The following is a 60,948-nucleotide window of genomic DNA, read 5'->3' on the forward strand; positions in this document are numbered from 1 at the left end:
AAATCATAATGAAGCAGTTGATAAACACATATTAATCATGGAAAAAAAAAGAATGTGTCTATTGTATTTGATATATCGATCAATATTTTAAATTATAAAAAATTTAACATACTAAGAATGTAAGAACAATTATAATAAAGCAGATGAGAAAAAAAGAATGTGATAGTAGCACAAATTAGGGATGTGAAAGATAAATCATAAAATATGACATCATTTTATTTATTTGAAGTCATAAAATAGCAATATATCAGACTTTGTACAAAATTTACGAACCTTAAACCGACAAAAATAATTTTGCATAGATTTCAAATTAGCCAACATAGATTTGTTTTGGTAATAAATTTTAGGTGCAGAAATTTCTCCTCTCCATTTATAACTGAATGCATTCAGTTGGTATCCCATTTGATTTTATTTGAAATTTAACATAATATCAATCAATTAGTTTAGAATATAATGATTGTTTAAAAAAATATAATGATACTTTTTATATAAAACAAAATCTCACGTTACATATACATAAAGAAATCTCTAAAGTTAAAAAAAAGATTTTAATATTTTATGAAAAAGTTTCTCATATTTAAAATTTTTAAATTAGCCAACATAGATTTGTTTTGGTAATAGATTTTTGGTGCAGAAATTTCTCCTCTCCATTTATAACTGAATGCATTCGGTTGGTATCTCATTTGATTTTATTTGTAATTTAATACAATATCAATCAATTAGTTTAGAGTATAATAATTGTTTAAAAAAAATATAATGATACTTTTTATATAAAACAATATCTCACGTTACATATGCATAAAAAATCTCTAAAGTTAAAAAGAAGATTTTAAAATTTTCAGTGTAACACGTGTCAAAATAGGAGAATGATTTACTTATACATAGGTGACAACACCTTGAAACATCGTTACAACAAACATTGATCTTTGCATGCTCTTTTTTGCAACCATTTATCAAGAAGTGTGATTAGGGATGACAATTTCCACCTGTATATGGGGATCCCCGTGGGGACTGCCCCGTTTGGGGCCCCGATCCTGGGGAATTTTTCCCTGTGGGGGTGGGGATGGGGACAAAAATCCCCCCGAAACAAATTTGGGGATGGGGATGGGGATCACCCTCCCCGCCCCGCGGGGACCCCGCCCCGTATATATATGTAAAAAATTAATAATACCTTTAGTAATCAAAGTCAAGTAGGTAATAAAAAATATAAAGTATCATAGCCAATTATATAGAGTTCAAAAAAAAAATAGCCAATTATATATAAAAGTTTAAAAATAAGAATACAATCAGTCGGTTGTAAAAAAAAAGAATACAAACAGTCAATTATAAAACCCTAGATTTCTTACCACTATAAGTATAACCCTATTTCACATTGGTCCCATCCCTCTTCCTTTTCTATTACCGCCGCAAACAGTCAATTAAAAAAGTTTCTTTGCAAAGCTAATTAATCTATATTTGTATGATTAGGTACTTCAAAATTTCAGTTTGAACAACACATATTCAATGAAGATTAAAATGTTGATTGAGGTAAAGAAATTTATTGTTATGAGATTATAGATTATTTCATATTTGAAAGTTTATATGTATTTATGCTTGTTTTTTTTTTTTTGTAGAATCTTTGGTTAATGGTTACTTGAAGACTTAACATTTTGGCGATGACTTGACTGCGGGATGATTTGTATTTTTACAGAGTTTAGACTTTTTTCGGCGTTGACTTTTGAGATATTTTGGATGATAGACTTCACATTTTTTTGGATTAAATGTTGAATTTTATATGTCAATTTTCTTATTTGTAGACTTAATGTTATGAATTTTGATCAATGTTATTTGAACTTCAATATACATTTTCATGGAATTTGACATGTTCTATTCTCATCCGTGGTTTCTATACATTTGTGGTCCAGAAAGAAATTTGTGTATTTTTTATATTTAATTTAGTTTTATTATATTTTTAATGATGTGTTAATGGTCCCCATGGGGACCCGTGGGGAGGTGGGGATTGGGGATGGGGTGAAAATTTATCCCGCCGTGGAAAATGGGGATGGGGACGGGGACAAAAGAGAGATGCGGGGACGGGGATGGCGGGCCACTCCCCGCCCCCGTCCCGCGCGGGTGTCATCCCTAAGTGTGATCCTTTAGAGCGGTATAGTAGCCACCAACTGTATTTAGAATAACACATTTTATACTATTCTTGGTGTAGAACTCAGGCTCCATTTCTTGCAAATCCATCACATATCATCAATCATCGTCATGCTTCTTTGGTAGTTGGGAGCATCAATGTCTTTCTTTTACTCTACATCATTGAGAATGATCTTAAATTGTGCAAGATGATGCATCTGTTATAGAAAAAAAAATACAAAACCAAATTGCAAACCAAGCAAGAGCTTACATTGCACATGTGAGATGGACAAAACAGATTGAGAGGAACAATGAAATAATGTTTAGGTAGTGAAAAACAATTGAATTACCAAAAAAAGGGTGAGTACAACTAATACCCATGAGATGTCGATGAATAAGATGCAGCTATGAGTACAACTAATACCCAAACTAAATGTAACTTATGAGTTATAAAGATGCAGCTATGAGTACAACTAATACCCATGGATGTGACAGGTATAAGGATGCAATTCCCGGACCATAACCCCAATCATTCTTGAGCCAAATAGGAAACTGCCTGAAAAAAATCAAATAGAATCAGAGCTTTAGTTAAGCAAATTTAGAATTTTAACCCATGTACTAATTGAAAAAAAGCTTCCACTATTGAGATAGTAAAGCAAAATAAAAGAGACTATAGCTATGTCTAAAAGCGATTTACAATTGACAACAAAAAAAAAGCTATTCATTAATAAGAAAAATAGCAAAATCTGGAATTGAAAGCAATCATATGAATAAGTATCTTACCTAAATCTCATTTCTTTAACTGGGATCCTGGGTCAAATTTGCTGGACGTCCCTTCTTCTGAAAGAGTTTCTCTGCCTTCATGATGCTGACATTGTAGATGAAGTTTTGGCAGCCAAAACTGGAAGACAATGATTCAATTAAATAAACTTGCAATGGGAAGGATAAAAGCATGTAAGTCTGCTATCAATTGGCCGATTAAGTACATTCAGAATAATGGTTGCATAAGATGAAGCATCACAACATTAGTTTATTTAAGAGATATGGAAGCATCACAGAAACCACCAACAAATACTAAAGCATATATGAAATTAAACAAAACTATCACAAAATAGGGAACAATGAACAAATTAAGAGAAAATTAAAGGCCATGGCTTTTAGGAATTGAATCTAACACTACCAAATATAGTGCTTACTAATTAGGTCAATCAAATTCAGCAACAAAAAATAACCTTTAGGAAGCGAAGCATAAACATTTATGTTAAACACTTACACAATTATCAACTTACACAATTATCAGCACCACATAAAGCAAGTTGCATACTCGAGTGATCTTCCTCATTTTTCCTCCATGCCAACCGGTTCACAGTAGAGGCATGTAGGGGAGGAGATGGCTGATGCAGTATTAGTAAGGAGCAATTTAGGTAAATCTTAGATAATTAAGGCAAATTTTTTAAAATTTTAATATTTTATGAAAAAGTTTCTCAGATTTAAAATTAACTTTAAAAAATCGGTTTCAAGATTTGTTATGGAAATAAATTTTAGGTGAAGAAAAAGTTTATTTATAGAGTATTAATTAAATTTTAGGTTATTTTTATTGAATTTTCATATTTTTATTTAATTAAGGATTTTATGAGTTTTTATTGGGATTTGGTAGTTTTTATTAATTAATTTTTAATGTTTTTTTTATTGAATTTTTAGTTTTTTATTTAATCTAGTTAAATCTTAGATAATTAGGGCAAATCTTTTAAAATTTTAATATTTTATGAAAAAAAAATCAGATATTAATAATCTATTTAAATCATGATGAAATAAATTTAGTAAGGAGTAATCTAGGTAAATATTAGATAATTAGGACAAATCTTTTAAATCAAATCTAAAATTTAAAAAGGTACTAAATAAAGATAGATAAAAACTAAAAAAATCTAGCAAATCACAATAAAAACTCATAAAATCTTGAATTAATTAAAAATCCGAAAATTCAATAAAAATACCATAAAAATTAATTAATACTCTAAAAATAAATAATAAGATAAATTAAGATAAAATCATGAAATAAACAACCTAAATCCTAATCAAATCTAAAATTTAAAAAGGTACTAAATAAATATAGATAAAAACTATCAAAATCTAGCAAATCACAATAAAAACTCATAAAATCTTGAATTAATTAAAAATCCGAAAATTCAATAAAAATACCATAAAAATTAATTAATACTCTAAAAATAAATAATAAGATAAATTAAGATAAAATAATGAAATAAACAACCTAAATCCTAATCAAATCTAAAATTTAAAAAAGTACTAAATAAATATAGATAAAAACTATTAAAATCTAGCAAATCACAATAAAAACTCATAAAATCTTGAATTAATTAAAAATCCGAAAATTCAATAAAAATACCATAAAAATTAATTAATACTCTAAAAATAAATCAAAAATAAATTAAGATAAAATCAAGAAATAAACAACCTAAATCCTAATCAAATCTAAAATTTAAAAATATATTTTTTTATGCGAATTAACTTAAAAATGACACGTGGAGTTTTTTTATGAAAATTAACGTGAGAATGACACGTCACTAAGAATTAACGTGAGAGTGACACGTCACTAAATCTGCCTGATGAGAGTTCTTCTTTTCTAATATATATTGATATTGATATTGATTTCTAGTATCATCCAATTCAATTGTACATAAATAACATGTATAGTTATTAATTAGGTTGTTATATATTTCTAGCATTTGTATATATACATGTTCCATGAGTAGATACTCATTATCATTATTAGGAGATTGATTCAATAAGACCAGCACTACTTTCTAATAATTAAAGATCTTATTCATTTGCCTTGCTTAATTATTTTATCAAGTTAGCTACGGAATACATGCATGTCTGGTGTTAGTTTGTTGTCAAGTATTTAATTGAATTAATTTGATAGTGTTTGGTGAATGGTGATTGCACACCGCATGCACGCAGCACGCTTGCCTTGAAGTTTGAAGTTCACTACAAGAATTCTTCTTCTTATCTTTGTTCACAAGATTGCAGGGTAGTTCCTTTTTTGGCCTCAACACTTGCTTAGTTGGTTCAGATTGGTTTTTGGAGCAGTGCTGCTCCTCAGCTCATAATGTGTTGAAACAACAGTACAGGGAGTTGTAGAAGACTCCCCATAAGTATGGTCGATAATCAGGATCATCCAATCAATTGTACAAACATAACACGTATAGCTATTAATTAGGTTGTTATATATTTTCAGTATCATCCAATTCAATTGTACATATATAACACGTATAGTTATTAATTATCTGTGATTCCAATCCATTGATGAACAGAACCAACAATAGCAAAAATCAGGGAAAACGAGGGACACTCATAAACATGATTCAAAAACGGAACTCGAAATCATAATCAAAGAGAAACCTAACCGAAAATTCAAACAACGATTGAAGATGTGAAGAGCTTGCGGATTGAAGAGCTTCGAAATCGAACACTCGTTGCTTCCACAAGCTCGTCGATGGAGGAGCTTGTTCACCAGGATAGCGTCGTCGTGACAAAGCATTTCAATTTCAGATACATTAATTTTATTCCAGCGTACTTATCCTTAATTTTGGAGATGATTTTGTCTTATCATAAAAATTAATACATTCCCCCCCCCCCCCCCTTAAAAAGTAAAGTGAAAATCAGGTGGTTATCTATTTTATTTTTTTTATAAGCATAGCTTTTATCCATTTAAGGTTTCATTTCATCTTACCATAAAATCTTTTTAATTAAGCGAGTGAGAGTTAGTTTTAACGAAATTTCAAATTTTACTTCAAAAAAAAAAAAAGAGTGAGAGCAAGTCTCGAAAATTATATCCAAGTTAGAGTTTTCTTAATTATAAATTGAATATAATAATTTGGTGGTTGATTTCATCTTTTCCATTAAAGTTTATATTTTTTTCTCCAAGAAACGATTCTTAGGTAGGCTCCACTTAAAAATTAATGTCAAAATGATGTGGTGACGTGAATGAAATCATAACTCTTATCCATTTGAGGTTATGTTAATCAACCATAGCTAAACCTAACCATGTTTAGTTAGAGTCAATATTTCAAATTTAACTATAGTTAGTTAGGTGTTACCTTTCTACATTTTTCTGATTTTCATTTTTTTATTTTTTATTTTGAAAGTCAGGAGACCTTCCTTTTTTTCCTTTATGTTTTTGTAATAAAATAATATTATTTTGACCCCTTATTATTTATAAGCTAGGATGACAAAAAATGTATGTTTACACTATTAATAGATTTAAATTAAACATTTTTTAATTTTGTTTAAATGGAAAATATATTAAACGAATCAAGGATGGGACCATTTTTTTATTTAACCGGAAGTTGCTAAATCAGTAACCTTCCCATTTTTATTTTTTTGGTCAAAACTACCCTCCCATTGAAGATCCCATGTTATTGTTCATTGGTCAATTTTGTTTTTGTCCCTTATCTTTATATTGGGCTTGGTTTTCAAAGGATGGGGCCATTTTCTTAGGCTTTTTTTCATTAACCGGGCTCAGTTTCATAGATTATTTGGCCATGTTTTTCTAATGTGATGAAATACAACTTGCTTGTGTTTTTTAAAGAGGTTTTCTTTAAAAACACATCAAGTTGTCAAAGAAAACCTCTTTAAAAAGGTTATCTGACTGTAAAAAAATAAATAAAAGAGGTTTCATGAATTGACATCATTTTTTTTGTCCCCTTATTTTTATTTTTATTTTCTGAATCGACAAAAAAATAGGTTTCTTGATTTCTGACTCTAAATGGAGAAGAGGTTTCCTACGTTTGAGGATGGGGACGTACGCGCTGCTGGATTTCGTGGCCGTGATTTCCGACCGCCCCTGCTGCACCTCCTTTTCAACTCGTCATTTCCGTATCCGTTTCCGCATAAAGGTGGATGGTATTAGCGTGGAAAGCACAACTTGATTTTCACGACGACGTCATTACTCCGCGAATTAAGAAATGTACAAGAGGCAACAAACACACAAAAGTAACTAATAAGGTTGTGGGAGCAAATAATGGTGCGTTTGGGTTTCATGAGATTAGTGAGTTTTCTAGGGAAAGCAAATAATGGTGCTTTTGAGTTTCATAATATTAATGAGTTTTCAAGGGAAAACAAATATGGTTGTGTAGGTGTTGGACTAGTGCATGATTGAGAAGGTTGTGGTGGGTCATTAAAAACTCTTTCTTAACTGGTTTCATCTACCGTGAGTCAGTTTGTAACTGACGCACGGTGCTACTGTTAATTTCCCACCGTTGGATTTAATGTTTTTTTAATTCATGGATGAGATCAATTGACATTAAAAAAATAATTTATCGGTTTTACTAAAACACCCATTACCGGTCTACCCCCATTAAGTTGTCGGTTGTACTGTTCCAGTTCCTCATCTACATCGCCGGCTTCCGTCACCACCACATACGTTGGTTTTACTGTTCCCATTCCTCCCTCTCCATCTAAATCCAAAGGTTGGACCTTTTAATTGAGTTTCTTCATGTCCAGATTCAAGAACCCAAATAAAAGAACTTCAAAGAGTTATACACTGTTCTTCATGTCCAGCCAACCAACGATTTTTTGAGAAAAAAACATAAAATCATAGAATTGAAAACATAAAATCACACTGTTTATATTAATGAAATTAACTTCAAGGAACTAAGTATTGATTAGTTTCTTCCATATATCTTTCTCGTCTATTCTTCTCTGAACTTTGACCTCTAATTTTGGATCTCCAATTTTTGATTTTTGATTTTTGATCTACAACTTCGACCTCTGCTTTTGATCACCGACTTCGATTTCTATTCTCTCAATTTCGACTTTCTGCAGCAACGCTTCTTTCTTGTTGATTTCCATGGATGGATCTCCACCACCACTATATCTCCCTCTTTTTCTCTTTCTTTCTTGCATGGTTAGTGATCCGACAAAAAACAAACACAGAGCAGAGGGGCCAGAGAGCATGCAATCCTTCACCAACAGCGGAGACGACGAAGATTCTGTTGAAGGGAGTTCAGTGTGATGATGGTGGTGCTTGATTTGGGGTTTTAGGGTTTCTTTCTCTTGTTTATCCAAAACCTCATAGCCCCAAATTCATCACACTACAAAACCAGGTACAAAGCTATGCCGTTGAGGAACAATAACAGTGATGGGGCGATTGTTAAAAAGATAGAAACTTTGAATTGTTGGGTTTGAATTCCTCAACGGCATGAGTGAAATTGCTAGGTGAGTGGAGTGAAGAGGTGGAGAGAGAAAAGGAGAAGAAAGGAAAGGGAAAAGAAAAAATGGATATTGTTGTAATTTAGGTAAGAAACAATAACTGCATCACCGTGCGTCATAGGGCTGTCCACCGGTCGGGTTCGGTCGGTTTCGGGCCCAAAAAGGTCCACCGACCGAACCCGCATGACATAAAACTGGGCCCGTAACCGACCATGAGATGTGTCGGTTTGGATCGGTTTCGGGTTGGTCGGGTAACGAGCGGGTCGGGTCGGTTCCACCGGGTTTTGCAGAGAACAGAAAGATGAAGAGCAAAGAACCCTAATTTGAGTAATTTCATTCAATTTCATCAAACAAATTAACCAAGAACAACATATTATGTCAGATCAGATCCTGATATACCATTACCAACTTACCAAGAAGTCAAGAACAAGTTTTCAATTGCTTTTCTCATGCGAAATAGCATGTTCACTTCATCTTGCGATATCAGAATCGATTAAGGCAAAATGAAGATGAACAGGCTATCTCGGACCAGAGAAGCATGGAGGAAGAAGGCAAGAAGTCATGCAGATGCAGTGGTGGAGTGACTAGGGTGGTGGCGGCACAGAGGATGGCGGCGCAGGTCATGAGGAGAAGGGTGGTGGCGGCGGTGAGGAGGTAGGGTTTGGAGAGAAGAAGAAGAAGAGGAGAAGAGAATAGGAGAAGAGTGGTGGCGGCGGTGAGGAGGTAGGTTTGGAGAGAAGAAGAAGAGGAGAAGAGAAGAGAAGAAGGGTGGTGGCGGCGGTGAGGAGGTAGGGTTTGGAGAGAAGAAGAAGAGGAGAAGAGAATAGGAAAAAGGTGGTGGCGGCGGTGAGGAGGTAGGGTTTGGAGAGAAGAAGAAGGGGAGAAGAGAAGAGGAGAAGGGTGGTGGCGGCGGTGAGGAGGTAGGGTTTGGGTTTGGAGAGAAGAAGAAGAGGAGAAGAGAAGAGGAGAAGGGTGGTGGCGGCGGTGAGGAGGTAGGGTTTGGGTTTGGGGAGAAGAAGATGAAGTGAAGAGGCAGAGGCCAGAGAATGAGATATTAGGGTTTGGCCGGTTTGGGTTTGGGGCTTTGGGGTTTGGGCTTTAAAAACTTGGGCTGGTTGATTTTTTTTTTATATTGGGTTCGGTCGGACTGGGCTCTAAACCGTAACCGACCGAACCAAACCATGGGGAGCCGGCTTTTCCCCAACCCCAACCCGCCACCCGACCCGCCTGAACCGAGGAGGCCTTTTTTTGAAACAGGCCAATCGGGTTCGGTCGGGTTTCAAACTTCTGGACAGCCCTAGTGCGTCAGTTACAAACTGACTCACGGTAGATGCAGCCTTCTTAACCATGTCCATTTCCTAATATGACTTTCATTGTTCAAAGTTCAACCATCGAATTAGGTCCAAACACATATATCATAAATTCATAACTTTATCTCAAGAAAAAAACCTAAAACATAATTCAAGTAAACATGGAATATGTTTTGTTAGTTTAGCTTTTTTTTTTTGGTCGATTAGTTTAGCTATTTCACAGTAAAGAATATGGAGCTTGGGCCGTGCTACAGTGCAACTCATAAAAGAAACAAGAAGGTTATGCACTTAATTTCAATTTCTTTATATTCCCAAAACTAAGTGGGCTTTGTTTCATTGCGCTCATAACTACAAACAACTACTTGACAAGATGAGATAAGCAATTTAGTATAGCCAATAACTTTACCAAACAAAGCAACTAACAGCATCTCCAATGCAAGGTTCTTAGTTCTTATTTTTGAGTTAAGAACTAAGAACTGAGTTCTTAACCATTGGAGGAGATGACGTGGAGTTCTTAGTTCTTAAAAATAAGAACTATGTTCTTATATAAGATGTTTTACTTTTTGAGTTCTTAGCATGAAAAGTTATTTTTTTTTCTCTCATTCATCAATTCATTTAATTTAGATATTGAATTAGCATTTAAATTTAAATCAAAATTATATGAAAGTAAAAAATATTACTACTATAATGATATTGTGAGACCAATTGAATAGTGCTAAGAACTAAGAACTAAGAATTCATGGTTGGAGCAAAATGTGCATAGAGTTGCTTAAGCACATGTGGCAATACGGGCACACATGAATAGTGTTAAGAACTTAGAAATAAGAACTAGCATTGGAGATGCTCTAAGAAAATGAAATTCTTGATTGAAAAAAGAATCAGAAAATTTGGGACATAAAGCAATGTTATACTTAATACTTACATGTCCGCAATTGTCAATATCTCTGGATAATATTCCAATAACCTGCATGAGAAATACTTGTCACTGTTAGAAGTAGAACACAAAGACTTAAGAAGGTAAGAGCTTATGAGAATTACTAATTCTCAATTGTGAAAAAATTCATATGCTATACAGAATGTAAGTGCCCATGGGAAGCGTAGCCGTACACCATGAGAAGAATGTGAAGTATTTCCAATTATTAGTCTTCAATTGGTATTTTCCTAATTTTGAAAAATCTAGCAAACATATTTTGGCACATTTTATTTTAAATCACAAAACAAAATCCATTAGGTCAATGAAACCCAAGTCCCAACAACTAACTCAGCAACAAGCCAAAGAAAGAGGGCCACAAGCACAGAAAGAGAGAGTCAGCACATTCCCACCCTTACATGCTCGCTCTTATTATTATTCACCTCTCTAACATCATGGCACTATTTCCAAATCAATGTGCGTTAGCTTTATTTTATATATCAATAATCACTTTCGCTAATGGAAGCTCTTGGGGGCGATCAAATTGTACATTATTAAATAAATCAAATGGGTCCTGACTCCTGAGACTGAAAAAGCTAGCTAGCGCTTTCACTTCCACTTGCACACCATGAAATTGCTCCTCTTCCTCAATTCAACCAGAACCTCTCCCTCCCTTCATCTAAACTTAGAAATTAATAGACATTTCAAGTCATAAATAGCTAGATCCATGCAAAGATTCAACAAACAGTTTATTGCCCCCATTCTATGGCGTTCTTTTCTCAAAATCGCCCCTGCAACTCCTCTTTACGCACTTCTCTGCTCCTCCTTCTCACCCTCACCGCTGTTTTCATCTTCTTCCTCCGGGTTGGTTCAATTCATTAATTTACACTCCTACTCCTACTTAACACTCATGATCTTCACCTATGTACTTCACTACTTGTCTTTAATTTCGTGTTAGCTAGCATGATATGATATGATATGATATGTGTTCTTCACAGTCAATGTTTGAATTGATTAATTGTCTCTTTTCATGCATTATTGCAGTCTACACTTTCTACTAATAACACTAAACGAATTGCAATTGCCACAAGCAAAAGCACGGTTTCCAAGGAAACCTTAGAGGTTTCTTCAAAGCAAAGTGAATCAAGCAGCAGGGAAATTCAAAAACCTTGGAAAAGCACGTTCCACGGAACACCACTCAATTGTAGCAGCAGCAGGGGGAACCAAACATGCTGGAACGGTTACCCGACAACATCATTGGAAACCGAGGAAAACAGAGCGGCATGTCCGGAATACCTCCGGTGGATCCACGAAGATCTGAAAACGTGGAAAGCCACAGGGATAAGCAGGGAACTGGTGGAGGCAGCTAAGAAGACTGCGCACTTCAGGTTCAGTCTCTATTCACAAACCACCAACAGTAACTACACCTCAATCAATTTTCTCTCTATCTCTCTTTTTCTATTGCGGTGTTCTTCGCTGAACATTTTGGTTTCAGGTTAGTAGTGAAAGGAGGAAGAGCATACGTGGAGAGGTACAAGAAATCTATACAGACACGTGACGTTTTCACTATCTGGGGCATTCTGCAACTTCTGAGAAGGTATCCAGGGAAGGTGCCAGATTTGGAGCTTATGTTTGATTGTGATGACAAGCCTGTGGTCCGAACAAGTTTCTACCGCTGGTTCAGCTTCGCAGGCCCACCACCTTTGTTTCGGTACTGCGGTGATCGCTGGACGGAGGACATTGTGTTCCCTGATTGGTCTTTCTGGGGGTGGTACGTCTCTAACCCCTTATCTTTACCAAACACAGTTCAATTCATTTCAAACATTAGAATTAGAGAACTGATTTTCAGCAGAAAAATAAACCAATCATAATGAGTCGAAGCGTGTTCTAAAAGAGCGTGTTACTAGCATTCTACTCATATGTTTCCTGTGAAGGAGTGATTATGCGCGTGACATATTGTAGCCCCACTATAATAAAGGCCCTACACGAGTTTAGAGCGTGAACCTTGAACTCACATTGAATCAACCAGAAGTGGTAAAAGAGATCGACAAGTTGTATTGTGGAATGGAATAATGAAAACTTGTAAAAAATAATACTAGTGATAGGCACACTTGTATGGACAGAGTCAGTCCAGCTGCGACTTGAGATTCTTTTACTGTTCCCGGCGGCTGTGTGTAAATCTGAATCATACAACGAGGCCAGCCTATATACCCCACCATTATTTTTCTTTTGGAATCAGCAAGTGGTGATTGATAATTGATAGATTGCTACTTGCCCATTCTGCCATTTTGAGTATCCGGACAAGAATTTGGTGGCCTTTCGATGAGTCTATTTCTTTTGAGACATACATCAAAAGAATTCAGCAAATTTGTCTTGGCAACCGTGTTAATGATAAATTAAAGGGTTAAATATTGTTTTAGTTCCTCTAATTATATTGTCACTGAATTTGGTCCCTCGTTTAAATAAAATTGTATATAGTCCTTGAAATTTTGAAATTCCTATTTTAGTACTCACTAGTGGCGAAGGAGCCCACCTGTCTCATGAAGCCTTATGTGGGCATATTTTCTTCTCACACACATTTCACATTAGAGTTGCATTTGTATGAAATTCTTCATCAATTCATTCAATTGATTAATAGTCCGAATTGTGATTTTAGGGCGGAGATTAATATAAGGCCGTGGGAACATCTGCTGAAGGAAATCCAGAAGGGAAATAAAAGGATTAAATGGAACAACAGAGAACCATATGCTTACTGGAAAGGAAACCCTTTTGTTGATTTTGGCAGGCAAGATCTCCTCAAATGTAATGTTTCACCTACGCAGGACTGGGACGCTCGTTTATTTATGCAGGTATATTATATATATAAATTAATTTTAATACATAAAGAACATATTATAAATAACATATATTAAATGTCAATTGTAAAAAAGATGGTTTACAGATGAAATTCACTGTAAATTTGCTGTTATGATGTATATGTATAACTCTCCACAAAACAATGATATTTTCCTCCCCTGGTTTAAACATTATGTAGGATTGGATTCAAGAGTCTCAACAAGGATTCAATCAGTCAAACTTGGAAAACCAATGCACATATAGGTACTTCTATTTCATGCCTAATTTAAAGTTCTTGACTTCTTTCAAAATCACTTCTCTTACATCATGAAAATCTTACGAGTTTTCAAACATAGTTTTCTCTTTTAGATTAATTCAATTAATTTAATGAACATAGAACTACATGTTTATATCTATATAATTGTGCTTCCCCTGCCATCAGATATAAGATTTATATAGAAGGATCCGCATGGTCTGTGAGTGAGAAATACATCCTAGCCTGTGATTCCGTTACGCTATATGTGAAGCCTCGTTTCTATGATTTCTTCATCAGAAGTCTACAGCCATTGCAGCATTACTGGCCAATAAGCGACACTAACAAGTGCAAGTCCATCAAGCATGCTGTTGTTTGGGGCAATGATCATAAACAAAAGGTCAGTGAGCGCGCTGATGTCTCCTTCAATTATGGGGAGAAGTTTCTCTGAGCAGTTTCTCAATTCCATGATTGATTCTTGAAAATTAAAGAGAAGTTAATCCGAACATGCTATTAACGTACAGGTGCAGGAGATTGGTAATGCCGCGAGCAACTTCATTCAAGAAGAGCTGAAGATGGATTATGTGTATGACTACATGTTCCATCTGCTAAATGAATATGCCAGGCTTCTCAAGTTTGAGCCAAAAGTACCTGAAGGAGCTGTGGAGCTGTGTGCAGAGTCCATGGCTTGCGAGAGAAATGGGTTGGAGAAGAAGTTTATGGCGGAATCCATGGTTCAGGAGCCTTCAACAAAAGCTCCTTGCTCATTGCCTCCTCCATTTGACCCAACATGGCTCAGGATTTTTAATGGCAACAAACTCAATTTAATCAGGCGAGTTGAGAGGTGGGAAGATACCTATTGGAAAAAAAAGACTGAGTAACTACATACACACATTTGCTTATCTTATATTAGCTTAGCATTTAGGAGTGTAAGTTATTAACTAAGGTAGTTAGTCATCTTTTGAAATTGTCTTGAGAATTTGTTCATTTTTTATTTGTTTATTTCTATGATTCTTGAGAACATCAACCAAATAAGCTCTGTCTCGTGAGCTAACTTACTTTTTCTGGGGGTGGAGATAGAAAAATAAAAGCTCACATATATGTTTTTTCGGCTCGACTCATCTAACGCATTGGACTAAAGGGTTGGAACCGAAGTGAGTCAAACTAGCTAGTCTTAACTTTTATTTTAACTTTTCTATTTTTATTATATATTAAAATGGGCCTTCAGCATAATTTTTTGTCAAATGGGCCTTCAGCTGGATTTACATTCTTTTGGGGTCTGAAACAACAAACAAGCTTTCTTGTTTTTTTTTTTGGATTCAAGGCTTTACAAAGCCGAAAAGAACTAATTAAAGAACTGAGGCCCAAGCCAACTAAATAGGATAGATCATCTATTGGATATTCAGCAACTAGGTGAATGATTAAATTTTGTTAAGAAAAATCATATCTTACAATCTCTTAAAAAAAAAATCTATTTTACTGATTCTAAATTGAAATATGGTTCAATTCAATCCAATGTTTCTCCAATTCAATCCAAAGAGAGAAGAAACATACAAAGATCATCATGTTTTGAAATTTGTGGGAAGAAAGTAGCACTAAATTAAAGGATCAACATTAACTATTCATCTCATTGTTAAAATAATATATTTTAAGCTTTTTTTAATGTGAATCCTGTGAAATTTGTGACATGCTGAATAAAGTATGATCTCGTAATCGCAAAACTAAGATATATATACATTTATATTGAAAAATGAAGGCTATATGTACGCCTGAAATATATACCATATGTTATTATCCTTATCAACTAAATGATTGTCTCTAGCTGTCTGTGATATTTTATCATTTTGAAAATATAAAACAATTAAGTTGCAGCAATGTGATTTTGGAAAAGTATGAGAGATAAAGACTAGGAACTGCAAATCATTGCAGCAAGCTACTTTGCTAGCCAAAATGATGCTGCTCTGTCTGTGGGTGCGTCTGTGTCACTCTACAATTCTTTTGATTGCACAGTGGCATCTCATCCATAAGATTAATTTCATAGATACCGAGATTAATTACATCAAATAGATATGCATTTCTCCATAAATCCTTCTTATAATTAAATATATAATATTAAGAAGAACTCTCAATTAAATGTTTAAGGAGACAACCATCTAGAGAGTTTATGTACTGAATCTTGTGGGTACAATCAATTGTCGGATTACTTCTTCTTGAATAAATTTGATAAACAAAATTATGTCGTTTAGAAATTCTAGTAGACAACATTGTAAATTAAATTATAAATACAAACTGATAATGAAAATACCCACTAAAATATCATATTTATCAAGAAAAAATTGGTGCATGCAGAGGGCATGTTTGACAACACAATCTGAAAGTCGAAAAGCTAATCGAAAGTCACCGAAAGCTACAAAACTAATTGATTGAGAAATGTTTGTTTGGCATGCAAAACTATGTACCTCTTGAATATGTTGAAATTATAAAATGACATAATTAAAAAAGATATATATACTTGTATGATTATTTTTATATTTATCATTACTTTATTTATATAGGGGAGGGGGATGTGTAGAGTCGGCAATGAATGGTGGCAATGACAACTACATAAAAGATGAGTTTAATAAAAAATATATATATATATATATATATATCATATCAATTTACTGATTTTTAAAACATAAAAGGGTAGTAATATAAATTTATTAAAGTTAGTAAGGATAGAAAGAAAGTAAATTTAATAAGTGAAAAATAACTACCTCATAAATATAACATAACACAGTAAACATTTTAGCATGAGTAATTTAGGGTTTTTAAATATAATATATAAAAAACTATTTACAAAAAGCACTTTAAAAACAATATACCAAGAGAAATTTGATTATTTGGAAAATCTGTCACAAAATCCTTATCAGCATTTTTGCGATGGAAAAATACGTCACAAAACCTTGTAAGCTTATTTACGACGGATAATAAATTCGTCACCAAAGTTTGCGACGGAGGACAAATACATCTCACAGTCATTGTCAGCAAATTTGCGACGGAAAAGAAATCAGGCACAACAACCTTACAGTGATATTTGCGACGGACATAACATCCGTCACAAAACCTTGTAAGCGCATTAGCGACAGAAATCCTTTGTGACGAGAGTTTGCGACGGAAGAAAAATACGTCACAAAACATTGTTAGCGTACTTACAACGGGAACGGATAATAAATTCGTCACTAATGTTTGCGACGGAGGACAAATACTGTCAGTAAATGTGCGACGGAATTTAAATCCGTCACAAATTCTTTACTAGCGTATTTGCGACGGAGATGACCGTCACAAAATCTTGTATGCGTATTTGCGACGGGAAAAATATCTGTCACGACAGTTTGCGACGGAGAACAAATACTTCTCACCATTATTGTCAGTAAAGGTGCGACGGAATACGTATCCGTCACAAAAACCTTATCAGCTTGTCCGCACGGGACAAAAGGACGTTAGGAAATTTTGCGACGAAGGGAAAGTTAGTCACAGATTCCTTGTCACTGGTTTGTGACGGAAGTTAAACCGTCACATCTCACAAGGTGAATTTAGCATCACTAATTCCGTATCAAACCAAGGATTTTGTGACGGATAGTTGCAACTAACTGGTAAATTGTTTTGTTGTTACTCCCTCCGGTCCTATTTATAAGCATGAAAGAGAAGAAAAATCTTGGTCCTTTTTATAAGAACCAAATGAAAGTTTGAGCTATATTAATTATTTTTTTCCAATGATGCCCTTATTAATTCTAACTTGTAAAATGTGTCTCATTAATTATTCTCTCTCTTTCCAACATTAATAACAAAGGGTAATTTTGGAAGTTTATTTTGATTCAAGACATATTTAATGCATTTTACCTAGTTTAACTACATTTCTTAAACTATGTGAATTTTTTTTTTGTTGCTTATAAATAGGACCGGAGGGACATTTTTTTAAAAGAAACGGTAATTTAGAGAAGGAAAATTCCAATATTACAGCAAAACTATCAGATAGGATGACAAGCATTGGCGCATTGCATCACTTGACTTATTGTTTTTTTGCACGATTTAAGGGAAGATATGAAATTTATGAGCCTCATAATAATGATTATAATGATAGGAGCAGCATTGCCATCTCTGTATTTCCGCAGAAATTTCACAGGGCATTTTAATTTAATTTAAAAAGACGACATGGAAAATTAATGATAAAGGTAAAGAAGCCATCAATGAGACAGTAGAGGGAATATATCAATATTCAATGTGAAAACCTAACAAGGAATAGAAAAGGTACCTAGAGAAATTAATTCCTCTATGTATATATCTTAGAGAAGAGAGTGAATTTGAATAAAGATAAACATGCCGTGGTCCTTACCATAAAAGTTCATGGGCACTCTTCATGCAAACCAAGCAGACTGGGGGCTCAGAATAAATTTGGAGAGACCTTTTACAAAAGGCAAAAACTAAAACCATCATCATAGATTGTGAAAGTTCAAACAATTGCGCGGTCCCAACCTGCCTTCATGCTTCATATCTTGGATACTTCATACCTAATCAATTAGATAGCTTAAAAACTGATTAAGATCATGTTTAGAAATTAAATCAGTTTTCTTCTAAGTAATCGATCGAAAGCACTTTCTCATGAATTTTGAGAGAAAAAGTAAAAGAAACAGAGGTTTCGTTGACTTTAGAGTCCTAATAATTACCTCTAACTTATTTCCAAACATTTGAAACTTTTGATTTTTGACAAAAATATATATATATATGATCAGACAAGAGACATGGTTCACCTACTAATAAAATAGGTAAAATGCATGGTCTCTTAAAAATGTAAAGTATTTATAGATAGCATGTTTAATTTGTGTTTCGGGGCTTCGCCCTGTAACAAAAAAAAATAATTTGTATTTATATATCAACGTGCAAATAATTTTTACAATTGAAATGTTATATTGTACGACAGACACCGAAACGCACAATAAATTTAAATAAATTCATTTTTTTCTTTTTGATTATTCTCACTTACAGTTTAGAAGAATTATTGAAGCTTTGTTTTTCAATATATATTGGGGAAATTATGAATCTACTTTTGTTTTTGTGTTTAAAAATTGAGAATGCTGTAGAATCGGCGTGTTGTAGTGAAATATCAATCATGTTTTTTCTTCTTGTTTTTCCGTGCAATCTTGAATCAAAATCATTATGTTTTGCTTCCTTACATTATACTCCTATCAACACCTTGAATGTCTTGCTCGGAAGCATAGTTAGAGAGGCCTTACATGCTTAAACAATATATTTGTCCATTTGTCTCTTGTTAATTACCCCTTGAGACTTTACGCTTACACAATTCAAAACATAATCATCAAATCATAGTAACGAAAAGAAGGGAAGAAACAATTAGAAATGGAAGAGTTGTCGTATTTAATTAGTTTTGCCTTTGGTCATGGACAATGTTGCTTTTCAATATTTAATTCGTAATACCAAATAAATGACTAAACAAGTTGAGCAGACATACGCATGAAGACAGTGGAGTGAATATGTATAAAAGTAATTAAACAAATAAATTCTGGCGATCTTTATTAGCTATTTGCCTCTTGATATTCAAAAAACACAAACTAGAAAAGGAAAGGTGGGGTTGGGTTTGTTAATTATGTTCATGATCGGTGAGATTTAATTATAATATACGCATCACACATGCTTAAATATTATTGCTTTTTATGGAGAACAACTGTAAAATGTAGAATTTTGGAACCGATTCCTTCCTTTTTCATAAAACCGCTTTTAGGTTGTTCTAGCTTAAATATGCAGATGTTTCATATTTAATTAAGTCTATATTGTATTAAATATTTGGCGGAAAGAGTTTTATTATTTATCATGGTCGTTCTGACTCGAACAAAATTACTTCAATGAATTCGAAAAGAATTTGTTTGAACGGATTTTACATGTCGTTTTAAAAAACAAAATTATCAAACATTCAAACCAGCAAGTAATCACGGTAAATAAAATATTCAAAACCAGTATTCAATAAACTATAATTTTCCCTAGCTAAAGCTTAATCAAATGACATCATATTATCTTTTCAAATAATGTCAGCAACCAGAGACATAAGTAAAAAGACGAGAGACAAGCAAAAGAAAACAAAATAATTGTATAAAAACTTACGCATACGTCTTGAAAGAACAAAAAGACAATCAAAATTTCGTCTATTTGGGTGGTATCTTGACAATGATTTTTAAGTTTGCAACAGTAAAATAAAATTCAAAAATGGAAAAAGTTAATGCATTTATGGATTTTCTCTTTAAAATTACAGATGCTTGGATACAAGTTTGCTAGTACATGTAAATTTTGATGTATTATAACTTATCTTGTGATAAAAAATTATTATAACAAATCAAATTAACATCTTAAAAAGTCACAATTTGTGGACACTACTTTTGACTCAACCGCACATACAATTTGTGGTGGGTTTAAACCTCCATAAATTACAGAGTTTGTTTTATTTTAAAATTTTGTAATTTGTGACGATTAGGTAATGCTGGATGTCTGTCAAAAGCGGTGTTCATTTCCCCGTAGAATAGTTCAAGTGGTAGGAGTTGGGGAACATATGAGTTGGGTAGGGAAGGTCCAGAGATCGATTCCTGGCAGACGCAATTTATCTTTCTGATGTACAAAAAAAAAACGGTATCCATTTCTTTTTCTGTTTCACATGTCAAGAGGTCAAGCAACAGAGTTGCTGATTTCCTTGCATGTTTAGCTTTTAGTACTCAAGATCACAGTTGGATTGAGGAAGATCTCCCTAGGGCCTCCACTTTAATCAATTTTGATGTAACACGAACAGTTTCATCTACTTCTTCTTGAATGAGAAATAGAAGAGTTTGACCCTAAAACGAAAAGGATAACATAGTTAAGTCTCAATGTATCTTTCTCCTCTAATGAGTGTCTACCACTGATTTTTCTTTTATTGATATATACTTTAGTCCATGAATTGTTTGAAATTAATGATTTTAATCTTTTTTTTTTACTTCAATCTCTATATTTTTGAAATAGACATGTGTTCATCTTTTAGGATGGCCTATACTTTAAAAATGAATATTGAACACCCCAAAGATTAAAATATGACTATTTCAAAAATATACGACAAGTTAAAAAAAAAAGAAGACTAAAACTAATAATTTTCAATAATACAAGGATAAAAACATATGAGTTTTTCCTTTTCAGACCACCTAGTCACAATTGCAGTAAAAATAAACTACATTGGTATTGTAAATTTGTAATCACAAATACATTTTTCTTATAATAATAATAATGATAATCACAACTTTTAGTTTAAATTAATAAAACTAAGAATAATTTTCTTAACTCTTACAAAAGATCAACTCTTTGTGAAAAAGACAAACAAAATAATCAATGAAGCATGATAATTTTGCGGGAGAAATTTGTCACCATTAGTAGAAGAAGAGCAGTCCCTTGGAGTTTGAAAATCCTATAATTAATTATGATCGCTCGGTTTTTAACTACAAATTAGTTGTTGACTAACACATAGAACCATTTTTTGTCAAAATGGTTGGGATGTCAATTCCTTCTTTCACCAAATTCACTTGCAATAGAAACCATAATTACTCCGGCACCAATTACCTCATCAAGTACTAATTAATTAATTGATTAATTAATGAAGCAAAATATGGAAAAGAAGAAAAACAAAAGTCTTTTTTTTAATAACACAAACCGCCATTTTTAACCCAATAAAAAAAAATGTCATATCAATAAAGATAATGTATTCAAGTAGTACATGTTTAATTCAAGTGTTCAAGTCGAGAGCCTTGTAAATAGAGAAGTCTCTGTTGGGAGAGTTAATCCCACAATAACGTAGATGTTTCCGCTTCGAGCAGGCGCGTCGATTAACGTCATAAACACCAAAAATGAAAATGTCCTTCCTTAACAGTTAACACTTAACAGTTTAAGTTCCAGTGTGTTCTCTTAACCAGAATCAATTCTTGACACTTTCTTGCTTTGCCTAAAATCTCTTAAACAGAATCAATTTTGAGTTTTGAGTCTCTTGTTTCTGGGCCTTTTCCTCGTACAGAGTCCAGTGTCAGTGTCACCCTCACAATTTTTGTTTGCATTCAAATTCCTCTTTCTCTCGTGATTTCACTTTCTTCCACCTTCCATTCCTTTTGGATTTTCTTTCCTGCAAAACCTGCTCTCTGACAATGCGAATTTTCAGTACCTCTGAACTCGCTGTAGCTCATGTTCCACGCTCATTGTTGTTTCTCGTTTGGGTTTCCACGCTCTCTCTTGTGGCGTCGCAAATTGCACCCTCAAATGAAGGTCAGTGTTCTGTTTCCTGTGTGAAATTCAGATTCTTCTACTCTCTCTTGATTTTTCTTTCCATTGATTCACACATTCCATTTCCATTGCTTTTTTTGTTGATAGGTTTGGCACTTACAAGGTTCAAAGAAGACATCTATGAAGACCCAGATCACGTTTTATACAATTGGAATCCTCTCATATCAGATCCTTGTGACTGGTTTGGGGTTTCTTGTACTGTGGCTAGAGATCATGTCATCAAGCTGTAAGATACCACTGCTCCTTCTATTTGGTGCTTTTTTCCTTTTTTGGTAGTGTTTACTATTTCTCTGTTATGGTATGGATGAAGAATTGATGACATGAATTTCTAAGCTTAGTACATGTTTCTTCTTTGTAGAAACATCTCAGGTTCATCACTGAAGGGGTTTCTTGCACCAGAGTTAGGGCAAATCACCTATTTGCAAGAACTGTATGTTCACTTTCTTGAAAGTCTTTGGTTTAATCATTGTGATTCTCATGTTTCTTGGTTGTGGGGTATCATGGTTGATGCTAATTTCGGGTTCTTATGTTTGTAGAATTTTGCATGGAAACAATCTGATTGGAATAATACCTAAGGAGTTGTGTGTGTTGAAGTCTCTCAAGGTGTTGGATTTGGGAATGAATCAGCTAACGGGACCGATTCCTCCAGAGATTGGAAATATGACCCAGCTTGTGAACATGTAAAAAGAAATTCAATATGCTCTTCCTGAGTAGAGAAAATTATTGACACTCGTACTTATTCAACTTTATTTGCATTGTGGTAGAAACCTGCAGTCCAATGGGTTGACTGGTACGCTGCCTCCGGAACTTGGAAATTTGAGATACCTTCAAGAGCTTTGGCTGGATAGGAATAAGCTTCAAGGACCTGTTCCTGCTGGCGGCAGTTCGAACTATGATTCAAATAAGAATGGGATGTGAGTGTAATTTTTATAGTTGAATTGTTGTGGTTTGGTTTTGAGGATTCCTATTCTTTATAGGAGCCATTCAGTATGCAAAGGGGGGTTGCATTAGGGAGATTCAAAACCGCTATGGCTAAAAAGCATATAGTTAGGCTCTGCACTAAGTCTTTAAAATGCCAAGTTCCACCTATCAAACTTTGGATTTTGTTAATCTGTCTCGATAATTTCATCAGGAATGCATCAGAGGAGAATATAACTGGCTTCTGTAATTCGTCTCAATTAAAAGTAGCAGACTTTTCATATAATTTCTTAGTTGGTAGCATACCAAAATGCTTGGAGAATCTTGAAAGGTACTTTTCTGATTCCCTGGTCAATTGGCATTCTGCTCTTCCACCATATTTAGAAAACATGTACTGTCAAACAGCTTAAGCTATCAAGGGAACTGCCTGCAGAGCAAAGACATCAAGCAGCGGCCTTCGATGCAATGTGGTATGTGTGACACAACCTTTTTAGCATTCAAAATTTAAGGTATTAGGACTTGGGAATGAATTTATGTAATATTTGCAGCGGCCTTCGATGCAATGTGGTATGTGTGTCTTCATAGACATCTCATAAAATTTGAATCATGCAGAAGAAAACGAAATGAGCTCAGTCTTGACTTCATAGTGAAGTGGCTTTCACTGGGATTCACTTTATATTCCTTTACTAAAACCCAACCTGGTGTTAGGACTTGGGAATGAATCTATGTAATATTTGCAAATAATGTGAATTATGTTGAATTCAGTATACACTGGATGACACTCTCTACCTTGAATTGCTCCTTCCTAACTTTTTAAATAACACTGAACTATTATTTTATAGCTGGTGCTTCACCTGCCAAGAGTCAGCCAGTGGTGAACCCAAACCACCAACCTGCTGAAAATGTGCCCAAGCATCATGGGTCATCAAAACCTTCTTGGCTTTTAGCTATAGAAATAGTAATGGGAACTATGGTCGGTTCTCTCTTTCTGGTTGCTGTTCTCGCTGCTTTCCAGAGGTGTAACAAAAAATCAGCTATCATTATTCCTTGGAAAAAATCTGCAAGCCAGAAAGATCATATGACAGTTTATATAGGTTAAGTTTCTTTGTATTATCCTTTCTATATACATCAGATAGTTTGTGAGCCGCTTTTAACATATTTGGCTTTATTTATATGCAGACCCTGAGATGTTAAAGGATGTGAGAAGGTATAGCAGACAAGATCTTGAAGTGGCATGTGAAGACTTCAGCAACATAATAGGATCCTCACCAGACAGTGTGGTCTACAAGGGGACCATGAAAGGTGGACCTGAGATTGCTGTAATTTCTCTCTGCATTAGGGAGGAGCAATGGACAGGGTACCTTGAACTCTATTTTCAGAGAGAGGTAAATGGAAACATTCCAATAACTACCGCACACAAGAATCGACAGACAATAGTTGTCCAAGTTTTTTTCCCAATATTTATTATGCTATTGATTTCATTCAGGTGGCAGAATTGGCAAGGCTAAACCATGAGAATACTGGAAAGTTACTGGGCTATTGTAGAGAGAGCACTCCATTTACAAGGATGTTGGTTTTTGATTATGCTTCAAATGGGACACTCCATGAGCACCTACATTGTTGTAAGTCAACTAACTTCCCTAGCTATTGTATAGATTTTAACTGTTTCAGTTCCTTCAACATGCAATTATGACTGCAGATGAAGAAGGATGCCAGTTCTCTTGGGCACGGCGTATGAATATTGCTATAGGCATTGCACGCGGACTCAGATATTTGCACACAGAAGTTGAACCTCCATTCACTATCTCAGAGCTGAATTCTAATGCTGTATACCTTACAGACGAATTTTCCCCTAAGGTGTGTGCACACTAACTAGTTCAAATCTTCAAACTTAACAATTACCAGCGTGTTCTGTTAGAAACCCAAAAGCTTGCTTGAGTTTTCATTGTCATGAACCTAAATTGCAGTTGATTGATTTTGAAAGTTGGAAGACAATTCTTGAAAGATCAGAAAAGAATTCTGGTTCAATTAGCAGCCAAGGTGCTGTTTGTGTTCTTCCAAACTCCCTTGAGGCGCGCCATCTTGATATCCAAGGAAATGTTCATGCTTTTGGGGTACTCCTACTAGAGGTAATCAGCGGGAGGCCTCCATACTGTAAGGACAAAGGGTACTTAGTGGACTGGGTAAGAAACTTAACAAAATTTGATGATTAGAAGTATATTTTTACAGATTCAGGCAACCCTGATAGAGTGTGATTCTTTACAGGCCAAGCAGTATCTTGAAATGCCAGAAGTAATGTCACATTTGGTAGATCCTGAATTGAAAAACTTTAAACATGATGACCTCAAAGTGATATGCGAGGTAGTAAGTCTTTGTATCAATCCTGATGCAACTGCGCGTCCATCTATGCGAGAATTATGTAGCATGCTGGAGAGCAGAATCGACACATCAGTGAGCGTGGATCTCAAGTCATCATCTTTGGCTTGGGCAGAACTTGCACTTCTATCTTAAGATAGTATTCAAAACTAACAAATCTACACTGAAGCAGAGATATACACAAGTAATTTTTCTCAATACTTGTCTGTTTTTTTCTCCCTTCCATTTTATTTTTATGTAAATGATTACCAATAAGGTATGTGTTAGATAAGCGCGACAAGATCTCGTTGTATAGAAGTAGCAGACAAGTAATCCAGAAGTTGTTAAATAGAAGAAGATTGTATCAGACAAATGTTTCCCTTGATGTACTATTATATTGAGCATAATTGTTTTATTCGTCTTGGGCTATTTACTTAAGTCTTCACTCTTCAGAGATCCGGGAGATTAGGTAAGATATATATAATGATATATGTAGCTAGGTTCACTTTTTAAAGATCTACTCTTCCACTTATTTCTAATGGCCATAATAATGATAAGTCCTTTAAAAAATACCAGATTTATTAATTGACAATAATACAGAGCGGCTAAATAAATAATAAGTTAATAACCGGCATTGGTGCTTGCTCCGGTACCCATAATTATAAATGAATGTATGTACAGGAGTGATGTGTACCACTAATATCAAGACATCTAATCTGATTTTATCCTATGTTCTAATATATCCTTATTTTTTCATTAATCATGAAATAACCCCAATTTTATTTAGTTAACTCAGTAATGACCTCACTTTTATTTCAATCACCAGATTGAAGTGTTCTTCATCTTCATATTTGTTCCTCATGTTATTCAAATACTCATTACCAGAATCCAACATACTCAATCTAACCCAAAAAAGAAGCTTCATGTAAAGTCTCTATCACCCAAAACTTCAAAAAAGGGTCTTGCCACTTATGAATATTGAAGTGAGGATTTCAAACTTTGTGAAATCCTAATGTCTGCCCAGTCTTCTCGGCCATGGATCTCAAAGCCCGGTGGTAGATCTGGGGTTTCAAATTGAAAGCTGCCATGGAACTTGCATCTTGTTCCCCATTTGCTATCAACTTCACATGCCCTGTTCTTCGCAAGCTTCCCTAATTTGTGTTAATTAGGGTTTCCCCAGCTTCCCCCTTTTCTTACCTTTACTTTGTCACGGTGGTTGTTATGGGAACGTTTAACACAACTTCATCATCATTCACCATCACCATCACCAACATCTTCTTCCCCACATAGAACTCCCAACCAAAAATTCTGAAGTTTCGTTTTCTCCCGCTACAAGTTTTTTCTGGAAAAGAAACTGAAAAATAAATTTTTTTAATGTTAATCTTTGCTGCTAGGCCATCGATCTTGCGTTTTTCTTCAATTTGAGGGTGTTTTGGAACCTGAGTTTGTAGAAAGTTTTGTTCTTGGGTATTTGAGTGTTTTCTTCGAATCTCTGGAACTGGAGTTTGCAATTCACATACCACATCAAAGCAATCTTCAATGCCCATGTTGATTAAAAAAATTAAGAAAATAGGATTTTTATATTGTTTTACTTCAAACTTGAAGTAATTTACTTCAAAGCTTTTCTCCTTAAAAGGTAATTCGGATTCCAGATTATATAGATTTGCATGTGCTTATAAAAAAAATCTAGACTTGCTGGTGTGAAGAGGTGAAGAAACTGGTGGGTTGGTCAAGGGTTAACTAATAATTATAATAATTTTTTGGGGTTGATTTAGAATTACAACAAGTTTATTACTTTAATTACTGAACAAAAGAAAATTTTCAGGTGTAAATATGCTATTGGGTCATGTTATTCATGTATCATACCCATAAAAAAATTCCTGTGTACCAGAGAATTTGCCACCGGCATTGGTTATAAACTATTTCAATGGGTGTCGGTCGCAGTGGTTAAAAATGGTTGTTTGGACCCCTAAGTTTGATCCTTAGGAGACACACTCTTCGGGGGAACTTTAGTATTTACCACACCCATATCTAGTAGGATTGTCTCAATAAAGGATAACTATGGTTAAATCAAAAACTGTTCAAGCGGAAATCCGGTAGAGGATACAGTATGTGAAGATGAGAAACCCTTTTGCCCTCCTAAGCTCCTATAATATGTATGTTGTAACGCCTAAAGCTCAATAAATGAATAAAAACGTCTGTTATTAGTGTCTATTAAATGCTTCATAATAATACTTCTAATTTATATTTTGGTTACAATAATAATAATACTTTAATTTGATTGCTCTTGTTATATATCATGAAGTTGGTCTGTCATAGCTAACCATTATACTTGATACCATTTAAAGTGCCCAATCCCATTAAGGCAAAGTATTCTCTAAATCAGACTTTCTTTACAGATAAATCAGACTTTGTACTATTTAACTTGTTATAAACTACCTTATTTACATTAATGAAGCTACAAGGACCTTTTACCTACAAAAAATGGTTTCAAACTAAGCCATCTGTGTAAACAGTGGGTTATACCATAAACAAGGCGGGTCACAAAAGGTTATAATTGACATAGAATGTATGACATGTTTTGGATCAGCTTTTATTTATCCAAAATCAATTTTGACACACAAGTTACTCACATAAGTTTCACATCAGAATTGATTTTGTGAAGGAAATCCAAACATGCACATAATTGGCTTAGCTAGGTATTTAGAATATTTGCATGAACAGTTTCAGTAATGTAAATACGGTTCTGCAATCTGCATATTAACAATGTTAATCAGTATAAGAAGTGCTTTTACATAACATACTCTTCCAACTGCAAAACCAAGTAGTAAGCTATAATGGGTGCTACTTAATTTTCGTACCAGCCTTGATGCAGGTGTGTTGAGACTAACCAAGATCAACAGAAAACTGAACAATGACTGAGTTTAAGGAAGAATGTTTGCATTATAATAATACATGGCGATTTTGGATTAGTAGGTGTTGATTGAATCCAGGCAAAACAAAGTAATAACATGCACTATGTCCCCCCAAAGTTGTGGAACAGTTAGGAATTAATTGATAACTGTGAAGTAGAGGTGACACAGGAAGAGGGGTGTTTAGAAGGCTCGAGCTTTAACAATGTCCAAGCTCATCTCACTTGGATCAGTTGCTTGAAGTTCGAATTGAATGCCGTCGAGTTCCCTCTTGAATCTATCCTTGGAACTTGCATACACCATCTTCATCCTCACCCTTGAAATGTCTGGTGACCTGCATGATCATTCATCACATCACACTAATCATAACAATTTTGTTCAAATCTAGAAGCTAAAATGAATGTATGTGATTTTGTACCATGCAATGAAGAAGATCTTGCTTTTCTGGCAATTCTCTTCAGTGGTGAAATCAAAATCATAGACGGCATAACGACACTCATCAGCTGGCAAACTGGCCTGAAAATCATCATAGTTTTCCGTTGGTTCCCCTAATTTCTCTACCATGACTTGTTGTTTCTCAATTTTGAATACGATGAATCGGTAGGCCCTTCTTGCTTTAAGCTCCTGGAACTTCAGTTTGCATTCATCTTGCACAGCCATTCCGGACGCTGCATTTGCCTGTTCATCAACTTTTTCTCATCAAACTAACAAATCATTTCTTGTCTTGTGCGACACTTTCATATTATATATATTTTGGTACATAAATATAATTCATCACCACTCAATCTATACTGGTCCTATTGTTCTGAAATAAATTAAATGTAAACACAGAGCAATTGAATGGACATGTGCATTGCTTAAGCAAGAGACAATCGGGTTGTGCCCAAGAAATTAAGGACAATGGGCTATTGCATAAAAATGTGATTGAAATATAATGTAAAATCATTCATGTAACTTTACCCAACAATTAAGTATGATTTAGTAGAGTTCCATTAATAAATCGGGTGGATTCACAAATTGATGGTAGGAAATTTATGAACTCGCACTCGTTGGTCCATTAATATCTATGTCAAACTGCTTATTTTCACTCGTAGACCTGATAACCCGCCCGAACTCACCCATTTCACTTTTTTTTTACTCTTGGTTTATCAGTTTCGGGGTTTAAAAGGTATTTTTGCTCATCCCTTAAGTGTGAGTTTGAGTTTATACCCAAAAACACATTCACACGCATTCAGACTTAATGGAACTCGTGATTGCACAATCCTAAAGTGCAAATGTGAAAGAAGTTCAAAGCTTCCGTTGGCATTTACGTTGGGTCAACGTAAAAGCAAACACAACTGACACTGTTGCTAACTATTTGGAATGGTTAATTTATGCCAAATTATAAATAGTTTTATGCGCTTTCCCATCATAATTAATTTCTTCATCACATTGTCACAATTTTGAGATACTTTGGCCTTTTATTAAAAGGAAATAGAATGAGAATTTGGGATTTTTATTTAGTTCTCTAAACTTCTAACCTTTCATGAATTGACGCGACAGGTCCTTTTGTCTTGATATGAAACTAAAGAACATTAAAAACAAACTAGAAAGTAAATTGGATAATCTTTTGAGTCATTTAAATAGGAGATGCTCATAATGGAATGGTAGTTCATTTTCCTACACATGACCATTAAGTTTCATTTTCATACGTCTAAAACCATCTTAATTCATGAAATGTGAATTATTAAGGAGAGGTTACTTGGAGAAAACATAAATAGATTGTCTGTTTTTTCAGAAGGAAGAAGACATTTCACAAAACAGCAACAACTATTATATATAACTAACTAACTAGTTAATAGTTTCCAATGACATAAGGAAAAGAAGAGATGGAGAGAAAAGTAAGTACCATTTTGCCAGCAATGAGGAAGAAGCTAGCGCCCTTTGAAATGTGAATGAAAGAAAGGTAAGGGAGCAATAGATAATGGAAAATGGGAGCAGCAGACTCAATGAAAATTGTGGAGAGAAATAACAAATAAAGATCCTTAATTTTTGGAGCTATGAGAGGTGGAAATTTGAGGAGACTAAGAATAGATCCTTGTTTGCAATCCATTTATCTGCCTTGCATATGTGTCCACAAATCTATTTTATGCTTCCAGGTTAATTTCAATTGACACCTCAAATTAGGAGAAGCTTTAATTAGAGATATTATACCACTAATCCTATCAGACCAGCAAGCCTCCAATTTGATGCACATATTTACCTATTTAAAATTATATTATTAAAGTTTAACTTTGATGCAATGTGGATTAAATTATATTATTTCAATACTTATGTTTGCGGTAGCGTTCGGAACCATAATACGAGTGTTTTATGAGAATCATCTCATTGTGAAAAATTGTGTTCGGTGGGTCTATACATGTACACGAACATACACTGACATCCAATTATTCAATGTCACATTCAAACTACGTTACATTCTTTTTTATTTTAATTAAATTACAAGCTTATTTATTACATTCTTTTTATATTTTAACTAAATTACAAGCTTATTTTCTGACATGCTGACCAATTATTGATGTATGTGTATAGAAATTTCTCACCGACAATGCATACACATTAAATCCTTATTACTTTTATTTCACGTAATAAAATGATATTACAGATTTCATTACCTTTTCACATCAAAATGAAGATTAGATGTGTGTATATACTAACAGTGTATATTAATTCAATTCTAATGTATAAATGATTATCTTTTAGAACAATCAATTGTGTTTAATAAGTTATAGGTGTACTATGTCATAATAAAATTGCCAGTGTTGAATGTTTTCATCAAGTATCAATTTCACAGAAAATGCTTTCTTGTTTCTGGTCCACAAAGAATAGGCTAACAAAAAATGCTTCCTCTTATTTTTGTGGTTGGATGATTCAAATTAAAAGCTCAAAAAGGCTAAATCACACTACCGCAAAGCCCAACAAAAAGACCAATCTAAATGTAATCCCTGACATTTCTTATAGCAATTTTCTATAAAAAAAAATTGCTCCTAAATCAAAATCAAATATGCAGCAAAACCACTACAAAGAGGTAAATACTAACAAAACTATTATATCATATATTTGCTTATAGATAATCCCAATACAGCATAAACCCAAAAAAAATCTTATCATCCCTCTACATTTGACAAAAAAAAACCTTTATGAATCAATCATCAGGAAATCCCAGGAATCTGTTTATATGCTTGGCCACTGGTGTAGCATCACCTGGAGAGTAAGGGAGGAGTGAATTTAAATCCATATCTGCAATAGTTTGAAGAATTGTTTGAGGACTAGCACAATACAAATGTTTTCTGTTGGCAAGTTCTTCTGCAAGCTCACTTTGATGGTTATCCATCAAATCTTCATTTACAACTACAAGTAAAGGTTTGCCGAGCCGCAATGTCTCAAATATGCTACCTGACCCTGCATAAAATCAGAATAGCTAGAGTTCGATACCGAAATCCCCTAGTAACAAAAACAGCAAAAGCAAAAGTCACTTGAATTTTCCTACCTGCGTGGCTAATGACAAGAGAAGCAGATCTGAGATGGTCAGCAATACTGGATGAAAAAGTGAAGTAGTCTACAGCCAATGAACCATCTCCTTCAGACTGCATTAAAATTATGCAATAACAATAAACTCAGTAAAAAGAAAGTATCTGCTATAGATAATGATACTTCTCAATAATTTGTCAACAAATAGAATAAAATCATGGCAATTAATCATGTTCTTAAATTCAAACAAACCAAGTGTATTTAAAATTTCTCCTTATTGAGTTATCTTCTGTGAAGAACCTTGGTAGAAGCCTACCACAAAGCTAGCTGTTGTAGTTAGAGAGCCCAACACCTTATAAACCCCATATTAGAATCCCATACATTGCAATTGGTCATTGGATGCTAATATCTTCCTCTTTTTCTGAACTCAGTTGCACGAATATTAATCTTTCTTTATCTAATAGTTAAGTTGTTGGCGAGTTTGATGCACAGTAACATCAATTTGGCTTTAATCAGGCATAAGCTCGTGCTACTACATAGATGTGTTCATGTGTATCGAATATCCAATCATCAACGCAATGACCACAACTAAACTTTTTTCAGAAACCAACACGGTACAAGCTCTGTTGTTATCTGTCAACTTTCTTCAAGAAAGCTTCCACAGTTGTCACTTCTTCTGAGAATGGTTGTCAAACTCGCGAGTGAACTCTTAGACTTGGACGAGTAAATGTTCCTTCTTAGCGAAAGCAAGTTAACTCGGATGCAGGATCGTTTTTTCATTAACTCGGGCAGAATTGGGTAGACTTGGCTCAATTTATGTCCAGAAATGTCATTTAGCAAATGTTTTTAGGTAACAATTTCACATAAAATTTCATATCCCATATCAGCACAAGAATGAAATCATACTCTCCCATTAGAAACTGTGTCTATTTCTCTCTATCAACATCTATGAATATATACTAAGAGAAAAGTAGATGCATAATTTATTTGCAAATGTAAGAATCTATTTCACAAAGAAAGAAGTAAAAAGAGAAGGGTTTGAAAATACCTTGGTAGGAACATAGGATCCACGACCCATTTGGATGATAAGGTGGGTATACCCTTTGGCAAACAAGTCTTGTTTAACATTATGAGAATCCACTGCTCTCACAAGAGCATCGAAACAAGTTGTCCCTACAGTCACGAAAACCACTCTCCTTGTCTTTTGATCCCCTTCCCCATCCTCCATTCAGCCACAACAACCACTCAATTCGTTTTGAACCTGAACAGTGTTGATGTACAGCAACAGATCAGATCTGTAATATTTTGATTTATGAATGAAAGTGAAAAACCCTAAATTAAATTTGGGAATGACCAAGTTTTCCCCCTTTTGGTTCCAATGTCGTTTACCTGATAATGGTTTGGTGAACCTTGAAAACTAGTGAGACGAGAGCTGAATTTGCCACCCCAACCATTAGATTTCACACCCCCTATTTTCAGATTTTCAAGTTCCGAATTATTTCGGAATCTTAGATTCCGAAATTAATTCGTGATTTGTAGTGCAAAATACATGTAACACCCCACTTTTGAGTGAAAAATGCTTCGGAAACATTATTTCCGAAATATTTCGGAAACTAAGTTTCCGTAAGTGGGGTGGCAAATCTAATGATCTAGTGAGACAGTGTATAGTATTATAAATCTTGGTCAGACCGCATTTCCCCCTCTGCTCGTCAAACTGCCATATGTGTACCGTGTTTTCAAGTTATGTGGGGTTTTATGTTTTTGGATCAACAGACCAAGTTATTAGTTCTAATTTTGTATGTTTTAACATTGAGCATGAAATTGTTGTTTTAGAATGATACTATTCTTGCATCAACATGAAGATCCTACATCTAGGGTTTTGTGCAGTCATTGTTAAACTTAAGAGAGAACCTAATTTATTATGAATGGGACAATGACCCTAACCCTAACTCTATTACAAAATGAGTCTTATAACAGTTTAATGAGTCTTTAGTCAAGACTAGTCCAACTCGCTAGGATTCTGTCTAAGTCCTAAGAGGTGGACCCGCCTGGGATGTTGGTGCCTTCTTGTGGAGGTCGAGTCGCCTAGCTTAGGACGAGACCGTTCCACATGCCCGCAAGACGCAGAGTCTGAAGCATGAAGACAAAGCGTATCTTAGACCTTGACTGACCAAACACTTCGTGCGCGCGACACCTTCCATAAAGCGCAAGTAAATTGGAGGATTCGCCGCCCTTTCCAATCCATATACTTCAGTTTTTTTGGTTTTATATCACATGTATTCTTTACTAAAACAATCATATGTTCGAACAGATTGTAACACTGATATTGACAACTTTTGACTTTAATCTAATTTCCTTTCACACAACAAAATTAACACTAAGACAGTCAGAGATAATGACTTCATCATAACAAAATTTCTGCTTGCGTAGACCTTGTGAAATGTATGAAGGTTCATTTACAAGTCTTCATACATTTACCCTCTTTTTCCCGAGCTTTGCAATCGTCTTATTTTATTAATAATGTAGTAATTTATATGAAAATTGTGTTTTTGGATTATCCAATTGTAGTATTCAGGTGCTGTGCATGTCGTGCTGACTTATACTTTATAAATGTCAAACATATTACCTGAGGCGTGTCCTATCCTATGTGTCAGGTGAGGTAATATAGTATTTCAAAATGCAAATAAAAAAAAAGTTTAGTCAACATGATGGAAGAAATCTTAAAAGCATCAAATAAAATAAAGCAAATTATCATGTCCCCCGACAATATAAAATTTTAATTGATGTTCGACCACACAATTCTATTTTTCTTTTCTTTTTATGAATCACCACACAATTTTACTTGGGATTCTGTATCTCACCCACAATCAAGTCACATTCAAAAAAGTCACATGCTTAAAGGTCTTAAGGAGATAAACACTTTATAAAAAAACAGCATTGATTTTTACGCGTTTAAAGAAATAAATAAAAATTAGATTAATAGTGAAATAATAAAACTTGACATAAATAAGTTCTTTTACAATTACAGTTACCTCCAACAAAAAGTGAATATTTGGAAATGCAAATCCTATAGAGTATCTATGTGAAAAGTGAAAACTCATTAAATTTTCATATTAGAGGAAGAAACAATTTCAAGAGAAGCTATTGAAAAAGTTATAATATGTTCACAATCACACTCTACCATTCATTTCCACCATGTCTCTTAATCATTTTTATCACAAAAAATACATATTATATTGCTTATTTATCTCTGTATGTTCATATATCTCTTTCAAAGTATTGAGTGAAAAGATGTGAAGATAACTTAATTTTCATTAAAACAAAAATTGATATGAAAAAAGTGATTTGAGAAATTAAACCATATATCCAAGACTGGAAGACATGTGATATAAAACCTCTCTACGTAACATTGGCCAAAGCAGGGTTGTGTACATATTATTCTTTGACCTTGGTCCAAAGCAAAATAAAAATAAAAATAGGATTAGAAATTTAGAATACATTTGTTTTAAAATAATAATAATTGATTTAGAGTGTAAGCAAACCATGTATTCCGTTAAGCCCAAGTAAGTATAGGCCCCACCAAACAACCACTGTCACTTGACGTTCACATTCACATCTGTTAAAGTCAAAACCATATCTCACCGTTAGATCGAACAATCCAGATCCCACAAACAAACAAATCCCCATTTAAATTTAAATCCTCTTTAAAAGCGTTTTCTACCTTCTCTTCAAAGTTCAAACTCAAACACAAACCATCACCACCAGAATTTCAAAATCTCGCTCGCAGTTGGTGGCGGCAAAACGCCATGGCGAAGTTGCTTGCCTTAACGTGCATCCGAAACAAGGTATGGCATGACCTCTCACCGCAACCTCACTACCCCTCCATGCCCCGCTACCCCAAGGGTGATGCCGCTGCCTCCTCCTCCGTCGAGGGCTCTGAACTCACCGCCCTTTTCTCCGTCCTCGGCATGACCTGCTCCGCCTGCGCTGGATCCGTCGAAAAAGCCATCAAACGCCTCCCTGGAATCCTCGAAGCCGTCGTCGACGTCCTCAACAACCGTGCACGTGTCCTCTTCTACCCCTCCTTCGTCAACGTAAACACCAAACAAACACTCCTTCAATTCTTTCATCAACTGCAATTGTTAGGGTTTGTTCTCACTTTTTCTCAATTTTTGCAGGAAGAGGCGATTCGTGAGGCAATTGAAGATGCTGGATTCGAAGCGATGCTGCTTACGGACTCCACCATGAATGATAAGAATTCTGTTCATGTTTGCCGCATCCAGATCAAAGGAATGACATGCACTTCATGCTCCTCCACCGTTGAATCTGCTCTGGAAGCGGTAAACGGCGTCGTGAAGGCGCGAGTTGCGTTGGCGACGGAAGAAGCTGAAGTTCATTACATCCCTAACATCATCAGCTACCACCAGATCTTGGAAGCCGTCGGAGAAACTGGATTTGAAGCAGCGCTTATCAGTTCGAGCGAAGATCTCAGCAAGATTGATCTCTTAATCGAAGGTGAAGAAGCTCTCACTCAACATTCCATGAAAATCGTTGAAGATTCTCTTAGAGCACTCCCAGGGGTTTTGGATGTAGACATCAATTTCGAATTGAGCAAAATCTCGGTTTCGTATAAATCAGACCTGACAGGACCTAGGAACTTCATCAATGTGATTAACGAAACCGGTTTCGGGAATTTGAAGGCCAGGATTTTCCCTGAAGAAGGAGGAAGAAGGGATGCTCATAGAAAGGAAGAGATTAAACGGTATTATAAATCTTTCTTGTGGAGTTTGGTGTTTACTGTTCCTGTGTTTCTAACCTCCATGGTGCTCATGTATATCCCTGGAATTAAGCATGTTTTGGATGCCAAGGTTGTGAATATGCTTACTGTGGGGGAGGTTGTGAGATGGGTGCTTTCTACACCTGTGCAGTTTGTTCTAGGCTGGAGATTTTACTCCGGTTCTTACAAAGCGTTGCGCCGTGGCTCTGCCAACATGGATGTTTTGATTGCATTGGGAACAAATGCAGCCTACTTTTACTCTGTTTACTCTGTTCTGAGAGCTGCTACCTCTAAAAAATTCGAGGGTACTGATTTCTTTGAGACCAGTGCGATGCTTATTTCGTTCATTATTCTCGGGAAGTATCTTGAGATTTTGGCCAAGGGGAAGACATCAAATGCAATTGCCAAGCTCATGAACTTGACCCCGGACACCGCTGTATTACTGACCCTGGATGGTGAAGGGAATGTTGTTGGGGAGGAAGAAATTGATAGCAGGTTGGTTCAGAAGAATGATGTGATTAGAGTTGTTCCTGGTGCGAAGGTAGCTTCAGATGGGTTTGTTATGTGGGGGCAGAGTCATGTGAATGAGAGTATGATAACAGGAGAGGCGCGTCCCGTGGCAAAGAGGAAGGGTGACACTGTTATTGGAGGAACTGTGAATGAGAATGGAGTGTTGCACATTAAGGCAACAAGGGTTGGATCGGAAAGTGCTCTTTCACAGATTGTTCGGCTTGTTGAGTCGGCACAAATGGCCAAGGCTCCTGTGCAGAAGTTTGCTGATCGCATTTCAAAATACTTTGTGCCTCTGGTATGTAATTATATACTGCATGTTATGAATTCTTTCACCTGTTTCTTATTTCTTTCGAGGTTTTCTTATGTGGGCAATTGATGTTTTACTAAATCCTTATGTTTATATTATATGTCCTACCCCGACTTGAACAGAATTGTCTCATCGGAGGATACATGTGGTTTTAAACAAAAGATCATTCTGTTTATAAAGCACCAATTTAAAGGGATAATATCGATCTGTCTCTCTGCAGGTTATCTTAATCTCACTGACAACTTGGCTTGCCTGGTTTTTGGCTGGAAGATTCCATGCTTACCCCAAATCTTGGATACCATCTTCCATGGACAGCTTTGAGCTTGCTTTGCAGTTTGGAATCTCTGTCATGGTCATAGCCTGCCCTTGTGCTTTAGGTTTAGCGACACCGACTGCTGTCATGGTTGGCACTGGAGTTGGTGCATCTCAGGGTGTACTGATCAAAGGAGGGCAAGCATTAGAGAGTGCACATAAGGTCAGAATTTGACATTAGATTGGCCCCTTGAATCCTGGTTTTGCTCTGTCAATATTTGTGTGCTTAAAATTGAACAGTAATTCAAAAATGAAGTGGTGAGAAGAAAAATAAGCATAGGAAAACCTATTGATATCAAGGGGTGCTTCAAGGTCACTTATACTAACTAATCCCCCATCAAATATGGTTTCCAGTTTAGGAAAAGAGTACTCATGTTTATACCGTATTCATTTTTGTATGATTCCTTAGTTCTTTAAGTAGGGGTGTTTGTTGACTTGTGCTGGCTGAAGGGAAATAGTTGGATACGAATATATGTTCATTTTCATCTTAAACATTTTTTCTGATAGTTATTAGTTATAATGAAGAATCTTGTCATTGGCCACATTTTTTCTGCATCTCCAAATTATCTACGAATGCTTGATGGGGATATAAACCCGTCCTGGGTGTACTAATAGAATTATTCATGAAAATTCAAATAAAAGCATGTGAAATTCCTAAATCCTAACACACTTATCTGAAACACAACTGATCCATCAAAGATGGAGTTTAATTACCCTATCGCGATAGTTAGACAACCCCATGTTTTATTGGTTTTATGTGGATTGACTCTTGAATATGTTTAATTGTTTATGACTGTCTTGTAGGTGAACTGCATTGTTTTTGACAAGACGGGTACTCTCACTATTGGGAAACCTGTGATAGTAAGTACAAAACTGCTGAAAAAATTGGTACTCAGGGAATTCTATGAACTTGTGGCTGCAGCTGAGGTAGGCATCTCTCTTAGCTCCTTCTAATAGGCTTAAGCCTCACTAATAGTTCTAGAAAATAGGAGTTGTTTGCATATAGTAATTTCATAGCTATTTTAGAATTATTGGACTATAGATGCATATGCATGTTATAATCATAACTAATTGCAATTAATGTTACCGGCTGCCTCAGGTGAATAGTGAGCATCCCCTGGCTAAGGCCATTGTTGAGTATGCCAAAAGATTCAGAGATGAAGAGAACCCTTCTTGGCCGGAAGCACAACATTTTGTTTCTGTTACTGGACATGGAGTAAAGGCAACTGTTCGGAACAAGGAAATAATTGTGGGTAACAAGAGCTTGTTTGCTGACAACAATATTGAGATTCCTGGTATTGCTGAAGATATGCTTGCTGAAGCAGAAAGTATGGCTCAAACGGGAATTTTAGTATCTATAAATGGGGAAGTTGCTGGGGTTTTAGCAGTATCTGATCCACTGAAACCAGGTGCTCAAGAAGTCATTTCTATTCTCAAGTCCATGAATATTAAGAGCATCATGGTGACTGGGGACAACTGGGGAACTGCTAATTCTATTGCGAGAGAAGTTGGAATTGAAAGTGTTATTGCTGAGGCCAAACCAGAGCAGAAAGCAGAGAAAGTGAAAGAATTGCAGGTACTGTTTATTGTATTAGCTGTTCAACTTTTGAATGAGGAATATATTAGCTGTTTATTGTATTGTAACATATTGAATGCCTCTTTTCATTTTCAGGCTTCTGGGAACACGGTTGCTATGGTGGGGGACGGTATCAACGATTCACCGGCACTTGTGGCGGCGGATGTGGGAATGGCAATAGGTGCTGGCACAGACATTGCTATTGAGGCAGCTGATATTGTCCTCATGAAGAGCAACTTGGAGGATGTGATAACTGCCATTGATCTTTCAAGAAAAACATTTTCACGTATACACCTGAATTACTTTTGGGCTTTCGGTTATAATTTGCTTGGCATCCCAATCGCTGCTGGAGTTCTTTTCCCTTCTACTGGGTTCCGTTTGCCACCTTGGATTGCTGGTGCTGCTATGGCTGCCTCTTCTGTCAGTGTTGTTTGCTGTTCTCTTTTGTTGAAATATTACAAGAGACCAAGGATGCTGGAAAACCTTGATATACGGGGCATAAGAATCGAGTCATCCAGTGGTATGATACAAGACAATTAGGGGTTTTCATTTAGCTGTGAATATGCTGCTAGGTGTCCAGGGATTGGTACATTTTGTTCTTAGTTAATGTTATGCGAGTAGCCGTGTAGGTAGTAGAAAAATGTTATGCGTGTAGGCACTAGGTTGTAGAAAAATAAAGTTTTTTTAGATAAGCAGTAGAAAAATAAAGTGATCACGAATGTATCTAAATTGTATATAGTTTTTTTTTTAAATTGTATATTGTAATAAGTATTATTGTGATAATTAAAAAAAGTGTGAATGTATTAAATTTTGTAGAGCTGTCAATATGAGTTCCAACCCGCGGGCCAGCTCGACGGGTTGACTAAATGAGCCGGGTTGGGTTCGTTGAATTCCAGCTCGAAAAGAACTTGGGTTAGTGCAACCCGGCTCGTTTAACCCGCGGGTTAGACGAGCAACCCGCGGGTCAAGCGAGCCAACCCATCGGGTTAAAGTTATTCTTTATTAAAAATTTTATTTTATTTTTATTTAATTCCATGTTAGTTTTATGGATTAAATTTTGGTAGAAAAATGGAAATTTTCGTTTCTTTTAATTTGAGTCAATTTTTATATTTTATTTATTGTTATTATATTATTTATCTCATTTTAAATGAGACAGTTGTGTTCTTAAATCCTGTGAACTAAATTCTTTTTCTATATTTCAAATGTGAGATAAAAATGATTGCGTTGATAAACCTCTTTTTTATGAGTTGATACCAATTTCTATAAGTATTTTTTTGAAATTATTTTTTTTATAACATTTTAAACATTTTCTAATCCAATTTCTCAATTTTTTATATTTATTTCACTCGACCAGCGAGCCAGCTCGCCAACCCGCGAGCTCGTAGCGAGTCGGGTTGGGTTCATATTTTCTTGGCTCGTTAAGACCCCGGTTGACACAATCCAATCCGTTTTCAACCCAACCCATACGGGCTGACCCATATGGGCTGGGCTGGCCCGTATTGACAACTCTAAAATTTTGCATATAGTTGCTTGTTATTTTCGTAATCTATCAAATTTTTATTTATATAGTAGGTTTAATTAAGTTTTGGGTCCCTAACCTTTACCATATATTTGGTTTTCGTCCTTCGTTGGCGTAAGTGTGAAAAGTGGTCCCTAACCTTGGCATTAATATTTGGTTTTAATCCCTCTGGCCGCCTTGGTCAATGTCGAAGCTTTGACAGGCCCATATGACACTGCCACGTCCTTTAATGAGCCTAGTTGGATTTTGTTTTTTTTTTTCATTTAAAAAGAACTTTAACATTTACTACATGTCAGTCAGAATTGTGAGAGGAAATTTCATTTTCGATTTATTGTAAAACAAACAGTAAAAACACACAAAAAAAATGAATACAATTTATTTAATTAATATTTTACTAACACTTATTAAATAATTTTAATACTTTTTGTTATTTTTTTTTGAAACCTTTTGTTAACTTATTACTCAAAGTAAATATTGGATACGCATGACATTACTAGAGCTTTATGAAAATATTATTGGACTACTTAAACTAGAGCAATTTTATCGAAGGTAATTTTTGGGTGATTTAAAAAATATCATTTAATATTTTTAATAATATAAAATTTTGATAAATTTAAATTTTATGAACACTAATATAGTAATATATAGTGTAACTAGTTTACCAACTTGACCAATTAGTAAAGAAAAAGAAAATAATAGAAAAATTGAATACTTGGTGAGTTGTATTGGAAACTCAATGTTTGATCTTCACGAATGAGCAAAGCAAAAACGAAGGTAGTAACTATTTGAGGAGAAAAACAATTATTAAAACTTAAAAGTAACTTGACTAAACCTTTGGTATGCTGAAAGAAGGATAAGTTCGGAAAATAGAAAAAAAAACAAAAACAAAAACAAAAAAATTACCATTAATTGCATGCAACAGTGGCCACGTATGAAGTAAAGGGACTTAACATGAAAATTCGGGGAATACACTTTGGAGGTTTTGGCATTTCTCTAAAACCATTTTGTTATTACTAATCGCCGCTTTTTCAGTAAAAACTTTTCACTTGCTTAATACATAGTTTTTGAATGTTAACACCAGTAGTAAGAGCTAGGAGATATAAGAGGTTAGAAGAGTGAATAGTCCAAAGTTTGAACCCTATAAAAATGATTAGTATACTAACATCTAACATTTGCATATAAAAAAACCTTATCAAGAATATATAATAGCATTAGTTTAAGCCCATTAGCAATAATAAAATAAGGAATAATGTAGGAATCATGATTACATGACTGTTAAATACTCCATTACTCAATTCCTCATCTCCTCGTCACCCCTTCCTTTTCCTTTCTCATTCGATTCTACAAGAATCATTAGAATTTGCAAAGTTGTTAGTTAGTGTTCAAAATGGGTACTAGCAAAAAGTTTGAGGGTTGGGGGTGGTTACAGTGTTGTGGAAACTTGTCACCTGAGGCACACTATCCATCCATGACGAAATGGACGTCACTGGAAGAAGCAAACAAGAAGGTAGTGGTAGGATCAGAAGCCAAACTTGTCTTGTGCGTTATGGGAATGACATGTTCTGCTTGTGCTGGATCTGTGGAGAAAGCTGTCAAACGCTTACCAGGGATTCGAGAAGCAGTTGTTGATGTCTTGAATTATAAAGCCCAGGTTCTTTATTACCCGTCTATGGTTAATGTGAGTATACAACACTTATTATTTGAATTGATGATTTCAGTATTTAATTTCTTCTTGCTATTTAATTGTTCTTTGATTTGATGATCATGCTTCTTGTTTGGCTTTTCAAGATTGTTTACAAGCTACTTTTTGCAAATAATGAATGGTGGCCTAAAGTTAATGCACTAATGGATGCTTTGTTTCCTCAAGAGTTAATTAATTAATAAAACGACTATATGAATTGACGCTGCCCAGCTTTGTATAATTGTATTCCACTTGAGGTAGCGGTGAATATACTTTTTCTTTTATTTTTTCCTTTTTCCTTTTTGGCTCTAGAAATATAATAAAGCTCCATTAACATTTTTTTTTAAGTGAGAAAGAAGTGAAGATAGGAGAGATATAATAAAAAAATTTAATTCAATCACATTCCTCCATTTTGTTAGCTCACAATTAATTTTGAATTTAATAATATCTAAAATAGAAAATGGAAGGTTGTGATTGAATGATGGGGTAAAACTTTTTACACCGTCGGTGCATAGAAATTAATCTCTAAATGAAATGAGAAGAGCGATATACATAAAAAAAAAGTAAATGTTTAAATGAAATGATTGTGGTTATCTATGACACTTGTTATTAATAAGATCCACTTCCTCACAAACGCCACTCATTCCATTTTCACCAAGTAAAAAAAATTACCTGCATATTTGGAGGGTAAAAATAATATTCACTACATAATATTTGATTGGTTGGTGCTTTGCTTTGTGTAATTGTTGACTAATTAAAGCATGTATTTTACATGCAGGAAGAGAAAATATGTGAGGCCATTGAAGATGCAGGTTTTGAAGCCAAACCCATAGAAGGAGAATCCAGTGATACCTCTTCACAAATATGTAGAATACACATAGGTGGCATGACATGTACTTCTTGCTCCTCCACTATTGAATCAGCTCTTCAAATCCTTCAAGGCGTGCACAAAGCACAAGTGGCCTTGGCAACTGAAGAAGCTGAAGTTCATTATGACCCCAACATTGTGAGCTACAATCAACTAATGGAAACTATACAAGAACTTGGATTCAAACCTGTTCTAATAAGCAGAGGGGAACACATAAGCAAGATAGAACTCAAAATCGATGGCATTAAAAATGAGGAATCCATGAGTGCAATTGAACAATCTCTCTTGGTACTTCCAGGTGTTGAAGCCATAGACACATATCCCAACATTAACAAAATTGCCTTAACTTATAAACCATACATGATTGGGCCCAGAACATTTATTCAAGTCATAGAATCTACAGGATCCGGATGTTTTACAGCTGTGATTTTTCCAAATGATGGGAGTAGTGAAGCACATAAACAGGAGCAAATTGATCAATACTTCAAGTTATTGATATGGAGCTTGGCTTTCAGCATTCCTGTTTTTTTGAATTGCATGGTCCTTGTGAGTGTTCCTGGAGTTAGAAATATTTTGGATATCAAAGTTGTGAATATGCTGGATGTTGGTTTGCTTTTGAGGTGGGAATTTTCTACCCCGGTGCAGTTCATCATAGGCAGAAGATTCTACATTGGATCTTATAAAGCTTTACGCAGAGGTTCATCAACCATGGATGTGTTGATAGCCTTAGGAACAAATGCAGCTTACTTTTATTCACTCTATGTTGTGATAAGAGCTTCTTTCTCTCGGCATTTCCAAGGGAATGATCTTTTTGACACAAGTTCTATGCTTATTTCATTTATTTTACTGGGGAAGTATTTGGAAGTGTTGGCTAAAGGGAAGGCATCACAAGCCATTGCAAAGCTCATGGACTTGACCCCTGACACAGCAACCTTGTTAATTGAAGATGGTGGAGGAATTGTGATTAGTGAACAACAAATTGATAGCAGATTGATACAGAATAATGATGTGATTAAGATTGTGCCTGGTGCAAAAGTAGCATCAGATGGTTATGTGATCTGGGGGAAGAGCCACATAAATGAGAGCATGATAACTGGAGAGGCAAGGCCTGTGGCTAAGAGGGAAGGAGATATGGTGATTGGAGGGACTCTGAATGAGAATGGAGTTTTGCATGTTAAGGTAACAAGGGTTGGGTCAGAGAGTGCCGTCTCCCAGATTGTTAGACTTGTCCAGTCTGCCCAGATGGCGAAAGCTCCTGTTCAGAAACTTGCAGACAGAATTTGTAAATATTTTGTTCCTTTGGTAAGCCTAGTACTAACTACTTCATTTTTACTGATTTTGCTCTAGATGCTTATCCATTTAAGTAAGAGGAGTTATGTTTGTGTTTGATTACCATCAGGGAACTTAAGAATCAATCCTGATAGAGTTGGATGACAATGTAGATGTTTGAGAGACATTTTGAAGAATTGATTTCAGCCCCAAAATCAATTCTGGTACAATGTAGAGAGAGTAGCTTTTGTGTTGAGCATAATCAATTCTTAGATTTTACAACTGAATTTCATAACATTACCTAGCAAAAACCACTTTTTTCATAAATGTATGTACCCAAACATAAATTACTTCATGTTCAACTCTCTCAGTCTCTCTTTACTATAATCAATTTTTCCAAAATCAACTTTATCCAAAATCAATTGTGACAACACTGATCCAAACACCTCATGAGTGCCTTTTATCTACAGGTGATTGTGCTTTCCCTTTCAACATGGTTTTCCTGGTTTCTAGCTGGAAAGTTACATAGATACCCAAAATCATGGATACCATCCTCCATGAATAGCTTTGAGCTTGCACTTGAGTTTGGGATTTCAGTCATGGTCATAGCCTGCCCTTGTGCTTTAGGCCTAGCTACTCCTACAGCTGTCATGGTTGGTACAGGAGTTGGAGCAACTCAAGGTGTGTTGATCAAAGGAGGCCAAGCATTAGAGAGTACACATAAGGTCAGTGAGTGTCATTGACAGTATTCTCTTTTCTTCTCAGTATCAGCAATAGAAAGTTCACTAGTTAACATCAACAATCTTGTAGGTGAATTGCATTGTGTTTGATAAGACAGGAACTCTCACACTTGGAAAACCAGTGGTTGTAACTACAAAACTCTTCAAGAATTTGCCACTTAAAGATTTCTATGAACTTGTTGCTGCAGCAGAGGCAAGCTTTCTTCTATTAACCATAGCTCTTTGAATGTTAAAATAACATCAATGACTAATGTTTATGTATATCAGGTGAACAGTGAACATCCAATAGGCAAGGCCATTGTTGAGCATGCTAAGAAGATCACAGAAGATGAAAAGTACCATCCCTGGCCAGAAGCAAGAGACTTTGTTTCTATTTCAGGTCATGAAGTGAAGGCCATTGTTCGAAACAAGGAAATAATGGTTGGGAATAAAAAATTAATGTTGGACCATAACATAGCCATTTTAGTGGATGCTGAAGAAGAACTAGAAAAAATTGAAAGCCTGGCTCAAACTGGGATCTTAGTATCCTTGGATGGAGATGTCATTGGAGTTTTGGCTGTATCTGACCCACTGAAACCAAATGCCAGAGAAGTTGTTTCTATCCTTAACTCCATGAATATTAGGAGCATCATGGTGACAGGTGATAACTGGGGAACTGCCAATTCCATTGCTAGACAAGCTGGTATTGAAACTGTCATTGCAGAGGCTCAACCTCAGACTAAAGCGACTAAAGTGAAAGAGTTGCAGGTACATACTAAACCATGGTCCCAATGATTGCTTAAAACTTTTTATTATTAAATTCATGTACTTAATAACTTATTAAATGGAATAAGATTCACAAAGGCATCTTGTGTGTGTGTCAGTCACCCTGAATTAATCAACTTTTTATGTTTAACTTCATGGATATGCAGACTTCTGGCTACACTGTGGCAATGGTGGGAGATGGAATCAACGACTCACCAGCACTGGTGGCAGCTGATGTTGGAATTGCAATTGGTGCTGGCACAGACATAGCTATTGAGGCATCTGATATAGTTCTAATGAGGAGTAACTTGGAGGATATAATAATTGCCATTGATCTGGCAAAGAAAACTTTCTCTCGTATCCGTTTGAACTACATTTGGGCCATGGGTTATAATCTGCTGGCTATCCCAATTGCCGCAGGAATCCTTTACCCGTTCATTAGATTTCGGTTACACCCATGGATTGCTGGAGTTGCAATGGCTGCTTCTTCTGTCAGTGTTGTATGTTCCTCCCTCTTGTTGAAGTTTTATAAAAGACCAAACAAGCTAAACAACTTGGAGATAAATGGTATAAAGATTGAATAAGCAACCTTTTTTAATCATAACTCTGGTCTTGTTTGTTGGGAACAAGGATTTTCTTCTGTAAGACTAGTACTTAATGTGTAAAAAATTTGTAGAGTTTTGATGTAATCTTAAAGAAGCTTTGACTAAATTTAATTGTGAGTCACTTATTTAGTAGGGGGACTTTGCTTTCTATAAATATCATATTCGATATTTGGCTCGAATAAAATTGTCTCGGTCGACAATACGTGTGGTTTAAACCAATCAAATATTTTTTTATTAAAATTTTGGCTTAATTGCACTTTTCGTCCCTGATCTATACCCCTTGTGCAATTTTGGCCCCCTTTATTTAAACGAGCAATTTTGGTACACTAAAAATTAGGATGTGACAATTGGGTCCTTCCGTTAATTTTCCGTCTAAATTGGCATATGTGGCATTCATTAATGATGTGTCACTGACACTACTGCCACTAGGATTCAAAATAAGCCTCCACGTAATTAAAAGAAAGGTGGAATATTTTTTATGAAAGAAAGGTGGAAATTAAAAAAAAAAGGAAATTACAATCGGCAGTTCTTCAACCCTCCTTCATCTCTCGACATCACCACCACCCCTTCTTCTCTTCTTCTTCTTCTTCTTCTTCTTCCTCCAGCGCACCACCTCCACTCAATCATCTCATCGCCACACTCTCTTCTTCTTCTTCCCACTCATCACTCCCTTTTCAACCCCACCGAAAACACTTCCCCACCAACCCAACATCCAAATCTGCCATGGAAGGAGATGAATCAGAACCATCCATATTTTCATTCATCAGCATCGATCCCTCCTTCCCACCTTCACCTTATTCTTCTTTCAACCCACATAGAAACCTTAAATTTCCAAAACCCATAATATTTCCAGAAACCCAAAATTGCAACTCTTTCCAGAAACCCCAAACCCCAAATCGTCCCAAACACCACAATCCATCTCCGTCGCCGCTGGAATTCGTGATTTCTACTATCTGCGACACCTTCAACTGGGTTTTCTCAAGGTTGAAGTTTGGTTCTTTGATCTACCTTCATCAAGATTGAAGCTTGGTTCTTTTATCTACTTTCTCAACTGGGTTTCCTCTACTGCCTTCCTCCCTTATCAAAACCCTCAAACACAAGCCTTTTACATTTATGAATCGATCCAAAAAATTGGCATATTGTTATCTTTATCATTCGATTTCTATCAAAAAATTGTAGTTTTAGTGTTCTAGAAGTGGTGTTTTTCTTGTTTAATCAACCCAGACTGTGTTGGATCTGTGATTTTTGATGGATGCAGCTGGGTTTAATGATGCAGGTTGGGTTTTGATGGATAGGGAATGGGAGGGATTCGTTTTTCTATTTATGTGTTTTGCTTGTTGATTTATGGGTAGTAACCAATGGTTATGAAGAAGAACAAGAAGTGGGGTTTCAAAGAGAATGGTGGTGGTGGTAAGATGATGGGGATGGTGGGGATGGAAATGATGAAGATGACCATGAGGAACAGGTGAGAGTAGGGATTAGCTGATGAAGATGACGATGAAATAGATGAAAAGTTTGTTTTTTTTTTAATTTTTCCTTTGTGGTGCAAATAGCAATTCCACATCACTTAATATGTCCAGGTCAGCTAACAGCGTTAGTAATTTGATGAAGAATTGACTGGAAGGACTCAATTGCCACAAATTAATCTTTAGTGTACCAAAATTGCTCCTTTTAAACAAATGGGACCAAAATTGCACAAATGATATAGATCAGGGACGAAAAGTGCAATTAAGCCTAAAATTTTGAAATACTTTTAAAAGGTGATCATTTCATAAAGAATTAATCTATTTCCAAACAATCACTTTGTTTCAATTGTTTTATTTCAAAATGTTTAGAATCCAATTGTGAATTCAGGACAAAAACAAACACATATATCAATATACGTAGCCCATTTGATAGGGTTTATTCTTTGTACCAGTCACATTCATTTTCTGACTTCTCACTAATCACAATTCACAACCATTGTATTCACATGGTTGTGTGAATTAAGCCACATACTATACTCTAAGAATGAACACCCATGACAAAACTAATGCAGAGAAGGCCATAATAATGTAGATTTTATTTTTGAGTAAATAATAATGTAGATCTTGAAAACACAAGTTTCAAAGAACCTCCAATTCCATTTTATTAATAGGCCCATACGAGGCTGAAATAACTATAGGCATATGGCATTATAAAGTCAATGCAACCCATGATGCTATGCCCAAATTGAAAGGATAATAACCCCATACTGCTACTAAAGGGCGCAATTCATTATCTCCATACCAAGGCTAGAGCATAGTCATTTCGTGATGGACTTACCAATGACTTCTTAAATTCGTTATGAACTTAGCTCAATTTTTTGGGATTGTTTCAGCATTGATTGAGAAAAATATAAAATTATTATGGATAGCTTGTCACTTGAACCTAGCAAAATCACTCAGAAGAGTGTTGAGTGAATGAGAAATGATATGGTACTATAGTAAGGGGTGATTCTCCGAGCTAGATGAGAGCTCCTCTATTTGAGTCACATTAGTCGGAGGGACTTATGATGACACTCAGACACGCAAGTTAGCATATGAGGAGAAGCATGAAATGAATGGTGGATAATTTACGTACCTTGTGCAATGCAAACCCACCTTTTCGGGTTAGGTTTTGTAGATTCCGAGCGTTTGAGGTTGAAAATCATTATGAGTACGAGGTACAAGAGAGATAAAATGTTGAATCTTCTAACACAATTTATCAAACATGTCAAGATATGCTCGTGCACCTTAGATGAAGCTCCGAGCCTTAAGCTTGTTCCTCGATCAGAGAACCGTTGATTTTAGATGAGATAAGATGGATGATGACATGTTTCTTTTACAACTCATAGTTTCATGCTAAATTAATATTTATATATTTTCAAAAAAATTAAATTTAATTGAATACACTATAGAAAATCACAATGAGTAAAAAACTCACCGTAGAACAAATCAAGTTCCCTCAGCATGGTAGCATTAACATTGTATGATGAATTTAAATGGAAAGGACGAGTGAGAAACTGACTGAACCACAGGGAGCTTTTTGTCTTTTGCTCTGAGCATTGGAGACAGTGTCTGTCTTGTATGCATTCAGTTGTTGTATATAAACCAGTCAGTAATGGCATTGTGGCCCTCAAAGCATTTCTATTTCTATGCTTCCTTCCTTCCACCACTTGTCTTCTTCTTCCACTCTGAGCATGAGCAATTGAGCATGGTCTTCCGTACCCTCTTCAATAGCGAGTTATATGTAAGCTCTTATGTGCTTTTAGAACCAGCACCATTTTTGTAGCACTCATTCACTGATATTAATAATGCCACACTTTTAAATTATTTTTGAATGTTTCAGCTTCACTGTTTTCTAACTTCATATAGTTTTAGAACTCAGAATATAGAGATTTGACCTTTGAACATCTTTTCCAATTTTTTAATTTTTCATGCAACTGCAAGTTTCCTAAGTAGTCTTCTTCTTCTTTCTTTTAAACAAATGCAACACTAGAAAGCAATTTCCCCTTATCGTGCGTGATCTTGTTTAATTAGTCACAATATTTTAATGTGTGTGTGAAATTCAGCTGTACAAAGCTCATGTGTGTGTGCCGTATTTAATGGATCACTAACTTGGAGCTCAAAAAGTATCTCACTGTCACATGCTCATTTCTTTCAATGCGTGTAGATGAATACTTCTACTTCTACGAGGACTGTTGCACATGACACCAGTTTATGAAGAGGTGAATGAATATTCGCCCCAAATTACAGATCTTCTTAAACCTGCAACTCAGCTATTGAAGGTGATCTTGTTCAAGTGTATTGGTTCTGCAACTTCCTTTCTGTGAGTACTCATGTTTGCTGCTGAGTTTTTATTTTTATTTTTTGACACATGCAATATAATTTTTGGATTTTATTTTGTGAAGCATTTGCTATTGCATGATCTTGCTGCCTATAGTGACCACTATCATGCATCATAATATTCAGTGTGTGTGTTCCCCAATGTGTGTTCTGTAGTCTGTACCTTGTTCATGTGTGTTTGCTACCTTTTCTTAAGCTGGACTCTTGTTTGCTGTTGGACTAGATGAAGATATTTCAATATGATTGAGGCATCTGTCTTAAAATAATTTTTTTTGAAGTGATAAAATCAGAATTGCAAATAGAATCAATAGGAACATTAACAGTTTAACACCCTGTCACTAATTTTTGTTAGTGCCTCTATCTTCTGCATTAAGAGCTAGTAGGTTGATTGGATTCCCTCTAACAGCTTGTCCCTTGAATATGTTTCAAAGGTTTTCAGATTTTTGCATGGTCTAGACATTGAGGACTACTTGTTAACAGTTACATATCCAGCTATATTAGGTGGACAATCTAAAAATCATTTCCTTTTACTCAGTGTTCTTATCAAATTTCATTGTCCAAATGTAGAAATCGGAAGTTGTATGAATTTTAATGGAAGATGCTACAGAATTTTTTGTTAACACATATACTTGCAGCTGCACAATTCCTTTATTTGGTCAATTTGTTTCATTAGTCTGAGGTTAAATCTGATTAGCACATATTTTGATGTTTTATGATGTATATAAGTACAAAATATGCATATAGTCCAGTGACTAACATAAGCAGTTTTGTCTCATTATTAGAAATTTCAGCTGTTTCTCATAACTTTTAATCCTCTCTTTGCAGGTATCTATAATTATCCTGCATTTCTCACTAAAATCTTCTTTGGCAACAGAAGCCTGACAGCCACATTTAATCATGATCAACTTAAAGTTAGGGGTAGATGTGGTGAGTGCTCACAATCTACTACCTAAAGATGGACAAGGTTCTTCTAGTGCCTTTGTGGAACTTTACTTTGATGGCCAGAAGTTCCGTACCACCATCAAAGAAAGGGATCTTAACCCTGTTTGGAATGAGAGCTTCTACTTCAACATATCTGATCCTTCAAATCTTCACTACCTCACTCTTGAGGCCTATGTCCACTGCCATTCCAGAGCAACTAACTCAAGTTCATTTCTAGGCAAGGTTAGCCTCACAGGAACATCCTTTGTCCCTCACTCTGATGCAGTTGTCCTGCACTTTCCATTGGAAAAGCGCGGCATCTTCTCTCGTGTAAGAGGAGAGATTGGCCTTAAAGTTTACATCACTGATAATCCAACCATAAAATCCTCAATTCCAACTCCTACTGATAATCCCAGCTCAACTAATGCAGATGTTCATGCACCAGCAAATTTATCTAATGAAAGAGCTGACTCAAGACGACACACGTTTAATCATCTCCCCAACACAAACCATCAACAACACGAACACCGACACCAACACCATCCCCCTCCTACCTTTGCAGATACTCACTATGTCACAAAGTATGAAGCTGATGAAATGAAATCTGATCAACCACAGCCTATGAAGCTAGTACGCATGCACTCTGCTGCTTCAGCACAGCCAGTTGATTATGCACTCAAAGAAACAAGCCCGTTTCTTGGAGGGGGAAGAGTTGTGGGGGGCCGAGTTATTCATAAAGACAAAACTTCGAGCACATATGATCTCGTGGAAAGGATGTATTTTCTGTATGTGAGGGTTGTTAAGGCTCGCGAGCTTCCTGCTATGGATCTTACCGGGAGTCTTGATCCATTTGTTGAGGTGAGAATAGGCAACTACAGAGGTATCACAAGACACTTTGATAAGAATCAGCATCCTGAGTGGAATCAAGTGTTTGCATTTTCAAAAGAGCGGATGCAAGCATCTGTACTAGAAGTTGTGATCAAGGACAAGGATCTCATCAAAGATGATTTTGTAGGCATTGTGAGGTTTGACATCAATGAGGTTCCTCTGAGAGTGCCACCGGATAGTCCTTTGGCGCCAGAGTGGTACCGCCTCATTGATAAAAAGGGGGAGAAGGTTAAAGGTGAGCTGATGCTAGCTGTGTGGCTTGGAACTCAAGCAGATGAGGCATTTTCTGATGCTTGGCATTCAGATGCAGCCACACCTGTTGACAGCTCCCCTGCTACCTCCACAGCGATCCGATCAAAGGTCTACCACGCGCCAAGGTTGTGGTACGTGCGTGTCAATGTTGTGGAGGCGCAGGACCTGGTTCCAACAGAGAAAAACCGTTTCCCTGATGTGTATGTGAAGGTGCAGATAGGAAACCAAGTGCTGAAAACAAAGACAGTTCCAGCCAGAACTCTAAGCGCGCAGTGGAATGAGGATCTTTTGTTTGTTGCTGCTGAACCTTTTGATGATCATTTAGTCCTTACAGTCGAAGACCGGGTTGGTCCTGGAAAAGATGAGATCACAGGGAGGGTGATCATTCCACTGAACGCTGTGGAGAGGCGTGCTGATGACAGAATCATTCACTCGCGGTGGTTCAACCTGGAAAAGCCAGTTGCAGTGGATGTTGATCAGTTGAAGAAAGAAAAATTCTCCAGCAGAATTCAGCTCCGGCTATGCCTAGACGGAGGATATCATGTTCTTGATGAGTCTACTCATTACAGCAGCGATCTTCGCCCCACAGCAAAACAGTTATGGAAGCCGCCAATCGGGGTTTTAGAACTTGGAGTGCTGAATGCCATAGGACTCCACCCCATGAAAACAAGGGATAGCAGAGGAACTTCTGACACTTACTGTGTAGCAAAATATGGTCACAAATGGGTGAGAACAAGGACCATTGTTGATAATTTGAATCCAAAATACAATGAGCAATACACTTGGGAGGTGTTTGATCAATCCACAGTCCTCACTATAGGTGTATTTGACAACTCCCAGATTAGTGAAAAGGGTACTTCAAAAGACTTGAAAATTGGGAAGGTCAGAATACGAATCTCAACTCTTGAAACAGGTAGAATTTACACGCACTCATATCCACTACTTGTTCTTCATCCAACCGGGGTTAAGAAGATGGGTGAACTGCACTTAGCAATAAGATTCTCATGCACTTCATTTGCCAACATGCTTTACCAGTACTCACGACCACTGCTTCCCAAAATGCACTATGTGAGACCGTTCTCAGTGACGCAGCTTGACATGCTGCGTCACCAAGCGGTCAACATAGTGGCGGCCAGGCTTGGCCGAGCAGAGCCGCCACTTAGGAAGGAGGTGGTGGAGTACATGTCTGACGTGGACTCTCACCTCTGGAGCATGCGTCGGAGCAAGGCGAATTTCTTTAGGCTGATGACAGTTTTCTCTGGTGTGTTTGCGGTTATGAGGTGGTTGGGAGATATCTGCATGTGGATAAATCCTGTCACCACAGTGCTTGTTCATCTTCTGTTCCTGATGCTAGTTTGCTTCCCGGAACTGATTCTTCCTACACTTTTTCTCTACCTGTTCTTGATTGGTGTGTGGAACTTCAGGTACCGGCCGAGATACCCTCCTCACATGAACACTAGAATCTCACAGGCAGAAGCAGTGCACCCGGATGAGCTTGATGAGGAGTTTGATACTTTTCCGACGAGCCGGAACCCTGACCTTGTGAGAATGAGGTATGACCGGTTGAGGAGCGTAGCTGGGAGGATACAAACGGTGGTTGGGGATTTGGCAAGTCAGGGGGAGAGGATTCAGGCAATGTTGAGCTGGAGAGACCCTCGTGCTTCGGCTATCTTCATTACCTTCTGTCTCCTATCTGCTTTGGTGCTTTATGTTACTCCTTTTCAAGTAGTGGCGGGTTTAGCTGGGTTCTACGCCATGAGGCATCCAAGATTTCGCTACCGGCTCCCTTCTGCACCCATCAACTTCTACCGTCGCCTGCCTGCAAGAACTGACAGCATGTTATAGGATTCTTGCTTCTTATGTAGTAGCATGTTTGGATCTGCTTCTCTTGCATAAGAATTAATTCTGGCATCAATAAACTACTCATAGAAGCCTATCTCTAGATTGATTTAGACATTAGAATCAATTGCAGAAGAATTTTCAAACATGATCTAAGTGATGTTTCTATTATGTATTTTATCATTTGTATAACTTTCCAGAAATTCTCAAGCAGGGTAGGGGGAGGAGTTCTAATTTGTATGGGGATTATACTTAGCTGCAAATCTGTATACTAGAGTCCTCTTATTTCTAATGTTTGGTCATATCATAGATTATATAAAACTATGCCAAGTTAAAATAGGGCTCTTTGATTTGTTAAACTCAATGTTCTAGTTCAGTTCCTTGGAAACCGCAAGAAGTCAGATACCTAAAAACAATTCTCTGTATAATATTTTTTCTGATTGATTTTGGTTAAAATGATTCAAAGTGCTTCACAATTTTTTGTATCCCTTCGTTGATTTTATTTTTTATTTTTTATTAATTGGACTTGAGAAAAATTCAGCTAGCTTTTATCTTATGTATGGTTACTAATTTTGTGGCAATTGAATATAGATTCTGGGACTCATGTTAATTAATAATTGCATCATGAATGTCAACCTCTACTGTATGACAACCTGTGAACATATTGTATCTGGGAGCACGATCACTCACCAAACACATCATATTTTCCTCCAATGTACATAGACGTGTGTATTGTTATTTAATCAAAGGAAATTCAGTATACGTGCTTGCATGATAATTTGGTGAGAATATGATGATTAAATTCTCTACTAGAAAAACCAGAAGTTAGGGGTCTTAATTCTCACATTGAAAATGGCCGTGTCTGTATCCAGAAAAAAATCAAAATCATCAAGAAAACCAGAACCTACACACTCTTATTTTGGCTTTACTATTCTATACAACTTTGTTAGCCGAATCTCTGCCACAGTCTTCATTCTAATCCTTATTTACATGTGGTCTTCCTTCTCCACCGTTATAACTGGAAATATCATTCATGTTTGTTTCTCTACAAGGAAGCTCAGTAGCCTCTATTGTCTCTCTGCAGGCACCCATCCCTCCATTGAAATCCCAATTTCCACAAACCAAAACAATTCTTTTACTCCTGGAATTGAGAGCAATGCAACTGAGTTGGGTAAGTTTCCAAGTATCCCGGTCACGAGTAGAGTAGCTAACACCGATATAAATGAGGAGGCTGCAAATGCTGTGAAGGTCATTGAGGAGCAATTACAGGTTCATAGATCCTGGAAATCAGATAAAAACTATGCAACTTGTGATGGTCGAGGAATATACGTGTATGATTTGCCCTCGAAGTTTAACAATGACTTGGTGGGTCAATGCCGCGACATGGTTCCATGGCAGGATTTCTGCAGATATATCAGTAACAAGGGCTTGGGTGAGCCAATATCCAAGCTTGGTAAAGGGTGGTATCAAACTCATCAGTACTCACTTGAACTCATATTTCATTCAAGGGTGTTGAAGCATCCATGCAGGGTTTACAATGAAAATGATGCAAAGCTCTTCTATGTCCCATTCTATGGCGGTTTGGATATCTTGCGATGGCACTTCAAGAATGTTTCAAATGATGTGAAGGACAGTTTGGGTTTGGAGCTAGTGAAGTGGCTTGAGAGACAAAGATCATGGAACAGGAATTCAGGTAAGGATCATGTGTTTGTGTTGGGTAAAATTTCATGGGATTTTAGGAGAACTAGCAACTCTCCTTGGGGTACTAGATTGTTAGAGCTCGACAAAATGCAAAATCCCATGAAGCTCTTGATTGAACGCCAGCCATGGCATGTGAACGATATTGGAATTCCACATCCATCTTATTTCCACCCACATTCAGACAATGATATCATCGCTTGGCAACTGAAGATCATTAAATCGAATCGTAGAAACCTTGTCAGTTTTGCTGGGGCGGCACGAGCTGGTGCAGAGGGCAACATAAGGTCAGTGTTAATTGACCAATGTACTTCAACTAGTGATGGCAAATGCAAGTTTCTGAATTGCAGTTCTGCCAAGTGTTATGAACCAGAGTCAATTATAGAACTTTTTGTTGACTCTGAGTTCTGTCTGCAGCCTCCAGGGGACAGCCCAACAAGAAAATCTGTTTTTGATTCTCTGATATCAGGTTGCATCCCAGTTGTTTTTGATCCTTTCACAGCCTACTACCAATATCCATGGCATTTACCTGATGACCATGATAAGTACTCTGTGTTTATGGACAAAAATGAGGTTACAAAAATGAATGTCAATGTGGTGGAGAAGCTAGCCAATATTTCATCAAGAGAGAGGGAAAACATGAGGAGGTATATTATATATGAGCTATTGCCTGGATTAGTATATGGGGATCATGACTCTGAGCTCGAGAAGTTTCAGGATGCATTTGCCATTACAATGAACAATCTGCTTGAGAGGGTTAGCAGATTAGATGAAGCACACAACGATTGAATTTGACTGCATTCTTTTGTTTATTTATTTGATAATTTCAATAATATAAACTGCTGTTTTTCTTTACATTTTTTTGATGAGGGTAGCAAAATCGTTACAGGCAACTTTTATCTACCATTACTAACAATACTTGTAACGATAATCAAATGTTCTCCTAGTTTACCTACTTAATGACAAGGTAAGTACTACATAACTTTTTATGGAGCTATTGTTGAGCATGGCCTCTGTCTATATAATCTGAATTTGTAGATAACTGGTAATCAACAACAGTTACTGTGAGAATAATATACCACTCGACAAAACCGTGCACTTGCAATTACGGGCGTTTCATTTACCTTGAATCCAAGGTACCATTAGCACTCAACACAACACACTCCACTCAATCTTCACTTTTTTGCATTCCATTCACCAGACATTTTTTTTTGGCATAAATCATGATTGTTACTTACCCCTGAAACGATCCATTTGTTACAGCATAGGTTAGTGCGAACTTATCACCTACCAATGGTGAGTCACAATGCTCACAAATTCAGTTAATTTACAACGAGATAAATATATATATAATGTATATACACAAACCCACAATGCCTCTTCTGTTCCATAATAAATTTTCACCCACGCATCAGGTCAATACCAGTGTGTTGCTGGTGTGCACTTTGCATATCTAGAGGCCTTGATGCAGGCCAAATGCCTGCTGCAGATGCTGTGTAGTTTTGATTTGGTGGTGCAGCACTGCCTGGTGAAGCTAACTTATCACTACTCTGAGGCTCTGAATCATCCTCATCTTTTGTTGTGGACCCTTGCTTTGTTGTCTTTGGCTTAGAGTTTCCATATACAAAACTGCAAACTACCACCTGCAGCAAGCAAGTTCTCATTTTCTTATTGGTTTTGAGGGAAAGGTTTGAGTCTCCACTACCTCCAATACAATATCACCTTGGAGTTGTTTAACTTAATAGTTATATACTTCTGGCAGAAGATCATGAATGAGATGAAACAAGAATAAGAAAGACCAGAAGTATAAGGACATCAAGATTGCATTTAAGAACATACCTGCACAGAGCTTGCAGCAATAAGCCTAGCGACAGCACCACCAATAACATGGCCTTCAGGACTTGAAAGGGAAACACTCATGCCACCTGTTCTATTGTGAGGTCCACCATCTTCAGCAACCAAATAAGAACCAGACAAGCACAGTATTTCAAATCGGCCCTGCAAAATGCAAAAAAAAATGTTCACTATTGTGTCATAGGAGCAAACCTTACATACTTTAATGGTACAGAACTAAGTCAATTAACTTAGTACCCGTTGTGATCTACTCCCTAAACTGATAATGTTGAGAGGAATAGAGAGGAGACATTAGGATGATAATTGATACTTAAAACGGTAAAATTGTTAGTAGTGGAGGTAACTAGTGTTTAGTTATTTAACCTCATACGTAACACCGACACTAGTCGAAGCTGGCTGGCGCAGGGTGACTAAAGAAACTGTCCCAGATCCTGACAAAATGCATAAAGCCCTTGGTCTCTGTTGTGAAAATGACAACAGCTTTGCAACAATGTCCTGAAACAAAGAAAATGCATCATTGAAGAAACTTCTTAGGTAAAGTGCAACATTAATTAAAAATCTAGACGGTTTAATATATGAATAAATAAACTATGGTAAGTATTTCATAGCTGAAATTAAAATCAAATACTTCCATCAATTATCATCAGTTTTGCATGCTATCAGCTCAAACCATGTCTATGTGTGAGTTAACATTCTATAACTTATATGTCATTGGCAATCTCAATCTACGTGACTACTCCATCCATGTGTGCCTGCAGTTATTTCCAATTATATTAATCATCCATGCGGCTTGCATGTCATGAATGGCAAATTATCATTTAAATATCAATATCTTGAACAAAAACAGAGGAGCACACTTTGTTCCAAAAGATCCTTCATCTGATGCTTTTTTGATGCAACTGGAGGGTGCAAATCAATTTTTTTTCCTGGTATTGATGTCAAAGTTGTCAACAATGACTCTGGTACCACTATACAAATGCAATATTAAAATGTAAAAGAACCCCACATGAGCAAACAATCATCTCCTGTTTCGATGCATGCAGCCTCAATGCCATTATATTCAGGGTTATAGAGAAGGTTAGATGGAAGTATATAACTACCTCCCCAGCTGCAATGGTGATAACATGAGGTGAAAAAGCTAGTCCTGCAGAACTGTTCATCCATTCACCTAGGAAGATATAAACAAAAAATGTTAGAAGTTCACACACCTCAAGGCAAAACACACCAAGATAGCGATTTCCATGATACAGCCATGAGTTACCATCAATACCATAAAATACAAAAATAAATGATTTTTTTTGGGAGTCTAGACCAGAAAGTTGAATCTGGACTGCGAAATAATTAAGTAATGCAGCATGTATGCAAAAGATCAACATCAGAAACAATGATGATGGGTACTTGTTTCTGTATAACTTCCTCAGTTTAGTCAGTCTTATATGAGTCCGGGAGATCTATGTAGTACAATTATGACTGATTTATGGATTTCTGAAGCAGGATTTATGAAATTATGACTAACAAGTAACCATATCAAGAGAAACCAAATGCTAATACCCTGGACCACTGATGTAAAACACAAAAATGGCAAAACATAGATAAAACTTCAAACAGATAAAGGTTAAACTAAAGTTGGAAATGGAAATTACCAGTTTAAACTATAAAGCATCTTCAAATGGAAAAAAAAATAGTATGAAAAAGAAAGCACACCCACCCACTCCTTTCCTTCACTATAATACAACAGCAAAATGGAAAATTTAGAAGTCACAGGATGCTAATCAGAAATTAAAATGGTTATCTATTATTTATCCCAATTTAACATAAAACTCAATTTCAACAACACCTTAGTTCATTTAAATGTACACTTATTTCATCATGATCTTATCCGTCAATTTTATTAGAGCAAATACATACAATTTGATCCCCGAAAAATGAATTTGTAAGCAACTTAATAATTTCAATAGAGTAATCTTGGTACCATGTTGGCAACATTAATGTGGACAAAAACTACTTAATAACAGTCATCATAACTCCACATTTTTTTCTACTAAAATGAACCATTTAGTACTTTATAGCAGCCAAATCTCAAATTCTAATATAATAGACAAAGATTCTCATATGATATAAATATACCTAATGCAGCTAGCTGTTGCTTCCTTCCACTTCCCGGTGGGCGCCCTCGACGGCCTTTCTGGGAAGGCGTTGTCGAACCCGGGGAGGAGTTAGCAGTGGCAGCAGACATCGGAGAGAGTCTCAAAGAAACCTGTCCTTGTCCATCAGCAGGAGCATACTTCCGAGGCCTCCCTCTTTTCCTTTTCCCAGGCACACCTGAAGGAGACACTCCTCCACCACCACCACCACCACCACCACCACCAGTACCAGTACCAGGAGAGGAAGAACCACCTATGCTAACACCACCACCACCACCATGAGGACTAAAACTGCCATGTTGAGGTTGATGGTCTACTGCAAATGCAGAACCAGACCGTGCATTTGACAAAGGTCTGAACCCAGAGGGTGGTTGGAGTTGGAAGCCTCCACTCTGTGTCCCTTGATCAGAGGCACCAACCCCTCCTCTATGAATGTAATACGGAGCAGAGCCACCAGAGAATGCCATAGCTTCTCTCCCATCCATGCATTTACTGAGAAAATTGTTGAGGGAAAATGCAGGAAATTGAGAAGCTCAAAGAAGATCACACATTGAAGGTAGATTTGAAAATCTAGGGTTTTGACTGAACACTGCAGAAGAAAAGGAAAGAGAAGCAAAGAGTGACACTTCACTTGGGCCCAAAAAAATAAGAACCAAAAAATAAAAATAAAAATTTCAAAAAAAAATGAAATGAAATGAAAGAAAGGGACAGGTGTATCTGTATTGAATATATGGATAACTCGCAATAAGTATTTCCCCTTACTTTATTATATTATTACGTAATATTTTATTATATGTATAGTATATAATAAACTAGTATTAAAATAATTTATAAAAAAATACCACCGATCCTCATCCTTTCCCACGTGATTCATGCATGCTAAAGATATATTTATTTTATTTTG

The 60,948-nt window shown here is 36.0% G+C and overlaps 9 protein-coding genes and 1 long non-coding RNA gene across 12 annotated transcripts; 6 read left to right on the forward strand and 4 right to left on the reverse strand.

Moving 5' to 3' along the window:
• Positions 1-2,006: 2,006 nt before the first annotated feature.
• Positions 2,007-10,671, reverse strand: LOC130741164 (uncharacterized). Its single transcript, XR_009020333.1, has 3 exons — positions 10,582-10,671; positions 2,902-3,019; positions 2,007-2,674 (listed from the first exon to the last, which is right to left on the reverse strand). It is a non-coding gene; the product is annotated as an uncharacterized LOC130741164 (long non-coding RNA).
• Positions 10,672-11,087: 416 nt separating this feature from the next.
• On the forward strand, positions 11,088-14,771 carry LOC130741165 (uncharacterized). Its single transcript, XM_057593978.1, has 7 exons — positions 11,088-11,433; positions 11,614-11,957; positions 12,065-12,340; positions 13,226-13,418; positions 13,604-13,668; positions 13,847-14,057; positions 14,182-14,771. Exons 1-7 carry the CDS (start codon positions 11,335-11,337, stop codon positions 14,536-14,538), a joined length of 1,545 nt encoding a protein of 514 aa, XP_057449961.1. The 5' UTR covers positions 11,088-11,334; the 3' UTR covers positions 14,539-14,771.
• A 6,850-nt stretch (positions 14,772-21,621) lies between these two features.
• On the forward strand, positions 21,622-25,687 carry LOC130741166 (probable LRR receptor-like serine/threonine-protein kinase At1g63430). The gene is made up of 13 exons (XM_057593979.1): positions 21,622-21,979; positions 22,085-22,223; positions 22,356-22,427; positions 22,534-22,677; positions 22,762-22,911; positions 23,130-23,246; positions 23,321-23,385; positions 23,758-24,009; positions 24,095-24,300; positions 24,402-24,537; positions 24,615-24,772; positions 24,883-25,098; positions 25,181-25,687. Exons 1-13 carry the CDS (start codon positions 21,862-21,864, stop codon positions 25,424-25,426), a joined length of 2,019 nt encoding a protein of 672 aa, XP_057449962.1. The 5' UTR covers positions 21,622-21,861; the 3' UTR covers positions 25,427-25,687.
• A 2,260-nt stretch (positions 25,688-27,947) lies between these two features.
• Positions 27,948-30,197, reverse strand: LOC130741168 (actin-depolymerizing factor 7-like). The gene is made up of 3 exons (XM_057593980.1): positions 30,071-30,197; positions 28,601-28,860; positions 27,948-28,516 (listed from the first exon to the last, which is right to left on the reverse strand). The coding sequence occupies exons 1-3, from the start codon at positions 30,071-30,073 to the stop codon at positions 28,366-28,368; spliced, it is 414 nt and encodes a 137-aa protein (XP_057449963.1). The 5' UTR covers positions 30,074-30,197; the 3' UTR covers positions 27,948-28,365.
• A 1,057-nt stretch (positions 30,198-31,254) lies between these two features.
• LOC130741169 (uncharacterized) lies at positions 31,255-33,065 on the reverse strand. The gene is made up of 3 exons (XM_057593981.1): positions 32,741-33,065; positions 31,712-31,808; positions 31,255-31,623 (listed from the first exon to the last, which is right to left on the reverse strand). The coding sequence occupies exons 1-3, from the start codon at positions 32,918-32,920 to the stop codon at positions 31,367-31,369; spliced, it is 534 nt and encodes a 177-aa protein (XP_057449964.1). The 5' UTR covers positions 32,921-33,065; the 3' UTR covers positions 31,255-31,366.
• Positions 33,066-35,407: 2,342 nt separating this feature from the next.
• Positions 35,408-40,002, forward strand: LOC130741170 (probable copper-transporting ATPase HMA5). The gene is made up of 6 exons (XM_057593982.1): positions 35,408-35,786; positions 35,871-37,277; positions 37,510-37,764; positions 38,406-38,528; positions 38,701-39,177; positions 39,274-40,002. Exons 1-6 carry the CDS (start codon positions 35,499-35,501, stop codon positions 39,715-39,717), a joined length of 2,994 nt encoding a protein of 997 aa, XP_057449965.1. The 5' UTR covers positions 35,408-35,498; the 3' UTR covers positions 39,718-40,002.
• Positions 40,003-41,982: 1,980 nt separating this feature from the next.
• LOC130741171 (probable copper-transporting ATPase HMA5) lies at positions 41,983-46,735 on the forward strand. The gene is made up of 6 exons (XM_057593984.1): positions 41,983-42,374; positions 43,156-44,547; positions 44,985-45,239; positions 45,325-45,447; positions 45,522-46,001; positions 46,166-46,735. Exons 1-6 carry the CDS (start codon positions 42,084-42,086, stop codon positions 46,580-46,582), a joined length of 2,958 nt encoding a protein of 985 aa, XP_057449967.1. The 5' UTR covers positions 41,983-42,083; the 3' UTR covers positions 46,583-46,735.
• Positions 46,736-49,619: 2,884 nt separating this feature from the next.
• LOC130741172 (multiple C2 domain and transmembrane region protein 7-like) lies at positions 49,620-54,603 on the forward strand. Of its 2 annotated transcripts, XM_057593985.1 has the most exons (3): positions 49,620-49,852; positions 50,276-50,431; positions 51,274-54,603. In XM_057593985.1, exon 3 carries the CDS (start codon positions 51,346-51,348, stop codon positions 54,352-54,354), a length of 3,009 nt encoding a protein of 1,002 aa, XP_057449968.1. In that variant the 5' UTR covers positions 49,620-49,852; positions 50,276-50,431; positions 51,274-51,345; the 3' UTR covers positions 54,355-54,603. The 2 variants fall into 2 exon arrangements, with proteins under 2 accessions (XP_057449968.1, XP_057449969.1); XM_057593986.1 differs by lacking the exon at positions 49,620-49,852 and having other exon boundaries at positions 49,930-50,431.
• Positions 54,604-55,175: 572 nt separating this feature from the next.
• LOC130741174 (probable xyloglucan galactosyltransferase GT20) lies at positions 55,176-56,901 on the forward strand. The gene has a single exon (XM_057593988.1). It carries the CDS (start codon positions 55,201-55,203, stop codon positions 56,833-56,835), a length of 1,635 nt encoding a protein of 544 aa, XP_057449971.1. The 5' UTR covers positions 55,176-55,200; the 3' UTR covers positions 56,836-56,901.
• A 250-nt stretch (positions 56,902-57,151) lies between these two features.
• On the reverse strand, positions 57,152-60,683 carry LOC130741175 (AT-hook motif nuclear-localized protein 5-like). 2 transcript variants are annotated; one of them, XM_057593989.1, is made up of 5 exons: positions 60,028-60,679; positions 59,001-59,068; positions 58,264-58,395; positions 57,886-58,044; positions 57,152-57,689 (listed from the first exon to the last, which is right to left on the reverse strand). In XM_057593989.1, the coding sequence occupies exons 1-5, from the start codon at positions 60,527-60,529 to the stop codon at positions 57,447-57,449; spliced, it is 1,104 nt and encodes a 367-aa protein (XP_057449972.1). In that variant the 5' UTR covers positions 60,530-60,679; the 3' UTR covers positions 57,152-57,446. The 2 variants fall into 2 exon arrangements, with proteins under 2 accessions (XP_057449972.1, XP_057449973.1); XM_057593990.1 differs by having other exon boundaries at positions 57,665-57,801; positions 60,028-60,683.
• Between the last annotated feature and the right edge of the window lie 265 nt (positions 60,684-60,948).

This window comes from Lotus japonicus, chromosome 2, assembly GCF_012489685.1.
Source record: "Lotus japonicus ecotype B-129 chromosome 2, LjGifu_v1.2".
Lineage (NCBI taxonomy): Eukaryota > Viridiplantae > Streptophyta > Magnoliopsida > Fabales > Fabaceae > Lotus > Lotus japonicus.

Excerpts from the sequence above, each read along its gene's own strand:
- LOC130741165 (XM_057593978.1), top strand. The coding sequence starts at position 11,335 with ATGGCGTTCTTTTCTCAAAATCGCCCCTGCAACTCCTCTTTACGCACT. Across the intron at positions 13,669-13,846 it reads GAAAACCAATGCACATATAG|ATATAAGATTTATATAGAAG; the intron begins GTACTTCTATTT and ends CCCTGCCATCAG. Across the intron at positions 14,058-14,181 it reads GCAATGATCATAAACAAAAG|GTGCAGGAGATTGGTAATGC; the intron begins GTCAGTGAGCGC and ends ATTAACGTACAG.
- LOC130741166 (XM_057593979.1), top strand. The coding sequence starts at position 21,862 with ATGCGAATTTTCAGTACCTCTGAACTCGCTGTAGCTCATGTTCCACGC. Across the intron at positions 22,224-22,355 it reads AGAGATCATGTCATCAAGCT|AAACATCTCAGGTTCATCAC; the intron begins GTAAGATACCAC and ends TCTTCTTTGTAG. Across the intron at positions 22,912-23,129 it reads GATTCAAATAAGAATGGGAT|GAATGCATCAGAGGAGAATA; the intron begins GTGAGTGTAATT and ends TAATTTCATCAG.
- LOC130741168 (XM_057593980.1), bottom strand. Across the intron at positions 28,517-28,600 it reads AAGATCTTCTTCATTGCATG|GTCACCAGACATTTCAAGGG; the intron begins GTACAAAATCAC and ends ATGATCATGCAG.
- LOC130741169 (XM_057593981.1), bottom strand. The coding sequence starts at position 32,920 with ATGGAGGATGGGGAAGGGGATCAAAAGACAAGGAGAGTGGTTTTCGTG. Across the intron at positions 31,809-32,740 it reads GATCCTATGTTCCTACCAAG|TCTGAAGGAGATGGTTCATT; the intron begins GTATTTTCAAAC and ends ATTTTAATGCAG. Across the intron at positions 31,624-31,711 it reads TCTTGTCATTAGCCACGCAG|GGTCAGGTAGCATATTTGAG; the intron begins GTAGGAAAATTC and ends GATTTTATGCAG.
- LOC130741170 (XM_057593982.1), top strand. The coding sequence starts at position 35,499 with ATGGCGAAGTTGCTTGCCTTAACGTGCATCCGAAACAAGGTATGGCAT. Across the intron at positions 35,787-35,870 it reads TCTACCCCTCCTTCGTCAAC|GAAGAGGCGATTCGTGAGGC; the intron begins GTAAACACCAAA and ends CAATTTTTGCAG. Across the intron at positions 39,178-39,273 it reads AGAAAGTGAAAGAATTGCAG|GCTTCTGGGAACACGGTTGC; the intron begins GTACTGTTTATT and ends TTTCATTTTCAG.
- LOC130741171 (XM_057593984.1), top strand. The coding sequence starts at position 42,084 with ATGGGTACTAGCAAAAAGTTTGAGGGTTGGGGGTGGTTACAGTGTTGT. Across the intron at positions 42,375-43,155 it reads ATTACCCGTCTATGGTTAAT|GAAGAGAAAATATGTGAGGC; the intron begins GTGAGTATACAA and ends TTTTACATGCAG. Across the intron at positions 46,002-46,165 it reads CTAAAGTGAAAGAGTTGCAG|ACTTCTGGCTACACTGTGGC; the intron begins GTACATACTAAA and ends ATGGATATGCAG.
- LOC130741172 (XM_057593985.1), top strand. The coding sequence starts at position 51,346 with ATGATCAACTTAAAGTTAGGGGTAGATGTGGTGAGTGCTCACAATCTA.
- LOC130741174 (XM_057593988.1), top strand. The coding sequence starts at position 55,201 with ATGGCCGTGTCTGTATCCAGAAAAAAATCAAAATCATCAAGAAAACCA.
- LOC130741175 (XM_057593989.1), bottom strand. The coding sequence starts at position 60,529 with ATGGATGGGAGAGAAGCTATGGCATTCTCTGGTGGCTCTGCTCCGTAT. Across the intron at positions 59,069-60,027 it reads GCAACAGCTAGCTGCATTAG|GTGAATGGATGAACAGTTCT; the intron begins GTATATTTATAT and ends ATATCTTCCTAG. Across the intron at positions 58,045-58,263 it reads GTGTCGGTGTTACGTATGAG|GGCCGATTTGAAATACTGTG; the intron begins GTTAAATAACTA and ends TGCATTTTGCAG.